Below are 72,089 nucleotides of genomic sequence, written 5' to 3'. Positions count from 1 at the left end.
GGCAGTCATGGGGTCTTAGCACCCCCTAGAGGAAGTCTCAGGGAAAACAGGGGTCCTGACTCTCGTCCTCATTCCCTGGCTGTACTGTGCCAGTGGCCAGCTTACCTCGGTCTCTGGTGAAGGAATGAACACTAAGGGTATCATCTTCACATTGAGTCCTCAAAATTTCCAGTTCTCCAGGATGTACTGCTCAGGCATCATTCAAGTGATGACAGCCAGGTGATCACTGCTGGACCCATGGCACGAGGACGTTGAATATCCATGTGACTGGGTCAAAAGCTCTATCACTGATGGTCTAGGTTGTCAGGCAAGGTCATGGGTCCAATGTTCTGACACACCTGATGTGGGATGCTCAGGCATCATTCAGGTGATGACAGCCAGGTGATCAGTGGTGAACCCAAGGCACCAGGACATTTAATATCCATGTGACTGGGTCAAAAGCTCTATCACTGCTGGTCTAGGTTGTCAGGCAAGGTCATGGATCCAAGGTCCTGACACACCTGATCTAGGATGGACCTCCCTCTTCATCTTTCTTCTTATAACTTGCCGCCAACCCTCTTGAGACTCCCTTACCTGAACACCTCCCTAGCCCTTGGACACTTTCTTCTTATCTGACCAGAAAATAAACTGTGTGGGGCCTAGAGAGATTGAAACTTGGAGACACACCCTTAGCCCTCCAGTCTACCCAAGGCTGCTTAATTCTGCAATCAGCAACAACACAGCTCCTGGATGTCATGAAGTTGCTGAGGGGTCAGTGGCTTGGTCCTACATAGTGGCTTTAGGCTTTGAAACTGTCCCCACAGAGATTGTGAATGGCTGGCTCCCTTCATCCAGGGACTCCAAACCAAGGTTTGCATGTTCTCTCTTCTTCTTTCCCATCATCTTTTTCTCCATCCATCCTTCCCTCCTCTCTCTCTTTCCTTTCTCTCTCTCACTGCTGGGCCTTGAATTTGGAGCCTGGGTGCTACGCCTGAGCCTTTTTACTCAAGACCAACAGGCTTGAGCCACTCATCCACTTTTAGCGGTTTCTTTTTGGTGGTTAGTTGGAGATAAGGGTCTTACAAGCTCTCCTGCCTGGCCCATCTCAGCCTTCTAAGTAGCTAGGATGACAGGTGTGAAGCACCGGATCCAGCTCAAACCAAGGTTTCTTCACCTACTGTGGAACCAGAACTAGAACCTTTCATTGTCTATGACCCACCAAGCCTTGTGCACACTGTAACGATTTGTTGGATAAATAAACGAGTGTGTGTTTCTGACAATACTACCGAAAATTCCCATCTGACAAAGGCAAGCATGCTTGAGGTGAGGTAGGGGTGGGGGAGGTTTCCAAGCCTGATGTAGCTCTCCCACAGTTCTCCGTCATCCCTCTTCCCGCCCTACTGGTGCCACCACACTTAACTGTTTTGACTCAGAGCACGCGAGCCACGATGGACTTGCTGATTCTGGGGGCTCTGGATGCATCTCTTCTCAAAGATCTCTGTCCAGGTGTTAAAGAGCCTGCGGTAAGGTGAGGGCGTGGCTCAAGGAGAATCCTCTTCTCCCCGAGGGGCCAGACAGGATGGTCCACCACATCCGGACCCCATGTTTGAAGTTGCAGAGAAAGGATTCTCGAGGCATCCCGGGTCTAGAATCTTCCAGATTCCAGTGCAGGAGCTGAAAAATCATCTCTGCTCACAGCTGGCAGGCTGGGAATGGTGAGGTCACAAGCTCTGCTCCCCACGAAGTCCTCAACTGTGGTTGTCACCCTAAGGATAGCCAGAAGAAATCTGCAGCTGCTCGAGAAACGCAGTCTAGTCACAATATTTATACCAGGAGATGATTTGGCTTGGAAACTCTACCTGTGCCAGGTTGAAAGTCATTGTTTGGCAGCTGAAACCCTCCGTCTAATTTGACCCATAATTCCAGGCATTAGTGGAAATTGCCAGTTTAAAGAAAAAATCCTGGAATAGCTGGCATTTCAGTTGTACCATTTAAACTTAAAGGTTTCCAAAGTCAGTGGTCCCCTTTTCTTTCCAGACAACGTACAGCAGGTTACAGAAACTGGCATTCGGCGAGCCTAAGCTAATTGTCACGTCCCAATACTAAGCAGGCTCCAGCAAGGGGAAGGTACTTGGTTACCACTGCCCAGCTGGAAAGGTCCCTCAAGGGACACAGATTGGAGTCTGCAGGACTCCAGGGAGGACTGCCAACTGGTACGCTGCCCTGGGAGGGAACCCACTCCACCAGTGGCGGCCCAGAGCCGCCTGCCCAGATGCCCACGGACACTGTCATTGCAAGGGATAAGGTTCCCCTCTCACCCTCTCTCATGGTGAACCATATGCCCTGTCACTCTGTTTACCACTTCCCAGTCCCTCCTAGCTTCATAGCCCCTGCTCTACTCCCCCCTTCTCATTCCCTAATTGTTTGGCAGTCACATTCCCAACCCTCGAATTAGCTCTAACTCTATACACCAGAGCAGAGTGTGTGACTGGAAGAGTGCCGCTGTGGTCACACTCTCCTCAGGAGCTTCTGGCTGAAGACAGAAGGACAGGTGTCCACTCTGACCTGCGATTCACACAGGCCTCCTAGGGGAGACCCAAGCAGGCCCAGCAGCTACTGTGGGCTACAGGAAAGGGGGAAGAGAGAGGTGGAAAGAGGCGGAAAGGAACATCTATTGAAACCTTCCTCAAAGGAGCAATGAAACTGAAAACAAAAATTGTCCCTGGGCTCGAACTTGGCATTGATGACTAAAAAACTATATACAGACACACAAAATGCTTCTGCTCTTTTTAGACACAGTGACTTAAATATGATTTCATTGTTCTCATCTCCCTGCACTCCCAACACACAGAAACACACAAACACCCACCCACCCACACACACACACACACACACACACACACACACACACACACAAACCAATCCTGACTGGTGACAGAAGACTCTTCCATGCAGTACCTGCAATTTACCAACTGATCACTCATCTGAGCACAGTCAGGTTGTACAAAGAGAATGATGATCTGTCTCTGTCTCTGTCTCTGTTTCTCCCTCTCTACCTCTCCCTCTCTCACTCATACACACAGAAACACACAGACTCACACAGACTCTGAGCAGTGCCTCTCCTGTGTTTGTCAGTTCTTCATGTGGAAGCTGGAGACTGGGGGTTCCCAGGGGCTCTCACCCAAGAGGAACACCGTTCTAATAACAAAGAATCACCTTGCCTCTCCCATTCTCCAGGGCCAGAACCTTCCTCTTGGGAACAACCAGCCTTGACTCCCCATTCACCAAAACCCTAGGCCAGGATGCTGGATGAAGTAGTCCCCAGACAGGTGGCTTCTCATAGCCGGGACAGATAATAAGCAGGGGGTCATGGTGCCCTGAGAGGGGTGTCCAACCTGTGGTGGAGGTGGTGTTGGGGAAATGGATGGGGTCCTAAATGCTCCATATATGGATGGACTCCCTACTTCCAGCCTAGATGTTTCTGGGCGTTTTGGGGCATGCTTGGGGAGGACGAGGAGACCAGATGGACTCGCAGCACTAGCAGATGCTGGCAGAGCTGGGAACTGTGATCACCCTGTGAGGACTGATGATAGCTGGGGTGGGGTGGGACAGACCAGGTATGGGGAGAGAGGGGGTGTGTTCCTCCCAGATATTCATCTTCTATCTGACCCCCGTGCCCAAAACTCTGTAGTGCGCTCTTCTGGCACCCTCCTCAGGTGAATGGGTGACTGAGCACACAGGACAAGGGCTAATCCAGCAAGGGAGCCTATCTTCTGCATCCAACACCTCCATCCCCAGAAAAAAGGAAAAGACCCGAGAAGGCAGGATTGGGGGTGCTGCTCCCCACCTCTGCCTGAAGCCACCAGGTCCCCACTAGGGAGAGGAAGGGTGTAGATGTGAGGCTGTGTGGCTCCATTACTCCAGGCCAGGGGCTGTCTGGCGCCCCCTCCTCACCCAATACTGCATCTCCCCATTTCCTAGTGTGGCTCTAGGCAGAGTACTTTCCAGTGGGCTCCTGAGGGTCTCCCTATGTCGAGGTGGCCTATAATTCTTTAGAACAGCCTTTGCCTACTGAGCAGGCCTCTGTATCAGAGAAGGGTCGCGCCTTGGCGTATAGAAGTCATCAGGTCATCAGAATAGCATCTCTCATGGGTGCAGTGTGCATATGAGCAGTAAACTGACATCTCAGACCATGGTTCTGGGTCAAGAGGGGCAGGAGCTGAAAGATGGCACCACAGGTAATGCCCACACAGGTATCACAAGAGTGTGAAAATGTCAAGTATACAGTGGACAGGTGTTGAGTTGGGCTCATGAAAGGCTCATAGGTTCAGGAATCCACAGCTGGCTGGCTCTGCTGTTTGTACCAGTTTCTATGCCTGGACTCCCAGGCCTCAGAGCCCTGCTTTCCTCACCAGTGCTTGGGGGCAGATGAAGGTCTGCAATAGTGGGCCAACTACAAAGGAGCATCCATAGTGTCCTTCTCTTGGTCCTGGATGGACCTGTGCCTGGATGGAGGAGCAGGTTCCATGGAACTTACTGCCATGGCCCAGACCCCTCAGCCCAAGAAAGACTTAGACAAAAACCACTTGATCTGCCTGGAGAGTTTACTGTGACTATGCCTCAGGATTGCCCCCAATTTTGCTCAGCTGATAATTACCACCTTCCTCATTGTATGTGTGCATGTGTGTGTGAGTGTGTGTCTGTGTATTTGTGTATGTACACACGGGCGCTTGAGTGCGGGTGAATCTTGGTACTACGGTTTGAACTCAGGGCCCGGGCTCTGTCCCTGAGTTTTTTCATTCAGGGCTAGCACTCTACCACTTGAAATTTTCTTCCAGCTTTCAGGTGGTTATTTGCAGAACAGGGTCTTACAGACTTTTCTAGCTGGGCTGCCTCTGAATGACAATCCTCAGATCTCAGCCTCCTGAGGAGCTAGGAATAAGAGAGAATGAGCTATTAGCATCTATCTGGCCACACTTTCCTTCTTGGTTAAAACAGAGGACCTCTCTCCCAGCCAAGCACTCATCAAGAGCTACCCCTCCTACCCCAGGCTTCAGAAGAAACATAACCCCCCCCCCCCCCGAGGACAAAGAAATGGGATCAGGTTTGAGCTTTATGTACTCCACATAGTCAGGAGATGCTGGGAGCTAATGTGGAGGCCAGAAATCTAGGCCAGAGCAAGTAGACAGCTGTTAGAATAGAAGAGCATGTGTAAAGACATCCTTAAAACTCGGTGTCAGTGCCTCATGCCTATAATCCTAGCTACTCAAGGCTGACACCTGAGGATCAATCAAGATTCAAAGCTAGCCTGGGCAGACTCTTCTTTCCAATGAGGCACCAAAACTCTGGGAAGCAGAGCTACCCTAGTCCAAGTGGTACAACACCAACCTTGTGAAAAAAGCTAAAGGATACCACCTAGGTTCTGAGATCAAGCCCCGGTAGAAACACACACACACACACACACACACACACACACACACACACACACACACATGCCTGCACCCATTAACATCCTCAGCAGTTGCCAATGGCTCATACCAGCAATGCCAGCTACTCAACATCCTGAGCTCTTAGGACAGCAGCTAGAAGCCAGCCCAGGCAGGAAAGTCTGTGAGACTCTTCTCTCTACTAAACTACTGAAAAAGGTGAAAGGTGAGCTCTAATTCAAGTGGTAGAGTGTTAGCTCAGGGACAGTGCTAGGCCGCGAGTTACAGTTCTCAGACTTTTGTTTTTGTTGTTTTTGTCTTTAATAGACACCATTTGCTATCCCCACCCACAGCGGCCATAAATCTAGATTTTGGTCGTCCTAGATTTCACTTCCACTCCTGCCACTTCCAAAGCACTGCCACAAGTGGCCGGTGTATAGCCAGCACTGGGTTAAGAAGTAAACTTGCACAAGGGGGACATAGCCAGGTCAATGCTATGTCAGCGATCAGGCTCAAGTTGGCCAAAGCCACTGGCAATCACCCTTCCCCTACTCCACTGCCAGCCTGATGAGAGGGATGTGCAGCCAGAGACCCAGCTGAGGAAAAGAACAGGACATTGCATGACTGAGTCCCACCCCTCCAGAAGCAGAGGAGAACCTATGCCAGCTGGCCCTGCTGACCAGAATCCCCTGGAGGCAGCCAAAGATATGGACAGCCAGACTGGGCCCCAAAGCAAAGCTGGAATATGCAGGTCTCTGGTAATTTAGGAGTCATTGTAAACCCTGATAAGGGGCTAAAGGCAAAACCTTTAGCCTCCTTGGAGGAGGGGCACAATCCGAGGTCAGGAAGAGGCAGACAGGCACCCAGAAAGGAAAGAAAGATAAGAAAAAATACACACACACACACACACACACACACGAGTAATTTAAGGCCTCAGTAGGCCCAGAGCAATGGAACATCCCAATCCCCCAGAAGATAGCACTACCATTCTCAGACCAACTGTATACAAAACTCAGAGCCTCTCACACATCTGCAATGGTTCATAACACAGCATGGCATCTCCTACTATACACACCACTATGCAGAAAACTCAGCTACCTATTTTTTTGGTTGTTGGTCATGGGGTTTGAACTTTGGGCATGGGCACAGTCCCACAGATCCTCAGCTGAAGGTGCATGCTCAACAACTGGAGCCAAAGCATCACTTCCGGTTTTCTGGTGGTTCACTGGAGACAAAGAATCACAGACTGTCCTTCCCAAGCTGGCTTTGATATGAAAACTTCAGATCTCAGCCTCCTGAGTAGCTAGGATGACTGTTGTGAGCCACTGGCAGCACCCGGCTTCAGCCACACTCTTACATCCAGGGGAAACCCAACTTGTCAGGCTATGAACCACACGCAACCCTTCACTTCAGACTTTGACACCAGCATCCAAAACCATTCTGGCATGCATGGAGAGAATATAATTGACACTACCCTCCAAACCCCTGCTCCCATTTGCCCACTCCCTGCCTAAGACAGGCTATGCCCTCTGGACTTCTTGTTAAGGCAACACGCACCCCGCTGTCACTTCACAATGGGGCAAAAACGGAGAGTTCTTAGAAATGTCTATACACTAAGGCCAGCACCTGGTCTTCCAACTCCAGCACCCCCACTCCTTCACCATCTCTTGCAGGCAAGGGGTGTCTTTATTTCTTGTTTGTTTGTTTGTTTGTTTTGGCTGAAAGGCTTGAACTCAGGTCTTGGGTACTGTCCCTGATGATGATTTTTGCTCAATGCCAGTGTTCTACCATTTGAGCCACGGTGCCACTTCTGGTTGAAGCTTGGAGATGGGACTCTCATGGGACTTTCCTGCCTGGGCTGGGAAAAGAGAGCCTCTGGATCTCAGTCTAACTGAGTAGCCAGGATGACAGTCATGAGCCACCAGTGTACAGATTATGGTATCTCATTCTTTAGAATTTCCACCAAGTGCTCCTGTAGACACTACCACCTAGACAACAAAGGGAGTCTCAGAATCTGGGTAGGGACATGGGCATTAAAGAGCTCCCTCCAAATCACTTCCCCTCTCTAAGCTCCTATCTGCCTCCTCTTGATGGCCTGGTCATTCCGGAACAGATCAGACCAATTAGGATTTCTGGATCCTGCCCCGTATCCCCCCGCCCCACCACACTGGTACCTGAGGATTTCTGGGGCCAGCTGCTGCATGTCCCGGTAGAAGATGTTGGGAGGGTTGCTGATAACTGGGTCCAGGAGTGCCCAGGACAGAAGGAGTGTCCATCTCCCCTCTGTCAAAGGAGAGACAAAGCATGTATGCATCTACTAAGAGCTACAGGGCAGAGCCATCCACCTGTCACCAAGGTCACTTGGAGTGCTGTTTTATGTTGACAGTCCTGGGACTTTACCTCAGGGCCAAGGCCTTGTCCCCAAGCTTCTTTTGCTCAAGGCCAGTGGTTTTCTACCTGATCCCCGGAGCAACTTCCAGCTTTTTCTGTGTATGTATGTGGGACCACAGGAATCAAACCAAGGGTTTCATGTGTGCTAGGTGAGCCCACTACTGCTAAGACACAATCACAACCCTGCATAGCTGTTCTCCTTTTACCCCTCAGGCCTGTTGCGGGACAGTCCTGCACATCTGTACCGAGTTTCTCACCAGCAGCCCTGGCTGGAAATGAACTCAATCTGCTATGTTGTCCTTTACTTACAGCATCTTTGCTCTCTATGTTTCCTATCACATCCTCCTTGTTAAGATCCTCGTTCAAGTGCTGGGTTTAATACTTCCAACAGTCTACCTACCTTTGAACATCATTCTTGATCAGTCTGATGACAGCTTCCTCCTTATCCACAGCAATGACTTGGCTCTGTCACAAGAACAAATGTCCCCCAAGAGGAGTCAGTACTGGGGTCATTCCTCTGCACACCGCTGCTCCTCCCTGAAACGACACACAACACAAAAGTGAAGTAGATATGGAGTGAATTCATTTTCTTATAACCAGGGTCTTGCCAGATAAGTAGCGGTGAAGATCAGAGGCCCGAGATCTAGCTTGGTGGGGGGAAAACAAGATGCCTCCTTGTCCTGGGAAGGACTCATGGGACGGAGAGACAATGAAAAACCATCAGGGTCTAGCTCAGGCACAGAGGGGCTTACCTCAGGGAGCTAGTTCAACAGGCTAAGCTAGACAGCTTCTGACCCAGAGCCCACATCCAGAATGAGGCGGCAACCTTGGCTCCCAGCCACATGGGGATGCTGGGCCACTTCCGCCAGCACCCTTTTAAACAGTGACTGGGAGAGAGAAAGGGAAAGAGACAGAGAGAGAGAAAGGGAGAGAGAGCAAGAGAGGGGTGAGAAGAAGAGGGAGAAGGAAAGAGAGAGAGAGACATACAGAGAGAGAGAGAAAGTCAGAATTACACTTTAGCTGGGTGCATGTGGCACAGGACTATAATGTGAACTACACAGGAGGCTGAGATATTAAGATATTGGTTCATAGTCAGCCCAGGCAGGAACATTTGTGAGACTCTTATCTCCAAAGATCCACCAGAAATCCGGAAGTGGTACTGTGGCTCAAGTGGTAGAGCACTAGCCTTGAGCTGAGGAACTTGTGGACAGCACCCAGGCCCAGAGTTCAAGCCTCACCACTGACAAGAAGTGGACTTATGACCACAAGTAGTGGATGGAATAGTACCCATCGTCCTAGGAACCATGGTAGGGAAATTAGTCCGAACTTCCTATCTGCTGGCGGTCATAAGGATTCATCCGGCTGATCCATGCTATGTTTTCCACAGCTGCAAAACTGAGCACAATGAAGGATCCCCTTCCTCATTGGGATAGGGTAAGGATCAAAGAGAGACCTGTTTTGTTTCATAATCCGATACGTGTCCCATGATAAATAAGCGGTACCATCTGAGGCATTTTTGGGTATCTTCCTGTCATATGCCACAGAATTTGCAACAACCATATCTGATGGCTGCTCCCCCTTTGCCATGCCTTGTTCAAGAGATCCCCTTGTAATGACCCCTTGTTTCCTTACAACTGTCCCGGGAGGAGACTGAGATCTGATGGTTGAGGCCCAACCGAGAGCTTCATCTGTGGTCAAGAATCGGCTGCCGTGGACTGAGTTTGGGACAACCCATCTAAACCGCTGACTGAGGGTGGTGCTACATGTCTAGCATCCCAACTACAGATGACCAGGAATGATGGTGCACATCTGTCACAGGAAGACCGCTGTCCAGCTCAGCTTGAGCACATATTGATTCTCTGTCTCGGAAATGCCGAAGACAGAAAGCCTTGGCTCACCTGGTAGAAGACCTGACTGGTAAACCTAAGGCCTTGAGATCAAACCCTAATATACCAAAAAGAATCAAAAGCATGATGGCAGAAGACCATGCCTATAATCCTAGCTACTCAAGAGGCTGAGATCTGAAGATCACAGTTCAAGATTTAAAATAGGGTTGGCCTCCCCCATCAGACATCATTATGAAAAGACCCAGAGTCTCACCCAAGCCAATGTGCTCCATACTAACAGGGCTTGCATCCTTCCTAAATGCTGGCCACGCTCTCTGTCCCCCAGGAGAACCACCCCTGTGGGCCTCACCCCTAGGTCCTCCCAAGCTCCCCCTTCCACCAACCAGGCCCAAGGTAGTAGACAGTTGCAGGGCATACAGATCCCTTGGTCTTATAATTTGACGGTGCTGCATCCCCATCAAGCATCTCACCCTTCCAGGCCCCCAGAGCTCAGCAACAATGCCCATGTACCTCCCCCAAAGATAACAAGCAGACAATACCAAAGGGTCCAGTGCTCCTTGTTACAAACCGTTTCTACACTCACGCACACACACACACAACACACACAAAGCTGGCAAAAGTGGCTCATGTCTGTCTTCCTAGCTATTCAGGAGGCTGAGGTCTGAGGATCATGGTTCAAAGCCAGCCCAGGCTCTTATATACAGTGAACCACCAAATATTCAGAGGTGGAGCTGTGGCTCAAGTGTCAGAGTACTAGCTTTGAGAACAGAAGATCAGGTACAACACCTACGACCTAAGTTCATAACCCAGGTCTTCTATCTCTAAACACACACAGACACAGAGACAGACAGAGAGACAACCACACACACATACACACACACAGACACACAAACACAGACACAGACACACACACACACACCCAGCCAAAGGCTTCAGCAGGCCCTTAGAACAGAACCATGATCTCCATCCATTAGGACCACATGCCACCCCGGAGAAAGTGGCCCTACAGTCCTCAGATCCAATGTGGACAAAACATTGAACTTCTCACATATCTGGAATGTCTCGTAGCCCAGCATGGCATTTCCTACTGTACACTCTGCTATGTGGAAAAGTTAGCCACATCTTTTATTGTTGTTGGTCATGAGGTTTGAAATCTGGGCCAGGGCGCTGTCCCTCAGCTCTTCACCTGAAGGTGACCACTCTCCCACTTGAGCCAAAACACCATTTCCTGTACTCTGGTGATCCATTGCACATCAAGTCTCACAGACTTTTCTGCCCAAGCTGGCTTGGAACCACGGTCTTCACATCTCAGCCTTCTGAGTAGTTAGGCTGGCAGTCATGAGCCACCGGTGGCTTCTGGCTTCAGAAACCTTCATATAACCAGAGGAAACCCATCTTATCAGGCCACAAGCTTCTTGTAACCCTTCATTTCAGACTTTGTCAGCCAGCATAAAAATCCATCCTTCAATGGAGAGAATACAGACACAACTATTCCAACCCTGCACCCATTGGCTCACTCCCTGCCTGCCATAGGCCACGTCCTCTTGAAGCTGTGGATTCACACTGGGGCAAACTTGAAGACTTGTTAGAAATGTCTCTACAGTGGGGCCAGCACCTGGTCACCCAAATACTGAATCCCCACGCCTGGCCACCCCAACCACACCTCCACCATCCTTTGAAGGCAAAGATGTTTCACTTTTCTCAGTTGTGGGATTGAACTCAGAGCCTGGGTGCTGTCCCTGAGCTCTTAAGCTAAAGGCCAGCACCCTAATACTTGAGCCACAGCAACACTTCTCATTTTCTGGAAGTTTGTTGGAGATAAGTCTCAGCATCTTTTCTGCCCAGGCTGGCTTTGAACCCTGATCCTCAGATCTCAGCTCCTGAGTACCTAGGATGATAGCCATGAGCTACTGGCACCAGGCCAAAGATACTTTTACATGCCTTTCATCCTATCCCCTCAAGGAGACTGAGGTCTGAGGACTGCAGTTGAATGCCACCATTGGCAGCAAAATCCATGAGAACGCTTTATCTCAAATTAAACACACAAAAATGTTGGAAGTGGAGCTGTGGCTCAAATGGTAGTGTGCTAACTTTGAGCATCAAAGACAAGGGATAGGACACAGTCCCTAGTCTCAAGCTTTTTCTAGTAAAGACCCACCCAAGAAAGGGAAACAAGTGGACATACAGGCGCTCAAAGCTCACACATAATACTCAAGCCTCCCAGAACAGACCCCATCCTGCTCTGCTTGTGTCGATTCTACATCTCACATCATGGCAGTCTCAGATAGGACTGGCCATGCACCAAGTGAGGACATTCAAGTACAATCTCATGCTGAAGATCCCTTGACCTTATCAAAGACTCAGGATCTCTCACTGTCCTGCCTCCACACTGGGCAGTGAGGTGAGGTCTAGTTATCCAACCACAGGATGTGGGAACAAAAGGATTTCTTGGCCAAAGGATCCAGACTGGAGGGCTCTAGGTCCCTCTCTCTCGAGAAGGAGAAAAGAGCCAATCCATCCCAGCAATGTTCCTGGGTTGTGAGTATCCTCAAAAAACCAACCTGCCCAGAGCTCTGTGCCTCTGGTTTTCCCACCAACCTCTAAACAACCCAGCGCCACTTTCAGATGGCCCTCTCTGAACCTCAGATCTCCCATCTAGACTAAAGGCTGAACTAGCAAAGAGACCTACCTCAGCATATGCGAATGGCAGTCATGGGGTCCTAGCACCCCCTAGAGGAAGTCTCAGGGGCAACAGGGGGCCTGACACCTGTCCTCATTCCCTGGCTGTACTGTGCCAGTGGCCAGCTTACCTCTGTCTCTAGTGAATGAATGAACACTAAGGGTATTATCCTCACATTGAGCCCTCAAAAGTTCCAGTTCTCAAGGATGTACTGTTCAAGCATCATTCAGGTGATGACAGCCAGGTGATCAATGGTGAACCCACAGCATGGGGATGTTCAATATCCATGTGACTGGGTCAAAAGCTCTATCACTGATGATCTAGGTTGTCTCAAGGTCATGGGTCCATTGTTCTGACACACCAGACTTGGGATGATCAGGCATCATTCAGGTGACGACAGCCAGGTGATCAGTGGTGAACCCAAGGCACCAGGACTTTTAATATCCATGTGACTGGGTCAAAAGCTCTACCACTGATGGTCTAGGTTGTCAGTCAAGGTCATGGGTCCAATGTCCTGACACACCTGACCTGGGATACTCCTCTGTCTTCATCTTCCTTCTTATCCCTTGCCCCAAACCCTCTTGAGACTCCCTCGCCTCAACACCTCCCTAGCCCTTGGACATTTTCTTCTTATCTGACAAGAAAATAAACTGTGTGGGGCCTAGAGAGATTGAAACTTGGTGACATACCCTAAGCCCTCTGGTCTACCTAAGATTGCTTAATTCTGCAGTCAGCAACAACACAGCTCCTGGATGTCATGGAGTTGCTGAGGGGTCAGTGGCTTGGTCCTACATACTGGCTTTAGGCTTTGAAACTGTCCCCACAGAAATTGTGAATGGTTGGCTCCCTTCATCCAGGGACTCCAAACCGAGGCTTGCATGTTCTCTCTTCTTCCTTCCCTTCATCTTTTTCTCCTTCCATCCTTCCCCCCTCTCTCTCTTTCCTTTCTCTCTCTCACTGCTGGGCCTTGAATTTGGAGCCTGGGTGCTGCCCCTGAGCCTTTTTACTCAAGACCAACAGGCTTGAGCTACTCATCCACTTTTAGCGTTTTCTTTTTGGTGGTTAGTTGGAGATAAGGGTCTTACAGGCTCTCCTGCCTGGCCCTTAGGCCACGATTGTTTCATCTCAGCCTCCTAAGTAGCTAGGATGACAGGTGTGAAGCACGGACATCCAGCTAAAACCCAGGATTCTTCACGTACAGTGGAACCAGCACTAGAACCTTTCATTGTCTATGACCCCCCAAGCCTTTTGCACACTGTAACAGTTTTTTGGATAAATAAATGAGCATCTGTTTCTGACAATACTACAGAAAAGTCCCATCTGACTCAGGTAAGCATCCTTGGGGTGTGGTGGGGGTGGGGGAGGTTTCCATGCCTGATGTAGCTCTCCCACAGTTCTCCATCATCCCTCTTCCTGCCCTACTGGTGCCACCACACTTAACTGTTTTGACTCAGAGCACGGGAGCCATGATGGACTTGCTGTTTCTGGGGGCTCTGGATATATCTCTTCTCAAAGATCTCTGTCCAGGTGTTAAAGAGCCTGCAGTAAGCTGAGGGGGTGGCTCAAGGAGCCTCCTCTGCTCCCCTAGGGGCCAGACAGGATGGTCCACCACATCTGGCCCCCAAGTTTGATGTTGCAGAGAAAGGATTCTCGAGGCATTGCGGATCTAGAATCTTCCAGATTCCAGTGCAGGAGCTGAAAAATCATCTCTGCTCACAGCGGGCAGGTTGGGAATGGTGAGGTCACCAGCTCTGCTCCCCACGATATCTTCACCTCTGGTGGTCACCCTAAAGAGAGCCAGAAGAGAATAAGCAGCTGCTGGAGAAAGGCAGTCAAGGCACAATATTTATAGCAGGAGATGATTTGGCTTGGAAACTCTACCTGTGCCACTTTGAAAGTCATTGTTTGGCAGCTGAAACCCTCTGTCTAATTTGACCCATAATTCCAGGCATTAGTGGAAATTGCCAGTTTAAAGAAAAAATCCTGGAATAGCTGGCATTTCAGTTGTCCCATTTAAACTTAAAGGATTCCAAAGTCAGTGGTCCCCTTTTCTTTCCAGACAACGTACAGCAGGTTACAGAAACTGGCATTTGGCGAGCCTTAGCTAACTGTGACCTCCCAATACTAAGCAGGCTCCAGCAAGAGGAACGCACTTGCCTACCACTGCCCACCTGGAAAGGTCCCACGAGGGACACAGATTGGAGTCTGCAGGACTCCAGGGAGGACTGCCAACTGGTACACTGCCCTGGGAGGGAACCCACTCCACCAGTGGCAGCCCAGAGCCACCTGCCCAGATGCCCATGGACACTGTCATTGCCCTGAATAAGGTTCCCCTCTCATCCTCAGTCATGGTGAACCATATGCCCTGTCACTCTGTTTGTTTACCACTTCCCAGTCCCTCCTAGCATCACAGCCCCTGCTCTACTCCCCCCTTCTCATTCCCTAATTATGTTTGGCAGTCACATTCCCAACCCTCGAATTAGCTCCAACTCTATACACCAGAGCAGAGTGTCTGACTGGAAGAGTGCCGCTGTGGTCACACTCACCTCACGAGCTTCTGGCTGAAGACAGAAGGACAGGTGTCCACTCTGTTCTGCGATTCACATAAGTCTCCTAGGGGAGACCCAAACAGGCCCAGCAGCTACTGTGGGCTACAGGAAAGGGGGAAGAGAGAGGTCGAAAGAGGGGGGAAAGGAACATCTATTGAAACCTTCCTCAAAGGAGCAATGAAACGGAAAACAAAAATTGTCCCTGGGCTCGTACTTGGCATTGAAGACTAAAGAACTATACACAGACACACAAAATGCTTCTGCTCTTTGTAGACACAGTCACTTAAATATGTTTTCATTGTTCTCATCTCCTTACTCTCCCAACACACACACACACACACAACAATCCCGACTGGTGACAGAAGACTCTTCCATTCAGTACCTGAAATTTACCAACTGATCACTCACATGAGCACAGTCAGGATGTACAAGGAGAAAGATGATCTATCTCTGTCTCTGTCTCTGTTTCTCTCTCTCTCCCTTTCCCTCTCTCACTCATACACACAGAAACACACAGACTCACACAGACTCTGAGCAGTGCCTCTCCTGTGTTTGTCAGTTCTTCATGTGGGACAATGTAGAAGCTGGAGACCAGGGATTCCAGGGGCTCTTACCCAAGGCGAAAACCACTCTAATAACAAAGAACCACCTTGCCAATCCCATCTTCCAGGGCCAGAACCTTCCTTTTGGAAACAACCAGCCTTGACTCCCCACTCACCAAACCCCTAGGCCAAGATGCTGGGTGAAGGAGTCCCCAGACAGGTGGCTCCTCAGAGCCAGGACAGATAACAAACAGGGGATCATGGATCCCCCAGAAGGATGTCTGACCCGTGGCAGAGGTGGAGTTGGGGAAATAGCTGGGGTCCTAAAGGCTCCATATATGGATGGACTCCCTACTTCCAGCCTAGATGATTCTGGGTGACTTGGGGCATTCTTGGGGAGGCCTAGGAGACCAGATGGACTGGCAGCACCAGCAGATGCTGGCAGAGCTGGGAAATGTGATCACCCTGTGAGAACTGATGATAGCTGGGGTGGGGGGGACAGACTGGGTATGGGGAGTGAGGGGTGTGTTCCTCCCAGATATTCATCTTCTACCTGACCCCCGTGCCCTCACCTTCATAATGGGCTCTTCTGGCACCCTCTTCAGGTGAATGGCTTACTGAGCACAGAGGACAAGGCCTAATCCAGCAAGGGGGCCTATCTTCAACAACCAACACCTCCACCCCCCCCAAAAAAGGAAAAGACTTGAGAATGCAAGTTTGGAGGTGCTGCTCCCCACCTCTGCCTGAAGCCACCAGGTCCCCATCAGGGAGAGGAAGGGTGCGGATGTGAGGCTGTGTGGCTCCATTACTACAGGCCAGGGGCTCTCTGGCGCCCCCTCTTCACCCAACCCTTCATCTCCCCGTTTTCTGGGACACTACCATTATCACACCAACTGTATACAAAACTCAGAGCCTCTCACACGTCTGGAATGGTTCATAACACAGCATTGCATCTACTACTATACACACTGCTATGCAGAAAACTCAGCTACCTTTTTTTTGCTTGTCCGTCATGGGATTTGAACTTTGTGCATGGGCACAGTCCCTCAGCTCTTCAGCTGAAGGTGTGTGCTCTACAACAGGAGCCAAAGCACCACTTCTGGTATTCTGGTGGTTCACTGGAGGGAAAGTCTCACAGACTTTCCTTCCCAAGCTGGCTTTGAACTGCCACTTTCAGATCTCAGGGTCCTGAGTAGCAAGGATGACAGTTATGAGCCACTGGCAGCACCCTGCTTCAGCCACCTTCTTATATCCAGGGGAAACCCAACTTGTCAGACTTTGACACCAGCATCCCAAACCATTCTTCCATGTTTGGAGAGAATATCATTGACACTACCCTTTAAACCCCTGTTCCCATTTGCCCACTCCCTGCCAAAGACAGGCTATGTCCTCTAGTGTTCTTGGTAAGGCAATACCCACACTGCTGTGACTTCACAATGGGACAAACCTGGGGAGTCCTTAGAAATAATTGTACACTAAGGCCAGAACCTGGTCTTCCAACCACAGCACCCCACTCCTTCACCATCTCTTGCAGGCAAGGGGTGTCTTTTTTTCTTGTGTTTTTTCGGTTGAGAAGCTTGAACTCAGGGCTTGGGTACTGTCCCTGATGATCATTTTTGCTCAATGCCAGTGCTCCACCATTTGAGCCATAGTGCCACTTCAGGTTGGAAATTGGAGATGAGACTCTCACGGGACTTTCCTGCCTAGGCTAGGAAAAGAGATCCTCTTGATCTCAGCCTAACTGAGTAGCCAGGATGACTGGCATGAGCCACCAGTGCACGGATTATGGTATCTCATTCTTTAGAATTTCCACCCAGTGCTCCTCTAGACACTACCACCAAGACATTCCTGTACTTCCCTCAGGGAAAACAAAGGGAGTCTCAGAATCTGGGTAGGGACATGGGCATTAAAGAACCACTCCAAATCACTTCCACTCTCTAAGCTCCCAACTGCCTTCTCTTGATGGTCTGGTTGTCTGCAGCAAATCAGACCAACTAGGATTTCTGGGTCCTGCCCCAAATCCCCCCGCCCCACCAAACTGGTACCTGAGGTTTTCTGGGGTCAGCTGCTCCATGTCCCAGTAGAAGATGTTGGGAGGGTTGCTAATAACTGGGTCCAGGAGTGCCCAGGAGAGAAGGAGTGTCCATCTCCCCTCTGTCAAAGGAGAGACAAAGCATGGATGCATCTACTAAGAGCTACAGGGCAGAGCCATCCACCTGTCACCAAGGTCACTTGGAGTGCTGTTTTATGTTGACAGTCCTGGGACTTGACCTCAGGGCCGGGAGCTATCCCTGAGCTTCTTTAGTTCAAGGCCAGTGCTCTTCTACGTGATTCCAAGAGCAACTTCCAGCTTTTTCTGTGTATGTATGCGGGAGCAGGGGAATCGAACCAAGGGTTTCATGTGTGCTAGGTAATCCCACTACTGCTAAGACACAATCCCAACCTTGCATAGCTGTTTTCCTGTGACCCCTCTGGCCTGTTGCGAGACAGCCCTGCACATCTGTACCGAGTTTCTCACCAGCAGCCCTGGCTGGAAATGAACTCAACCTGCTATGTTGTCCTTTATTTACAGCATCTTTGCTCTCTCTGTTTCCTGTAATATCCTCCTTGGTAAGCAAGATCCCCTTTCTTTGGGAAGGGCGAGTTTGAATTGGCCTAGATGAGTGTGCGTTTGTGCGTGTGTGTGTGAGTGTGTGTGTGTGATAGACAGAGAGAAAGAGAGAGAGAGAAAGTATGAGTTTCAGTGATACCTACCCTGTCTCTGTAACGCCTCATTCTCCCAATGGTGAGTACATCCAGAATCTCCACCAAATAGAAGGTGGGTAGGGGAGGGTATGTAAGGTCACATAGAGTGGGATGATAGGAATTCTATCCAGCAACTGAAGCCTGGAGAGATAAAGGAGAGAAGGAGAGGTTTAGATGAACAATAAGGGAAGCCCCTTACCTTTGGCTACAAGTACCAGAAAGATCACCAAATCCATCCTTTTTGGTAGTAAGATAACAGGTGCCACTATTCATTTATTTCATTTTTTTTTTTTAGCCCTAGGTCTTGGATTGAGGGCCTTGCTGTCGTCCCTGAGCTTCTTTTACTCAAGGCTGAGGCTCTACCACTTGAGCCACATCACCACATCTGGCTTTTTCTCTAGAGGGGGGAGAGTAAGTCTATGCGTAGAGGGGGGGAGTAGGTTTATGCGAGGTAAGAATCTCACACACTCTCCTGGTGGTCTGCATCACATCATCAGACCTCAGTCTCCAGAATAGCCAGGATGGTGGGCGGGAGCCACTGGCACCTGACCAGTACCATCTATTCATAATCCCCTATGGCCAGTGCCGGGAAAGCCTTACTGCAACCCCCTTGTCATGAGTGGGAAGCAGACATGGATGGGTTTGATACTTCCAACAGCCTACCTACCTTTGAACATCATTCTGGATCAGTCTGATAACAGCTTCCTCCTTATCCACACCAATGACTTGACTCTGTCACAAGATCAAATGTCCCACAAGAGGTGTCAGGTCTGGGGTCTTTCCTCTGCACACCGTCCCTCCTCCCTGAAACGACACACCACAGCAAAGAGAAGTAGACATGGAGTAAATTCATTTCCTTATAATCAGAGTCTGGCCAGATAAGTGGCAGTGAGGATCAGAGACCCGGGATCTAGCTGGGTGGTGGGGAAATGAGACACCTCCTTGTCCACTTTCCTTTAACTGTCTTAGCAGAGGGTAGTGGGGAAGGACTGACGGGACGGACGGACAATGAATAACCATCAGGGTCTAGCCCAGGCACAGCGGGGCTTGCCTCAGGGAGCTAGTTCAACAGGCTGAGTGAGACAGGTTCTGACCCAGAGCCCACATCCAGAATGAGAGGGCAACCTTGAGTACTATCCACATGGGGATGCTGGGCCACTTCCTCCATCACCCATTTAACCAGCTCCTGGGTATGAAAGAGATAGAGACAGAGAGATACAGAGAGAAAGAGAGAGAGAGAGACAGAGAGACAGAGAGACAGAGAGAGAAAGTTAGAATTACACTTTAGCTGGGTGAAAGTGGCACAAGACTATAATGTGTACTACACAGGAGGCTGAGATATTAAGATATTGGTTCATAGTCAGCCCAGGCATTCACATATGTGAGACTCTTTTCTCCAAAGAACCAACACAAATCTGGAAGTAGCACTGTGGCTCAAGTCGTAGAGTGCTAGCCTTGAGCTGAGGAACCCTTGGACAGCCCCCAGGCCCAAACTTCAAGCCCCACAACTGACAAAAAGTGGGCTTTTGACCACAAGTAGTGGACTGAATAGGACCCATCCTCCTAGGGAGCATAGCAGGGAAGTTAGGCCGAGCTTCCTGTCAGCGTGGGGTCATAAGTACTTCACCCAGGTTCTCTGTGCTCTGTTTTCCCCAGCTGCAAAATTGAACACAGTGAAGTATTCCCTTCCTCATTGGGATAGGGTAAGGTCAAAGAGAGACATGTTTTGTTTCATAATCCCATACCTATAATCCGATAAATAACAGGCCCCATCTGAGCCCTTTCTGGATATCTTCCTGTCATATGCTCACAGAATTTCCAACAACCATATCTGACAGCTGCTCCCCTTTTGCCTAGCCCTGTCCTCGAGATCCCCCTGTATTGATCCCTTGTTTCCTTACAACTGTCCCGGGAGGAGACTGAGGTCTGATGGTCAAGGTCCAACCCACAGCTTCATCTGTGGTCAAGAATCGGCTGCCGTGGAATGAGTTTGGGACAACCCATCTCAAGCGCTGACTGAGGGTGGTGCTACATGTCTAGCATCCCAACTACAGATGACCAGGCATGGTGGTGCACACCTGTCACAGGAGGACCGCCATCCAGTTTAGCTTGAGTCTCACATATTGAGTCTCTATCTCGTTAATGCCCAAGACAGAAAGGCTTGGCTCACATGGTAGAAGACCTAACTGGTAAGCCTAAGGCCTTGAGTTCAAACCCTAATATACCAAAAAGAATCAAAGGCCTGGTGCCAGAGGATCATGCCTATAATCCTAGCTACTCAAGAGGCTGAGATCTGAAGATCACAGTTCAAGATTTAAAAAACCGTTTGCCTCCCCCATCAGACATCATTATGAAAAGACCCAGACTCTCACCCAAGCAACTATTCTCCAAACTAACAGGGCTTGCATCCTTCCTAAGTGCTGGCCACACTCTCTGTCAACCAGGAGAACCACCCCCTGTGGTCCCCACCCCTAGGTCCTCCCAAGCTCCCCTTTCCACCAACCAGGCCCAAGGTAGTAGACAGTTGCAGGGCATACAGATCCCTTGGTCTTATAATTTGATGGTGCTGAGTACCATCAAGCATCTCACCTTTCCAGTCCCCCAGACCTCAGCCACAATTTCCTTGCATCCCCACCACATAGATAGCAGGCAGAAAATACCAAAGGGTCTAGCGCTCCTTGTAACAACACATTTCTACACACACACACACACACACACACACACACACACACACACACACACACACAAAGCGGACACAAGAGGCTAATGTCTGTCATCCTAGCTACTCAGGAGGCTGAGGTCTGAGGATCATGGTTCAAAGCCAGCCCAGGCAAGAAAGTCTCTGAGGCACTTATCTACAGTGAACCACCAAATATCCAGAGGTGGAGCTGTGGCTCAAGGGTCAGAGCACTAGCTTCGAGAACAGAAGATCAGGAACAGCACCTAGGCCCTGAGTTCAAGGCCCAGGTCTTCTACCTCCAAACACACACAGGCACACAGACAGACAGACAGACAAACACACACACACACACACACACACACACACCAATGATTCAGCATGCCCTGAGAACAGAACCATGAACTCCATCCATTAGGATCACATCCCACCCCGGAGAAGGTGGAACTACTGACCTCAGACCCACTGTAGACAAACATTGAACCTCTCACATCTCTGGAATGTCTCATAGAGCAGCATGGCATTTCCTACCGTACACAGTGCTATGGGGAAAACTTACCCACCTCTTTTGTTGTTGTTGGTCATGGGGTTTGAACTCTGGCCAGGCAGGGCACTATCTATCACTCAGCTCTTCAGCTGAAGGTGAGCACTCTCTCACTTGAGCCAAGACACCACTTCCTGTACTCTGGTGGTCCATTGCACATCAAATCTCACAGACTTTTCTGCGCAAGCTGGCTTGGAACCATGGTCTTCAAATCTCAGCTTTCTGAGTAGCTAGGTTGACAGTTGTGAACCACTGGTGGCTTCCAGCTTCAGCCACCTTCATATAACCAGAGGAAATACATATTATCACGCCACAAACTTCTTATAACCCTTCACTTCAGACTTTATCATCCAGCATCCAAATATATCCTTCAATGGAGAGAATACAGACACAACAATCCCAACCCTGCACCCATTGGCTCACTCCCTGCCGACCTGCCAGAGGCCACATCCTCTTGAAGCTGTGGATTCAAACTGGGGCAAACTTGGAAAATTCTTAGAAATGTCTCTACAGTTGGGCCAGCACCTGGTCACACAAACACTGAATCCCCACGCACCGCCACCCTGCCCACACTTCCACCATCATTGCAGGCAAAGATGTTTTACTTTTTTTCAGTTGTGGGGCTTGAACTCTGGGCCTGGGTGCTGTCCCTGAGCTCTTAAGTTCAAGGGCAGCACTCTAATACTTGAGCCACAGCAACACTTCTGCTTTTCTGGAAGTTTATTGGAGATAAGTCTCAGCATTTTTTCTGCCCAGGCTGACTTTGAGCCCTGATCCTCAGATCTCAGCTCCTGAGTACCTAGGATAACAGCCATGAGCTACTGGCACCTGGCCAAAGATCCTTTTCCATGCCTTTCATCCTATCCCCTCTGGAGACTGAGATCTGGGGGGGCTGCAGTTGGATGCCACCATTGGCAGCAAAATCCATGAGAACTCTTTCTCTCAAATTAAACACACAAAAAAGTTGGAAGTGGAACTGTGGCTCAAATGGTAGAGTGCTAGCTTTGAGCATCAAACACAAAGGATAGGACACAGTCCCTAGTCTCACGCTTTTTCTAGCAAAGACCCACCTGAGAAAGGGAAGCAGGTGGCATAGGAAGCTCGAACCTCACACATAATACTCCAGCTTCCCACAACAGACCCCATCCTGTTCTGATAGTGTGGATTATATGTTCCACATCATGGCAGACTTAGATAGGACTGACCATGCACCAAGTTAGGATGTTCAAGTACAATCTCATATTGAAGATCCCTTGACCTTATCAAAGACTCAGGATCTCTCACTCTCCTGCCTCCACACTAGGCAGTGAGGTAAGGTCTATCCAACCACATGTTGTAGGAACAAAAAGATTTCTCAACCGAGGGATCCAGACTGGAGGGCTCTAGGTCCCCACAGAGATTGTGAATGGTTGTCTCCCTTGATCCAGGGACTCCAAACCAAGGCTTGCATGTTCTCCCTTCTTCCTTCCCTTCCTCTTTTTGTCCTTCCATCCTTCCCTCCTCTCTCTCTTTCCTTTCTCTCTCTCATTGCTAGGCTTTGAATTTGGAGCCTGGCTGCTGTCCCTGATCCTTTTTACTCAAGGCCAACAGGCTTCAGCCACTCATCCACTTTTAGCATTTTCTTTTTGCTGGTTAGTTGGAGAGAAGGGTCTTAAAGGCTCTCTTGCCTGGCTCTTAAGCCTCAATTCTTCCATCTCAGCCTCCTAAGCAGCTAGGATAACAAGTGTGAAGCACCTGAAACCAAGGTTTCTTCATGTACTGTGGAACCACCACTGGAATCTTTCATCGTCTATGACCTCCCCCCCCAAAGCCTGGAAAACACTGTAACAGTTTGTTGGATACATATATGAGTATCTGTCTCGGACAACACTATAGAAAAGTCCCATGTGACTCAGGTAAGCATCCTGGGGGAGGGGGAGTTGTCGAAGCCTCATGTAACTCTCCCACAGTTCTCTGTCATCCCTCTTCCCGCCCTCCTGGTGCCACTGCACTTAACTGTTTTGGCTCTGAGCACATGAGCCACGATGTACTCGCTGGCTTCTGGGGGCTCTGGATGCATCTCTTCTCAAAGATGTCTGTCCAGTGGCTGACCACTTCTTTGGCACTCAATTCCACACTCAGGTATGAACGACGCTGCAGTAAGCTGAGAACGTGGCTCAGGGAGCCTCCTCTCCTCCCCCTGGGGCCAGACAGGACGGTCCACCACATCCGGCCCCACAAGTTTGATGTAGCAGAGAAAGATTCTCGAGGCATCCCAGGTCTCTGAATCTTCCAGATTCCAATGCAGGAGATGGGAATCGTCTCTGCTCACAGCTGGCAGGCTGGGGATGGCAAGGTCACAAGCTCTGCTACCCACGATGTTTTTGACTGTGGTGGGCACCCTAGAGAGAGCCAAAAGAGAATCAGCAGCTGCCAGAGAAAGGCAGTCAAGGCACAATGTTCATAGCAGGACATGATTTGGCTTGGAAACTCTGCCTGGGCTGCTTTGAAAGTCATTCTTTGGCAGCTGAAACCATCTGTCTAATTTGACCCATAATCCCAGGCATTAGTGGAAATTGCCAGTTGAAAGAAAAAACCCTGGAATAGCTGGCATTTCAGTTGGCCCATTTAAACTTAAAGAATTCCAAAGTTAGCGGTTCTCTTTTCCTTCCAGACAGCCAACCGCAGGTTACAGAAACTGGCATTCGGTGAGCCTTAGCTAACTGTCACGTCCCAATACCGAGCAGGTTCCAGCAGGGGGAAAGCACTGCCTACTACTGCCCAGCTGGAAAGGGCCCAGGTGGGACACAGATTGGAGTCTGCAGGACTCCAGGGAGGACTGCCCACCGGTGAACTGCCCTGGCAGGGAACCCACACCACCAGTGGCGGCCTAGAGCCCTCTGCACAGATGCCCACAGACTCCATCATTGCCCTGGGGAAAGTTCCCCTCTCATCCTCAGTCATGGTGAACCATCTGCCATTTCACTCCATTCACCACTTCCCACTCTCACCTAGTTTCACAGCCCCTGCTCTACTCCCCCCTTCTCATTCCCTAATTATGTTTGGCAGACACATTCGCAACCCTTGAATTGCCTCCGACTCTATACAACAGAGCAGAGTTTCTAGCTGGAAGAGTGCCGCTGTGTTCGCACTTGCCTCACGAGCCTTCTGGCTGAAGACAGAACGACAGCTGTCCACTCTGGTCTGCGATTCACATAGGCCTTCTAGGAGAGGCCCATCAGCTACTGTGGGCTTCAGAAGAGGGGGAAGAGAGAGGTGGAAAGAGGTAGAAAGAATCATCTACTGAAATCTTCCTCAAAGGAACAATGAAATTGTGAAGGAGAAAACAAAAATTGTCCCTGGGCTCGTACTTGGCATTGATGACAAAAGAACAATACACAGACACACAAAATGCTTTTGCTCTTTTTAGACACGGTGACTTCAATGTGTTTTCATTATTCTCATCTCCCTGCTCTCCCAACACACACACACACACACACACACACACATCCAGACTGGTGACAGAAGTTTCTTCCATGCAGTACCTGCAATTTACCAACTGATCACTCACCTGAGCACAGTCAGCATGTATAAGGAGAAAAATGATCTGTCTGTCTCTGTTTCTCTCTCTCTCTTCCTGTCCCTCTCTTACTCATACACACACAAACACACACACACACACACACAGACTCAGATCCGTGCCTCTCCTGCGTTTGTCAGCTCCTCATGTGGGACAATGTAGAAGCTGGATCACGGGGGCTCCCAGAGGCTCCCACCCAAGGGGAATACCACTCTAATAATAAAGGATCACCCTGCCTCTCCCATTCTCCAGGGCCAGAACCTTTCTCTTGGGAACAACCAGCCTTGACTCACCACTCTCCAAAACTCTAGGCCAGGATGCTGAGTGAAGGAGTCCCCATGCAGGTGGCTCTTCAGAACTCGGACAGATAATAAGCAGCGTGTCATGGTGCCCCATAGGGGTGTCCGACCCATGGTGGAGGTGGTGTTTGGGAAATGGATGGGGTCCTAGAGCCTACATATAGGGATGGACTCCCTAATTTCAGCCTAGATGTTTCTGGGCGACTTGGGGCATTCTTGCGGAGGAAGAGGAGACCAGATGGACCGGCAGCACCAGATGTTGGCAGAGCTGGGAAATGTGATCACCCTATGAGAACTGATGATAGCTGGTGGGGGGTAAGGGCAGGCCGGGTATGGGGAGGGAGGGGTGTGTTCCTCCCAGGTATTCATCTTCTATCTGACCCCAGTGCCCTCACCTCCTAGTGGGCTCTTCTGGGACCCTGCTCAGGTGAATGGGGGACTTAGCACAGAGGAAAGGGCTAATCCAGCAAGGAAGCCTATCTTCTGCACCAAACACCTCCATCCCCAGAAAAAAGGAAAAGACCCGAGAAGGCAGGATAGGAGGTGCTGCTCCCCACCTCTGCCTGAAGCCACCAGGTCCCCACCAGGGACAGGAAGGGTGCAGACGTGAAGCTGTGTGGCTCCATTACTCCAGGCCAGGGGCTTTCTGGCGCCCCCTCCTCACCCAGCCCTGCATCTCCCCGTTGCCTGGGACACTGGCCGCTTGGGACAGAGGTGGGATCCTCGGGTCGCCACCCACCCCCACCCCCTCCACCCCTGGGTGCATTTGTGGCAGAGCCAGGACTGACTGTGGGGCCGGGGGAGCCGCAGGCGGGATGGGAGAGGGGAGACGGGAGGCACGGATGCGGGTCCGCGGGGCGCAGGCGGGGGTCAGGGGGTCGCAGGGTGTGGGCTGGAGGGTGGCGGCCCGCGGGGCGGCCACTCACCTGTGCTGCTGGGAGAAGTTGTGGGCGGCGGCTCCGGGTACAGCGGGCAGCGGCAGCAGCAGAGGGCGGCGGCATGGCGCACGCGCGGCCCAGAGTCTGAGGACGGGGCGGGACCAGGTCGGGGCGGCAAGCCGGCCAGCGGCGCCATCTCCGCAGCGCAACTCGGAGAGGCGCCGCGGTTTGGAGCTGGCAGCGCCATGTGTGGAACGCGGCGCGGCTGCGAGGGCGGGGGGCGTCTGCGGGCGCGTGGCGGGGCTGCGTGCGGCCTCTGCTCCGCCGCCGCCCCCTGAGCGGCCTCCTCCACAGAGGCGGTGCCGCCGTCGCCTCTGCTGCCGCCGAACCTCAGCTACTGCCGCCTCCGCTGCCGCCGAGGCTCAGCCTCCGCCTCCACCGCCGCCGCCGCCATGCTCCCCGCGCCAGGACGTTGGACTTGGGGCCGCCATGGCCACCGCACCTCCACCAGGCTGCCATGTCCCGGATGTGCCGGCTCCATGTGCTCTGAGCTCCCAGCCAGGACGCTGCTTCAATTGCGGCCTCAGCCAACTGCTGCAGCCGCTTCCCCTCGTGCCTATGCTCGCTCTTCAGTCGGCTCTCTCTCTATGCCCCCACTCCTCTAGCGGGCTGCCCCGCCCCCTCGCGCATGCGCTCCTGCTTTGTGCCCGCTGCGCCCCGCCCCTTTCTCCCCTTAGATCCGCCCCCTCCTCCGCTTGGTACCTCCCCCTCCTCTACTCGGCCCCGCCCCCTACTCCCCTTGGTCCCTCCCCCTCCTCCCCTCGGCCCCCCCCCCCCCCTGGCCGCCTACAGAGGCCTGACTGGGCCCTAAGAATTCCAGGCCTGGGAATTGCAGACTCACCTCACTCCGCACTTTCCCCACCCCCAGCACCTGGCAGGGGGATGGAATCTCCCTTCAGCCCCACCTCTGGAGGAGAATCTCCTCCATCCCCCTCCACTCCACTCACCAAGCAGGTGCACATTGACCCCCGTTTGAGGGAAGGGATTACTGGGGATTGCTACCTATAAAGGACTCAGACCATAGCACCCTTTGGGTGCACACAGCAAGCTTCAAAAAACAGGACAAAGCACCCTGTGTACAGGACTCAGCACACAGCTCCCTTTGAAGAACTCAGCATAAAATACCCTGTGTAGAGTACTCAGCACGCAGCACCCTCTGAAGGAGGGAGTCCATAGCATGCAGTGTAAAGGACTCAGCACATAGCACACTTTGAAAAACTCACCACATAGCATTCTTTTCCAGGGACTCAGCATATAACACCTTGTGTTAAGACTCCACACACAGTACCATTTGAAGGGCTGACTACCTAGCACTCTGTGTAAAACACTCAGTGCACAGCCTCCTTTAAAAATTCAGATTCGAACACAATTTTGAAGGACTCAGCACATACCACCCTGTGGAAGAACTCAGCACACAGCACCACCTAAAGTGCATTATGGAGCACCCTGTGTAAAGGATCAGCATACAGCACTCAAAAAACTCACCTGATCCTTCTCTTCTCAAGGATGCAGCATGTTGCCCCCATTGGGATGACTCATCACACAGCCCCCTTTGAAGGACTCAGCAAAAGTACCCATGTAAAGGACTCGGCACACAGCACCCATTGAAAAACTCACCTGTCCCACCCTTCTCAAGGGCTCAGCACATAGCACCATTTGGGGTTAATTAGCACACTGCACCTTTTGAAGGACTCAGTATAAAGTACAGTCTGTAATAGACTCAGCACACAGCACCCTTTGAAAATCCCAGCATGGCTCACTCTTCTGAATGACTCAGAACATAGCACCTTTGGAATGACTCAGCACACAGGACAATATTTGAGGACTCAGAACAAAACCCCCATGTGGGAAGGACCCAGCAAACAGCACCCTGTGAAGGACTCAGCACATAGCTGTATGTCACAAGTTCAGCTGTCATTAAAATTATGGTGCTTTCTTCAGTATCACCATTCTTCAGAAACACTTCACAAATCCAACTAGTTCACATTTAGCTAATCTGTGTTTTATGGGGGAGGGTCAGCTGGGGGTATTGAACTCAAAGCTTGGGGGCCCTGTCCATGAACTCAATGCTAGAGCTCTACCACTTTGAGCCACAGCTCCAATTTTGTTTTTCTTTTTTTTTTTTTTCAGAGGGTAGGGGGTTGTTCTTTGACAGGTCTTATGGTGATCCGGGAGGTCAAATAGGGGTGTCAGTGGGCAAAGTCTCTTAGCTCAGCCTGGATCTGACCCCTCCCTTCCTTGTGTCCCTGGAAGCTGGGTCTCCTGGAGCTCTCTCAGCCTAGAGTGGAACAGATCTGCTATGGAATCAACACTCAGGGTGAGCAAAAGTGAGCTTGGCTCCAGTCACTTCCCCAAATTGAACTCTAGAGGATGATAATCCCCCATGGTGGCACAGGGCCGCACGTCCCATGTCTGGCCACCAGGGGGCAGGAGTCACCCACCATAGGGATTGTACCTGCGAGTTGTGTTTACTCTTGTTTCCCTGGGACCCCTACCAGGCTTCAAAGCCACCATGGACAGGAAAGTCCTTGAGACTCTTACCAACAATTAACCATCGAAAAGCAAGTGGGACTGTAGCTCAGGGGCAGTGCACTAGAATTTAGCAAGAAAACTCAGAGATAGGGTCTAGGGGCCTGAGTTCACACACACACACACACACACACACACACACACACACACACACACACACACACACACCACTAGCATGCAAAATCTGAGATTTCTACACTGCAGACTTTGGGTATTCTCTACCTTTTGCACACTAAGCCTGGTGGCTGTTGGCCTAGGTTTCTAATGCATCCAAGACCAACTGGCATCTTTAATTTGGGGAAACAGAAGGGCTAGAAGGTCAGACTTCCCCCATCCCAGCTCCTTGATTAGGTCGTGGTCTATCCAGGCCCTTTGGGGCTCCTTTTACAGACTCACCAAGATGCCATCAAAAGGCATCACACACTGGGCACTGCTAGCTCATCCTGTCATCTTAGCTACTCTGGAAGCTGAGATCTGGAGGATCACAGTTCCAAGCCAGCCTGGGCAGGAAAGAATGTGAGACTTTTATCCTCTTATCCTCAAGGAACCATCAGAAAACAAGAAGTGGCCCTGTGGCTCAAGTGGTAGATTGCCAGCCATGAGAAAAGAGCTAAGGGACAGCGCTCATGGCCAACAACAAGGAGAGGCATTACATGTTGGCTTTTGGGATTGGCATGGGCCATATAGAATTGGAATTTTGAAGTGCTCCAAGATAAAGCTGTACCTCCTTTGGTTCCACGCTCCTCCATCTCATCTCCCCTCCTGGCTTTGGGTCAGGATGGCCCTGGTTGGCCCGGAGGACTCCAAGTAGGAAGATCCTAGAGCAATCGCCCTGCCTCCTTCCACCCTGCTCACCCTGCTGCTTCTGCTCTTTGCCATAGATCTTCCTCCTGAAATCCATCCGTGAGGTCATCACCACCAACATAGTGGTGAGTAGTAGGTCCAGCGTAAGTCCGGGCAGTCACAGGTGGAAGTGGGCCTGGGACTAGGAGCTTCCACCCTGGGTGTTGGCTGAGGAAAGGCCAGACCTTTATTTCGTCCTGAGCCTTGCAGAGGTGGGGAGACAGTGTAGACTCCACATTGAGTCAGGTAAGATCAGAATCTGGAGGAACACTTGTGGGGGCGAGGCTGTGGGGCTCAGGGGGCCACTGTTCTTGGTACTCCTCTCTCGGGACTCCCCTCTCCTGCTCTCATCCCACAATGGTAGAAGAGAAACTTCAACTAAGGGTGTCGAAGAGGGGACAGGGGAGGATGTCTGTGTGAACCAGACCTGTGCTTCATATTCCTCCAAGCCCCTACTTCCTGTTTATCTGAGAAAAGGATATATGGATTTGGGCATGAGGGATCATCCCAGCTGAGAATGTGGCTCAGTGGTTGAGGGGTGGCCAAGAATGTCTGAAGCCCTGGGTTCGATTCCACACAGAAAAAGCTGGAAGGGGAGGTGAGGCTCAACTGGTAGAGCACCAGCCTTGATCAAAAAGAGCTCAGGGACAGTGGCCAGGCCCTGAGTTCAAGCCCCAGGACTGGAAGCACAAATCTTGGTGGAGGCTTGCTTTCCCTTTGAAAACAATTTATTCTTTATGATAAGCATAACATGGGGCTCTTCCCTGGCCACCAATGGGACATTAGATGTCCCTTGAATGTGGGTCACATCTCGGCAAGCTCTACCCTGCCCAACCCGCAGTTTACCCTTGCCGTCACCCAACACATGGAGGCCTGAGAGAAGGCCACCTGGCCACCTTCTTGTAGTGGCTGCCTAGGCTTAGGAGAGTTAGTATGTCAGATAGAGAGTCATCATCTGCATCAGTCTACAGAAGAAAGGGAGGGAGCGCTCTGAGCCCGAGCCCAGGAGCTGTGGTCGGCTCTGCTTGTGGGGCATCTGCAGCAAGACATGCTCCTTGGGGCAGTCCTCTATGGGGTTCAGAACTCTGACCTCTCCTCCAGCAGGTTCCATACCGCATTGAAGTGGCAATTCTTCAAAACCTTCCTGCTCGTCCCTCATTTGGACAACCCCGGGACCTGAGGCATCTGAAGCTGTGGCGGTAGCAGGAGGCTCAGCCTGTGCTGGCATCTGGAGCCCGCTCTCTGCGCCTTCCCCTGCGAGGAGTGACAGCAGCTCCTGCAGCTCTCTCCTCTTCTCCAGCTTCTCCTGGGACAGCTGGCGCCCGTGCTCAGCTTTCTCCTGACAAAGCACATCCAGGATGTGCATCTGTTCTTTACACTTCAGGAGGGAATCCTCGATGGTCTGGATGTGTGCTGACAGCTGGCTGTATCGATGGTGTAGCTCTTCCAGTGGACTCTGGAAGTCCATCTCATCAGGCAGATGGTAGATGAAGCAGAATTTCTTCTTGGATGCCCACGTGTCCTGCTTCCCATCCGCACACAGGCTGTGTTGGCAGATGGCCTGTGGCTCCAGATTTATCTGGCATTGAGCTGCCAGGTGGCCTGGGCGTCCCAAGCGGGCCTGCAGCTTCTGTGGCAGGAGCATCCACCTGTGGATTTCAGCCACCGAGAGTGCTTGCAGATCCAGGTCCCTCTCGGTCTGGGGGATGTCTCCATTCTCTGCGATGGTCACGTCGGGGGGACTCACGTCCTCACCTTTTGCTTCTCCAGGACTCTCACCTTCCCCTTCCGCAGGAAAAGCCAGGGTGCTCAGCTGGGCCGGCAGGCGCTCCTCCTGTGGTCTGGTCGCTTCCAGGCACTTGAGAGTGTCCTGCCACTTTTGGGGCACCTCCTGGTCCCCCCAGTTGGTCGGGGCCTGCACTTGCTTCAACTGCTCCAGCAGCTGGGTCTGCCTCTGCAGGTGCTGCTGCAGGGCGTCCTTCTCGGAGCTCAGCCGCTCATTGGAAGTGATGTGCAGCTCACAGATGGATCTGAGCTCCTGCAGCTGGGCCCGGGACTGCTCCTGCCACTGCTGCAGCTCCTGAGCCGCTTGGCTCTCTCTCTCAGCCACCTGTTTCCATTCCTCTCTCTTCTCCTCTGCATGGTCCAGCTGTTCCCGCAGATGTTTCTTCACCTGCAGCTCAGAGTCCAGGATGCTGGTGAGCCCCTCCTTCTCACCGCTCACCCTGTGGAGAGAGTCCTGCAGCAGGGCCAACTGTTCCTCTGGCTGTGGGTCACACACACATGTGAATCCTGGGATCTCTAGGATCTCCTGCCGATCCTTGGCCTTCTCCTCCAGTCTCCGCAGTTGCTCCCGCTGCTCCACATTCTGGAGACGGAGCCTCTGGTTTTCCTGGACCTGGATGTGAAGTTGTTCCTTCAGGTTTTTTAACTCCATCTGTGTGCGGTAGGCCTGGGCCTGCAGCTGCTGCTCAGCCTGAGACAGTCGTGTGGGGGGCCTTGACTCTGCCCGCTTCCTTCTCAGTTCGCCCAGCTCATTCTGTAGGGCTAGCACCTGCCTTGACACTTGCTCCTTCTCCTCTGTCAGTTCGTTCACCCTGTGGGTCAGCTGCTGGGCCTCCTCCTTCCGCGCGGACCTCTCAATGCTCAGGTCCTCTGCGAAGGTGTCTCTTTCAAGATTCGCTGCGTTCACCCTCCACCTCAGATTGTCCAGTCGTCTCTTCAGGACCTCACGCCCTGCCAGGGCCTGTTGGAACTTGCAGATTCTCTTCTTCATGTTGTTTCTCTGGGTCCAGAGTGCTTCCAGCTTCTCCTGCAACTCTGTATTCACTTCTTCCAGGTCATTGAAGCTTCTGGTCTTTTCCTCGAGCTGAAGGGTTACATCATTCAGCTGTTTGAAGAACATTTCAGCCTCCTTCTGTGCAGCAGTGACCGCAGAAGCCGCCATCTCCAGCTCCACCACGCGGCGCTCTGCGGCCTGTAGGCTGCTGGTGAGAGCTTCATGCTCCATTTCTCTGTCATTGGCTACCTGCTGCATGTGGGCTGGTGCACATTGTAAATTGCTTTCTGCCAAATCCAACCTCTGTATGGGTGGCTTGTGGATCTCTAGGTCTGTTTTCAGTGCTTCATGCACCTGGGATATCTTCTCCCTCTCTTTCTCCCATCGATCCCGCAGGTCTGTCTTTTCATGCTTCAATGGGTGGATCTTGGCACAGTGCACCTTTCTTCTTTTGATGCAGTCCAGGGCAGGTACCATGTGTGGATAGCACCTCTGCACATCCTTGGTGGTATTGGGACCCTTGATTCTCTGGACTCTGGTGGTTGTGACTTTTTCCAAAGGCAGGGGAGTCCCGTGGTAAGCATCACCTTTGCCCAGACCTGAATCACACTCCCCAGTGGTGTTCGGCTTGGGGATTCCTCCCTTTTCTGTGTTCTTTGTTTTCTTGAATGTTGCAGGTCTGACGGGAGGATTCTTCTGCCGGTGTTCTGGCAGTAGTTTCTTGCCCACAGCTCTCTCATGGAGTCTTCTTGTTTCAGACATCTGAGCGCTGGGACAGGAAAGATGGGCTGGCCACGTTCCCAGGCTCTTGGCAATCCTCTATTCTCCCACTCACTGACTAGGAGGTCAATTTCCTCCTCTCCACCAAAGTCGCCTCCAGTCTCTTGCTCACCACTCAGCCACCTCTACCTTCCTCAGCTGCTGGTAGTGGTGTCAACTAACAGAAGTAATCCTGGTGCTACCAGGCAGCATGGAATGTGGGCGTGGCCTCCATTCTTGTATCCCATTGGTCAGAAAAAAACATGGAAGAATGGGGTGTGGCCGGAATCCTGTGATGCAGGCAGCATGGGCAGAGTCAAGATGACAGCAGCTCCCCCAGCCCCTTTCCCAGGGAATTCTGTCCAATCCGGTTGGGGACAATAAGGTGACCTGCTTTAGCCAGATGGCTGCACAGATTGTTGTGTATGTCTGTTTGTTGCCAGTCCCGGACCTTGAACTCAGTATTTGGACACAGTCTGTGAGCTGCTTTTGCTCATAGCTAGCCTTTTATCACTGAAATTCTCTATCCTCAGGTTGAAGTGGTGTGAGCCTGAGCCCACAATTGGAATCCTGGTCCTGCCACCTCCAAATGGCAGGAGATCCTAAGAAACTCATTCCTATCCATATGAATACCAATGGAATGTGATGTATGTCATGATTGAATGGGCAGTTCTTGGATGATTCTAGGATAAAATTATACACAATTATTTTATTGAACACGGATGAATTTTAATGAATAATTTATGAAGCACTGAAACAATTACTTTCATTAAATGGAGGCAGAATGAAATACCTAAGAATTGGGTGTCACATAGTATAGAGATGCCATTTTTTCTGCCAGGACCAGGATTGGAACTCATGGTCAGGCTAACTCTGTTGCACTGAGAGGGAAGGGGAAGCTTAACTCCCTGGAGTCAAGAAATTCAAGTCTGTCCTCCACTTTGAAAATCAGTATGGAGGTTCCTCAAGACTCCACATAGAGCTCCCCTATGACCCAGCAATCCCACTTTTGGGCATTTACCCTAATGTTCACAAACAAGCCACACTAAAGCTACCAGCACAACTATGTTTACTGCAGTATTATTTATCATAGCTAAGATATAGAACCAACCCAGATGTCCCTCAGAAGATGAATGGATCAAGAAAATGTGATATATATATATATATATATATATATATATATACAATGGAATTCTATGCCTCCATCAGAAAGGATGACATTGCCCCATTTGTTAAGAAATGGAAAAACTTGGAAAAAATTCTATTAAGTGAAGTTAGCCAGGCCCAAAGAAACATAGGTCCCATGATTTCCCTTATTTGCAATAACTAGTATATGTCTGAGTCAAGCAGAAAAGGTCAGATAAGTTGATGTTAGGGAAATGAACCCAAGACATGTGTTCAAATGTTTTTTTTTTCTTTCATGGGATCATTTCAAACACATTTATAAGATGATTTCCTTCTTGCTTTGTATGTCCCTCTCTCCCAGGGTATAACCCCTGCTTTCACTGTATTTGATGTCAGTATAATTTGTGGAAGGGAAGGGAAAAAATCGTTTAAATAGGGATACATGTTACCTATTTCAACAATGAGATATATAAGTTGTTATGCTGAAAATGAACTTTACAACTTTGGTGGGGGGGCGGGGTGGAGGACTGGGTGAGAGGTAGGAGAAGGATGGGAAGGGAAAAAAAAAGGAGGAGGCTACAATGCTTGATAAGAAATGTATTCATTTTCTTGCCCATGTAATTGTAAACCCTCTGTACAGTATTTTCACAATAAAAAAAAAGAAAGAAATTCAAGTCTGTTCCTTAGGATGGAAATCGATCCTCAGCACTAGAAAACATCCTATTCATGGACATTTTACATATATGATTTATATTGACATACATAGATTGACTCCATATTGCATTCAGCGTAGTAATTCATTTTATTTTTTGTTTCATTCATATATTGACCGTTTATTTCATTGACCACTATGGCACATAGAATATGTATGCCACTTCATACCTGACACCCAGGACTTTCACAGAAAAGGAAAACAGGTGTCACCATCAGCTTCTTACTCCGTGATTCATTGTTTTAGAGTGCTGGCATCTTAACTCATGGTCTACTGGGCCAAATTCATGAATGGTTGAGTGTCAGCATGCCATCCTGGGGCAAATTGAACTGACAGGCAGTTCCCAGGACCTGAGATAGAGCTCTAGTAGTTGACAAAACAAGAACAGATTGACTCGCAGATGGTAGCATGCTAATAAATACATACCTTTATAGAGTGCCAGAGATGTCTATGCATTATTCAGTTATATCGACTACATTCCTACCAATTCTTGGCTATTTATTATGCCTCCATGCAATTAATGTTACTGTTTTCATCCTTAATATACTATTAAGTAAATCAGTGTCCTGAAATTATTGAGTCCCTGTAAGAAATAGTATTCTTTTCATGCTTCATAAAGTATTAAATAAAACCAATCAGCCTTCTGAAATCATGATGTCTAATTTTATATGCATATCATTCATGAACAACTCATTCAACTGGGACATTGATAACATTCCATTATTATTCCTATGGATGGGAACAAGTCTCTTAGAAACTCCCGTAATCTGGAAGTGGCTTGACTGGGATTTGAACTGTAGGCCTATGTTGAAATGGGGGACTATGGTTTCCCCAGTAGCCCGCAATTAAAAAAGATTATTTAGCTCCCTGGTTTGCAATTCGTGCCACTTTTTCTACCAAGGCTGGGATACGAACTCAAGGTCTGGGTAAATACGCAGCACTGTCGGGGAAGGGGAATCTCACTATGCTGAAGACAAGAAAGTCAGGCCTGTTCCCTAGGCCTGAATTCAAGCCTCAGTTATGGAAAACATATTCCTTATGTACATTTTAAAGATAGGATTTCTACTTCCAAATAGATATTCAGTCCATAGAGTTTGGTGTGGTTATTCCTTTTATTTCTTGTTTTATGCATTTATTTACCATTGATTTTATTGACCCAGATGACACCTCTACCATTTATTACATTATTTACATCCTATCACATTGAATCCAGATTTGTAGATATGTTTTCCATTATGCCTGACATCCTGGACTCTCCCAGAAAAGGAACACATGTATCACACTTGGCTTCTTACTCCAAGATTAAATGTTTGGCAGTATTGGGATCTGAACTTAGGGCCTAGCAGGAACAATTCATGAATGGGTGAGTGTGAGCATAGCAGACTCTAGTCAATGAAGCTGTCAGGTGGATCCCAGGTGCTGAAATCAAGCCCCAGCTTGGGCCAAAACAGCGATACATGGATAGGCTGATGGTGGTATACAAATAAATATATATTGGTAAAGAAAGCCAGAGCCATCTATTTATGATTCAATGATGCCTACTATGTTCCTACCAACTCTTAGGTATTTATTATACTGCCTTTGAAGGAATATTATTCCTTTCAGGCTTAATAAACTATTCATTATAATCAATCAGCATCCTAGGATTATTGCACCCAATTTTAGACTAGACCGATGCACAAACTACTCTTTCATTCAGTATTCCTATGCATAGGAACGAGTCTCTTGTGATCTCCTGCCATTGGTAGGTGTCAGGATCAGGATTTGAACCCGGAGCCTATGTTGACAGGTCGGCCTATGGCTTCCCTGATAGCCTGCCAGCCTTCAGCAATAGCAGGCCAGGTCCAGTTTGCAGGATGTCATTCAGACCCAGGATGCTCACCGTGCAAAGAAAAAAAATGTAAAATCCCCAGGCCTCTGCAGCTTGCCTTATTTTGTGCTATCCTACTTTTCTTTTTTCTTCCTGCAAGCCCTCTGGGCCTAGGATCCCAGGTTCGGCTATGGGTCCGGAGACTGCACCCCAGCCTAGGACAATCAAAGCTGAGGCAGAGTTGCCACGACCTGAGTTCAAGCCCCGTAGTTGGCAAAATAAAGAATAAATTTAAAAAATTAATCAAATTAAATTAAATCAAATTAAAGAAGAAATAAAGCTCCCAGGTTTGGAATTTCTGCCAGTTGTCTTTCCTTGCCTGGGATTTGAACTCACGGTCTTGGTAAATCTGTAGCAATGTGAGGGAAACTACAGAGTTGCCACTACTTGAGTGCAAACCCCTTGCCAAACTATAAACAAGAAATTAAGTCACTGACCTCGGCAGGGGGAGTAGTTGTGGAGATGGAAGGGAAGGGATGGTAGGGGGGAAAAAAAAGGAGGAGGCAACAATGTTCAATAGGAAATGTTCTCATGACTTTGCTCTTGTAACTGTGACCCCTCTGTACACCATTTTCACAATAAAAACCATAAAAAAGAGAAACAATGTAGTGCTCATAGAAGCACTTTGTGGGTAAGGGAAGGATGTCTGAATAGCTGTACAAAATTCTACACTGCTTTTGTTAAAATGTTCAGTATGGAACTGAAAAAAACAAAACTGCTTTTATTAAAAAGTATTAAGCCACTGTCATGGAACTAGGGCCAGTATTTCTGCCATTGCTGGGATTTGAGCTCCCTGTCCAGGTAACTCTTTTGTACCATGGGTGAAGCTGAAGATCTCTGTCCTTGAGGAAAAGAAATTCAGGCTAGACTTCCCAGGGCCTGAATGAAGGCCCTGCAATGGAAAAAATGAGCCTGTACCTCCCTGTCCTTGTGTATGTATGGCTGTATCCCTATAGGTGAAGCTCTAGAGTAGCTATGATGAATGGCACCAAACTAGGAAATTTGTTTTCAATACAATGATTTCATAGCACAGAGAGTGTTTTCAAGACAGTGCATGTTCCAGGGATCCCCTCACTGCTCCCAGTGTAGCCTGAGTGTTTCTCTGCATCCCAGGCCTGATGAAAGAAGTCTCTTTCATTGTCTGGTCTAAAACTATGTCTCCATTAATTAAACACGGTAGAAGACTTAATAAGGTATTAATTAATCGATGACCTATATTTATTGTGTACAATCTTAGGCTAGAAAGACTAGCTAATTAGTAATTCAATTAGTACATGCCACACATTCTATTAGTGTTCCTATAGATAGGAACGAGTTTCCTATGATCTTCAGCCGCGTGTAGGAGGAGTTCCCATGATTGAACTCAGGGCCTAGGTGTCTGGGTTGGGTTTCAGGCTTAACTGACAGTCCGCCAACCTTCGCCCATGCAAGGTCACTACAATTTTCAAGCCAGGTCATTGGGACCCAGGATGGTCACAGTGCAAAGGAAACAAAGGTAAAATGGTAGTGTAAAACTTCCTGGTTTTTTCCTCCTCCATTTTTGTTGGTTTGATGATTATTTTGCCAGTGCTGGGTGTTGAACTCGGCTCCTAGGATCCCTGGATTATCTGCGGGTGTAAAAGCTACACCCCAGCCTAGGCTAATCATGGTTAAAGACACAAGAAAGTGCTTCCTTGAGCATAAGGAGCTCAGGGACAATGTCTAGGCTCACAGTTCAAGCCTCAGGACCTGCCACAAAAGAGCCCGTAACTCCATGTGTCTGTGTATGTATGCATGTATTTCTATTGGTGAACATCCAGAGTCGCTATGAAGAAAGGCACACAGCTAGGAAATTTGCTTTGAATAGAATGATTTCATAGCACAGAGAGTTCTTTCAAGACAGTGCTGTTCCGGGACTCCCCACACTGTTCCCAGTGTAGCCTGAGGGTTTCTCCACACACCAGGCTGCTGGAGGAAGTCGGCCTCATTGTTGGAACAGGCAGTTACACTGCTGTACAGCTGTGTAACAAACAATTCATCCAGGGCAATTAGTGAGGAGGAGTGTGGGTGGGCTCTAAAGGCCAGGAGAAAAAGGTCTCTCTGTACCCCAAGCTATCTCTCTCCCCAGTAATCTCTTTTGACAGGAAGCCTTCCTTTGTGCCACCTCCCTTGGCAGGCCAAGTTCCCTGCACTCATCCTGTCTTTGTTACACTATATTCCAGTGTTGAAAAAAACTGCTGCAATTAATTCAGAAGTCCTTCTGGCAGATAACTAGGGAGCTGAACCTCATGAAATGATTCCTAATTAGCAACGGTGCCTCCCTAGGTTTCCGGAAGCTTGTTAACTCGAAGCATTTGTTCAAAATAATAATGCTTTCTGTCATATAGGGCTGGTGAAGCTCATCAGGTTTTGAAACCTCTGACTTCTCTTCATTGGCCCTTGGGTAGCTAGGTTTTGGGGTTGGACACAGGGCCAAGGTGCTGACCATGAGCTCAGAGCAAAAGCTCTTTGCTTTACCGTTTGGTGTCCCAGCTTCACTTCTTGTATCTGTGTGTTTGTGTGTGTGTGTGCATACATCAGTCCTGGAGCTTGAACTCAGGACCTGAGCACTTTACCTGAGTTTCTCCTGTACAAGGATAACACATTACCACTTGAGCCACACAGCCACTTCAGGCTTTTTTTTCTAGGGATGTGGTACTGAGGATTCAAATCAGGGTTTCATACATGCAAAGCACTCTACCCCTAAAACACTTTCCCAGCATTCCATTTCAGGTTTATTTCTTTCTTTTCTTGTAAGTTGGAGGAGTTGAAGTTTGGTCCGGGGTGCTGTCTCTGTGCTCTTCAGCTCAAGTTGAGATCTCTACCACTTGAGCTACAGTGCCCCTTCAGGCTTTCTGAAAGGGTTCATTGGAGATAACCATCTCAAGGAATCTCCTGCCCAGGCTTGTTCTGGACCATGATGCTAAGTTCTCAGCCTCCTGAGTAGCTAGTGTGACAGATATGAGTCACCAGCGCCCAGCTTCCCCTTCAAGTTTCTAAGTGGTGAATAGGAGATAATAGTCTCATGGGACCTTTTGTGTCTAGGCTAGTTTAGAATCCAGATCCTCAGCTTCCTGAGTAGGCAGGAGGACAGACCTCAGCTAAAGACGCCTGAGCCATGACACTTTGCTGCAAGTGGGTCCTTGGATCTGCTTGGTAGAGCGTTAGCCATGAGCCCAAGAGGAAAATCAGCGCCTAAGGTCTAAGTTCAAGGTTCATGATGGAGAAAACTAAACCAAAACCAAAACAATTGTCTGAAGGAGACCACTCATTAGAGTTCAGTACATACATAAATTTGGCCCTGCCTTGGGGACATATCTGAGCCTCAATTTTCTCATCTGTAAGATCATCTTACTTGTGGGGCTCTTACAAGGAACAGATGGCAGGCCTGGGATTTGAACTCATGGTCTGGGTAAATCTGTGGCACTGTGGGTGAAGGAGAAAGCTCACCATCCTTGAAGATAAGAAAATCAGACCAGTTCCCAGGGCCTGAATTGAAGCCCCAGCACTAGAAAAAATAATATTCATATATTTACATACATAGTTTTATTGTGTATGACATTTATTACCCTTATTTCACTTATAAGATTCTTTTATGACATCATATCACATAGGATATATTTGATATGGATTATACATTGTCTTGAGACCTAGGACTTTTACAGAGAAGGAAAAAAAATGTGACAAATTTGGCTTTGTACTCCACGAATGAATTTCTGTCCATGCTGGGATTTCAACTCACGGCCTACAATGTGCCCAATCCATATAGGGTTCACAGTCTTAGTACACCAGCTTCCAGAAACCTGAGCTGCCAGGAAGTCCTGAGGACCTGTAATCAAGCCACAGTAATGCCCAATGAATAGACAGATAGATGTGTAGGTTGATATATATATATACAAAGACGGAATGTGAGGATATCATTAAATTATATATATTATTATCATTTACTACTTATTAAATTACGCCTCCATTAAACGAAGTATCATGGTTGAATACTTATTAAAGCATTAATTAAAAATTAGTCAAGATCCTACCATTAGGGGATACATACCATGGTGCTAGAACGGAAGATATAAATCCAATAATTTTTGTGTGGCATTCTAAACTAGACTCATGAATTCACGGCATATTTAAGTATTAGTTTTATAACATTCCATTATTACTCAGATAAACAGAAGTGAGTTTGCCAGGATCTCTCTCCGTGTGTGGGTGGCAGTCCTGGCATTCCAACTCCAGGCCTGGATAAATTACTTCAAATGCAAACCATTGGAATGACACAATGAAGATTTCAGAGTGGTATGATGAAAAAAAGAGCAACAAGAAGAAAAGAAAGCCAGGTGTCAATGGCTTCTGCCTGGAATCCTAGCTCCTCAGGAGGCTGAGATGTAGAGAATGCCAATTTAAATTCATCCGGGGCAGAAGAGTCTGTGAAACTCTAATTTCTAAGAGATCACAGGGGAAAACAAACAAACAAACAAAAAACCCTGAGTGGTTGAGCTGTGGCTCAAGTTGCAGAGTGCTACCCTTGAGCAAAAGGAGCTCAGGGACAGGGTCTAGGCTCATAGTTCAACCCCGGACCTGCCACAAAAAAAAAAAGGAGGCAGTAACTCCATGTCTCTGTGTATGGATGGATGACATATGGATGATGGGCATTCAGCAGGTTGCCCATGCCCAGCCCCCCAACCTGGGCAAGCTAGGACAAGCCCTCAGAGAGCACAAAGTCTAAGATGGCAGCTTGAACAAAGCATCCATTTCTGCCACTTAAGAACTGAAGCCCCGAAGGCTTTGCCTGGGCTGGTGTGTGCAACGGTTGCCTTATGTTCTGGCTGAAGTGTCCCATCCGGACACCTAGCAGCCAGCCACTGCCTCCAGGGAGACCACAGTTCCTAGGCTGTAGGAGTAGTCAATGGTTCTGGTTCCATATTTTTTATACCTATGTAGGATGTCCTGGTGGCCATCACTTATTCATCATTCCTCATTGTAGAGTCTCAGGGTGGTCCTAAATCTTGGCAAAGATATGCAATTTCTACACTGAAAGCTGTAAGGCAATAAATACCACCCTCATACCTCCTGTCACAAGTGAGCCTTGGGCTCTCAAAGGGCCTTACTGGTAGAGTGCTTACCTAGCCTGCACCAAGCCCTGGATTTGGGTCCTTTTTCTGTTTCAGTTCCACAGAAACAGAAAAACCCAGAAGGCACACTGTGACTTAAGTGATAGAGTGCTAGCCTTGAGCAAAAGCAGCTGAGGAACATGTGCAGACCCTTAGTTCAAGCCCCAAGAATGGCAAAAAAGAAAAAAAGAACTGAGCGTGGTGAGACATATTCCTCTGGGACTCAGAGGAAGGCTGAGGTTAGAGGTAAAAAGGTAGAGGGCAGGTGCTGGTGGCCCACCCCTGTAATCTTAGCTACTCAGGAGGCTGAGATCTGAGGATCACAATTACAAGCAGAAAAGTCTGTATGAGACACTTTTCTCCAATTAAACACCCAGAAAGCCAGAAGTTGAGCTGTGGTTCAACTAGTAGAATAATAGCCTTGAGCACAAAAGTTCAAGGATAGTGTCTAGGCCATAAATTCAAACCTCAGAACTGGGCTCATTCACACACCCACACACCCACTCACGCACAAACACACACACACACACACACACACACACACCCCAAGATCAGATTATTTGCCATTAAGCCTGAACAAGTTCCATCTCTAGAAATTCACTTCAACAAAAAGACAGAGAAGAGAAGGAAAGATTTGCTCCATGCGGTGATAATAACCAGTACCAAAATTCCACAGGAGTTCTAAGATGTGGAACAGAAGAGAGCATCAGAGGCAGAAGGGACAGCATAGGCAAAGGTCCTGAGGTGTGCTGTAGAGCAGGTGGTGTGGGTGGTGTGGTCTGGGGCTTCAGACAAGTCTGGCAGGACACTCAAGGCTGGGTAAAGGTTTCTACTTAAGTCACAGATAGGGTAGAGGGTGGGGGTCCCACAATGGGGCCCAGAGGAAGATTAGCTTGGCTTTTCACCAAGGACTCCAGCCATTTCCCATGGCTGGAAGCTTATTTTTCACAACTCATGATCATCAGGCCTCCTTCACATGGAGAAGTCAGGGCCAACGCAGGCTTATTAAAAGCTTCTAGCCCAATGCCAGCAGTGGCTCAACACCTCTAAATCCTAACAACTGAGGAGACTGAGATGAGAGGTCTTGGGACAAAACCAGCACAAGGGAGGAAAGTTGGACTCTTCTTGCTGATGAACTAACAAAGGCCAGAAATAGAGCTGTGGCTCAAGAAGTAGAGTGCCAGCCTTGAGGGCAAAAGTCAAGAGACCAGAATACCAATCCCTGAGTTCAAGCTCTAGTACTGGCACAGAAAACTAAAAGAAAGCTTTCAGGAGCTCCCCAGTGCACTGTGGTGAAAGGCCAGATCAGCCATGTGCCGGTGGTTCAAGCCTGTCCGTAATAGCTCCTAAGAAGAGTGAGATCTGAGGATCTGCCCAGCCCGGGCAGAAACGTCCAGGAGACTCTGATCTCAAAGGAACCTCCAGGAAACCAGAAGTGGTGCTAGGCTCAAGTGGTAAGCCAAAGAGCTGCGCAACAGCTCCCAGGCACAGAGTTCAAGCCCCATGACCAACACCTGGTCTGCATGGACCTCACTGTGTGGCTCTAGGCAGAGTACTTTCCAGTGGGTCCCTGAGGGTCTCCCAATGTCTAGGTGGCCTACGATTCTTGAGAAGAGCCTCTTTGGAGGCTTTTGCATACTGAGCAGGCCTCTGTATCAGAGAAGGGTCCCGCCTTGGGGTATAGAGGTCACGGGCAGGTCATCAGAATAGCATCTCTCATGGATGCAGTGAGCATCTGAGCAGTAAACCGACACCTCAGACCATGGTTCTGGGCCAGGAGGGACAGGAGCTGCAAATGGCACCACAGGTAACCCCCACACAGGTATCACAAGGGTATGAATATGTCAGGTACCCTGTGGGCAGGTGCTGAGTTGGGATCATGAAAGTCTTGTAGGCTCAGGAATCCACAGCCTGCTGGCTCTGCTGCTTGTACCAGTTTCTATGCCTGGACTACCAGGCCTCAGAACCCTGCATTCCTCACCAGTGCTTGGGGCAGATGAAGGTCCGGAATCGTGGGCCAACTACAAAGGAGCATTCATAGTGTCTTTCTCTTGGTCCTGTGACCCTGTGCACGGATGGAGCAGCAGGTTCCATGGAACTTACTGCCATGGCCCAGACCACTCAGACCAAGAAAGAAATAGAGAAAAACCACTTGATCTGCCTGGAGAGTTCACTGTGACTATGCCTCAGGATTGCCCCCAGTTCTAGCTCAGCTCATCATTACCACCTTCCTCAGTGTGTGTCTGCATATGTGTGTGTGTGTGTCTGTGTATTTGTGTGTGTGCACACAGGCCCTTGAGTGCACATGAATCTTGGTACTACGGTTTGAAATCAGGGCCCGGGCTCTGTCCCTGAGTTTTTTCATTCAGGGCTAGCACTCTACCACTTGAGCTTTTCTTCCAGTTTTCAGGTGGTTATTTGCAGAACAGGGTCTCACAGACTTTTCTAGCTGGGCTGCCTCTGAATGGCAATCCTCAGATCTCAGCCTCCTGAGGAGTTAGGAATAAGAGAGGATGAGCTATTAGCATCTATCTGGCCACACTTTCCTTCTTGGTTAAAACAGAGGACCTCTCTCCCAGCCAAGCACCCATTTACAGCTATCCCTCCTACCCCAGGCTTCAGAAGAAACATACCCTCCCCTGAGGACAAAGAAATGGGATCAGGTTTGAGCTTTATGTACTCCACACAGTCAGGGGCTGCTGAGAGCTGATATGGAGGCCAAAAATCTGGGACAGAGCAAGTAGACAGCTGTTAGAACAAAAGAGCATGTGAAAAGACATCCTTACAACTCGGTGCCAGTGGATCATGCATATAATTCTAGCTACTCAAGGCTGACACCTGAGGATTAATCAAGATTCCAAGCTAGCCTGGGCAGACTCTTCTTTCCAATGAGTCACCAAAATGCTGGGAAGCGGACCTAGTCTAGTTCAAGTGGTACAACACCAACCTTGTGAAAAAAAGCTAAAGGATACCACCTAGGCTCTGAGTTCAAACCCCGGTAAACACACACACACACACACACACACACACACACACACACACACACATGCATACACCCACTAACATCCTTAGCAGGTGCCAATGGCTCATACCAGCAATGCCAGCTACTCAAGAGCTTGAGCTCTTAGGACAGCAGCTTGAAGCCAGCCCAGGCAGGAAAGTCTGTGAGACTCTTCTCTCCGGTAAACTACCAAAAAAGGTGAAAGGTAAGCTCTGATTCAAATGGTAGAGTGTTAGCTCAGGGACAGTGCCTAGGCCGCAAGTTGCAGCTCTGAGATTTTGTTGTTGTTGTTGTTTTTAATAGACATCCTTTGCCAACCCCACCCACACAGGCCATAAATCCAGATTTTGGTCATCCTAGATCTCACTTCCACCTCTGCCACTTCCAAAGTACTGCCTCAAGTGGCCAGTGTGTAGCCAGCACTGGGTTAGGAAGTGAACTTACACAACGGGGACATAGCCTGGTCAAGGCTAATGCTCCAGAACATTGAGGTACTGACCATACCAGTCTCTCATCCCTTAGTTCCCTGGCCCTGCTATCTAAAGTCTGTGCTTCTGTATTCTAGGCATCTGCAATTGTCTAGAAGGACCTGAGAGGCACATCTGTGGCCACAAGTTAGACTTGCCTGTGATAAGGTATACTGACATTTCCTAGATACCAACAGATACTTCCAAGCCACCTTGGCCTCACCTCCCATGTAGCCCCAGATCCTCCTTGCTTGGGCGGCCTTCAGTCAGTGATCAAGCTCAAGTTGGCCAAAGCAACTGGCAACCACCCTTCCCCGACTCCACTGACTTCCTGATGGGAGGGATGTGCAGCCAGAGACCCAGCTGAGGAAAAGAACAGGACATTGCATGACTGAGCCCCACCCATCCAGAAGCAGGGGAGAAGCTATGCCAGCTGGCCCTGCTGACCAGAATCCCCTGGAGGCAGCCAAAGATATGGACAGCCGGACTGGGCCCCAAAGAAAAGCTAGAATATAGAGGTCTCTGGCAATTTAGGACTCACCCTGATAAGGAGCTAAAGGCAAGGTTGCCTTGGAGGAGGGGCACCATCCGAGGTAGGAAGAGGCAGACAGGCGCCCAGACACAAAGAAAGATGAGAAAAAAATACACTCACATACAAATATACAAACATACACACACTCTCACACACACACACACACACACACACACACACACACAGAGGAGTAGCTCAAGACCTCAGCAGGCCTTGAGCAATGGAACATCCCAATCCCCGAGAAGATAGCTCTACCATTCTCAGACCAACTGTATACAAAACTCAGAGCCTCTCACACATCTGGTTCATAACACAGCATGGCATCTCCTACTATCCATACCACTATGCAGAAAACTCAGCTACCTATTTTTTGCTTGTCAGTCATGGTGTTTGAACTTTGGGCATAGACACAGTCCCACAGCTCTTCAGCTGAAGGTGTGTGCTCTACAACTGGAGCAAAAGCATCACTTCCGGTTTTCTGGTGGTTCCCTGGAGACAAAGAATCACAGACTTTCCTTCCCAAGCTGGCTTTGATATGCGAACTTCAGATCTCAGCCTCCTGAGTAGCTAGGATGACAGTTGTGAGCCACTGGCAGCACCCTGCTTCAGCCACCTTCTTACATCCAGGGGAAACCCAACTTGTCAGGCTATGAACCACACGCAACCCTTCACTTCAGACTTTGACACCAGCATCGAAAACCATTCTCCAATGGACGGAGAGAATATAATTGACACTACCTTCCCAAACCCTGCTTCCATGTGCCCACTCCCTGCCTAAGACAGGCTATACCCTCTGAACTTCTTGGTAAGGCAACACCCATCCTGCTGTGACTTCACAATTGGACAAAAATGGAGAGTTCTTAGAATTGTTGTACACTGAGACCAGCATCTGGTCTTCCTACCCCAGCACCTCCACTTCTACACCATCTCTTGCAGGCAAGGGGTGTCTTTATTTATTGGTTTTTTTTTTTTTTTTTTTTTTTGGTTAAAAGGCTTGAACTCAAGTATTGGGTACTGTCCCTGATGATGATTTTTGCTCAATACCAGTGTTCTACCATTTGAGCCACGGTGCCACTTCCGGTTGAAGATTGGAGATGGGAGACTCATGGGACTTTCCTGCCTGCGCAGGGAAAAGAGATCCTCTGGATCTCATCCTAACTGAGTAGCCAGGATGACAAGCATAAGCCACCAGTGCACAGAGTATGGTATCTCATTCTTTAGAATTTCCACCAAGTGCTCCTGTAGACACTACCACCTAGACACTCCTGTACCTCCCTCAGGGACAACAAAGGGAGTCTCAGAATCTGGGTAGGGACATGGGCATTAAAGAGCCCCCTCCAAATCACTTCCCCTCTCTAAGCTCCCAGCTGACTCCTCTTGATGGCCTGGTCATCCGGAGCAGATCAGAAAAATTAGGATTTCTGGATCCTGCACCATATCCCCCCGCCAAACCACACTGGTACCTGCGGATTTCTGAGGCCAGCTGCTACATGTCCCGGTAGAAGATGTTGGGAGGATTGCTGATAACTCGGTCCAGGGGTACCCAGGACAGAAGGAGTGTCCATCTCCCTTCTGTCAAAGGAGAGACAAAGCATAGATGCCTCTATTAAGAGCTACAGGGCATAGCCATCCACCAGTTACCAAGGTCACTTGGAGTGCTGTTTCGTGGGACTTGATCTCGGGGCCAGGGTGCTCTCCCCAAGCTTCTTTGGTTCAAGGCCAGCGCTTTTCTACCTGATCCCCTGGGCAACGTCCAGCTTTTTCTGTGGATGATTGCAGGACCAGAGGAATCCAACCGAGGTTTTCATATGTGCTAGGGAAGCCCACTACTGCTAAGACACAATCCCAACCCAACATAGCTGTTCTCTTTTTACCCCTCAGGCCTGTTGTGGGACAGACCTGCACATCTGTACTGAGTTTCTCACCAGCAGCCCTGGCTGGAAATGAACTCAATCTGCTATGTTTTCCTTATTTACAGCATCTTTGCTCTCTATGTTTCCTGTCATATCCTCCTTGGTAAGCAAGATCCCCTTTCAAGTGCTGCCACTAAGAAGCCTGCTCCAATCACCCTGGCAGAGTGGGACCTTCTCCTCTGTGCAGGCTGCCAGCTTTGTCACTCTCTGTCTTCTGGCCAGTGTGAGTTGAGAGTGCATGAAGGGGAAGGCCTGGCTTCCACCACACAATTTCTGAAGGCTCTGATATACCACCCAGGGACCGGTGCTATATCACACTCCGGGAGAGGGCACTCAAGGACCAGGCAGTCTTGGGGTAACAAGGTGGGTCCATTTCTTTGTATGGGCTTGAACTGAGGATCTGGGAGCTTTCTCTGAGTTTTCATGCTCAAGGCTGGTGCTCTACCACTTGAGCCACAGCTCCACTTCTGGCTTTTTGTTGGTTCCATGGAGAGAAGAGTCTCACCAGCTTTGGGCTGGCTTCGATCTTTGATCCTCAGATCTCTGCCTCCCGAATAGCCAGTATGTCAAGCGTGACCCTGAGGCAGAGGTGATGGGCACCAGAGCCTTACTTTTCAGCTTCTGTTTATCTTATGTCAACTTGCAATCCCTAGATAAAATAGTCAGTTACAGGGGATCAAGTTCCTCTCCTAGGTTTGTTAATCCAAGGGGATAAAGTGTCTTTGGGAAAAGCTAGTTTGAGTTTGCCTAGATGAGTGTGTGTTTGTGTGTGTGTGCGTGATAGACATAGAGAGAGAGAAAGTATGAGTTTCAGTGATACCTCCCCCGTCTCTGTAATGCCTCATCTTCCCAATGGTGAGTACATCCAGAATCTCCACCCCAAGGAAGGTGGGTAGGGGAGGGTATGTAAGGTCACATCGAGTGCGATGATCTGAATTCTATCCATCAACTGAAGCCTGGAGTGATAAAGGAGAGAAGGAGAGGTTTAGAGGAACAATAAGGGAAGCCCCTTACCTTTGGCTACAAGTACCAGAAAGATCTCCAAATCCATCCTTTTTGGTACTAAGATAACAGGTGCCACTATTCATTTACTTCATTAATTTTTTTTAGTCCTAGGGCTTGGATTGAGGGCCTCCGTGTCGTCCCTGAGCTTCTTTACTCAAGGCTGAGGCTCTACCACTTGAGCCACAGCACCACATCTGGCTTTTTCTCGGGGGGTTGGGGGGGAGTAGATCTATGTGAGGTAAGAATCTCACACACTCTCATGGTGGGCGGGCTCTGAGTCACAATCATCAGACCTCAGCCTCCAGAATAGCCATGATGGTGGGCGGGACCCACTGGCACCTGACCAGTACCATCTATTCATAATCCCCTACAGCCAATGCCGGGAAATCCTTATTGCAACCCCCTTGTCGTGTGTGGGAAGCAGACATGGATGGGTTTGATACTTCCAACAGCCTACCTACCTTTGAACATCATTCTGGACCAGTCTGATGACAGCTTCCCCCTTATCCACAGCAATGACTTGACTCTGTCACAAGATCAAATGTCCCCCAAGAGGTGTCGGTCTGGGGTCTTTCCTCTGCACACCGCCCCTCCTCCCTGAAACCACACACCACAGCAAAGCGAAGTAGACATGGAGTGAATTCATTTTTTTATAACCAGGGTCTGGCCAGAAAAGTGGCAGTGAGGATCAGAAGCCCGGGATCTAGCGGGGTGGGGGGGGGGGGGGAATGAGAAGCCTCCTTGTCCACTTTCCTTTAACCATCTTAGCAGAGGATAGTGGGGAAGGAGTCAAGGACGGACAGACAATGAATAACCATGAGGGTCTAGCCCAGGCACAGAGGGGCTTGCCTCAGGGTGCTAGTTCAACAGACTGAGTGAGACAGCTTCTGACTCAAAGCCCACATCCAGAATGAGAGGAAAACCTTAAGCCCTATCCACATGGGGATGCTAGGCCACTTCCTCCATCACCCATTTAACCAGCTCCTGAGTGTGAAAGAGAGAGAGATAGAGAGAGAAAGAGAGACAGAGAGACAGAGAGAGAAAGTCAGAATTACACTTTAGCTGGGTGCAGGTGGCACAGGACTATAATGTGTACTACACAGGAGGCTGAGATATCAAGATATTGGTTCATAGTCAGCCCAGGCATTAACATTTGTGAGACTCTTATCTCCAAAGAACCAACAGAAATCTGGAAGTAGCACTGTAGCTCAAGTGGTAGAATGCTAGCCTTGAGCTGAGGAACCCTTGGACAGTCCAGAGGCCCAAAGTGCAAGCCCCACGACTGACAAGAAGTGGGCTTCTGACTACAAGTAGTGGACTGAATAGGACCCATCCTCCTAGGGAGCATAGCAGGGAAGTTAGGCCGAGCTTCCTGTCAGCGTGGGGTCATAAGTACGTCACCCAGCTTCTCCGTGCTCTCTTTTCCCCAGCTGCAAAATTGAACACAGTGAAGGATTCCCTTCGTCATTGGGATAGGGTAAGGATCAAAGAGAGACATGTTTTGTTTCATAATCCCATACCTATAATTCGATAAATAACAGGCCCCATCTGAGCCCTTTCTGGGTATCTTCCTGTCATATGCTCAAAGAATTTCCAACAACCATATCTGAGAGCTGCTCCGCTTTTGCCTAGCCCTGTCCCAGAGATCCCCTTGTATTGATCCCTTGTTTCCTTACAACTGTCCCGGGAGAGGACTGAGGTCTGATGGTCAAGGCCCAACCCACAGCTTCATTTGTGGTCAAGAATCGGCTGCCGTGGACTAGTTTGGGACAACCCATGTAAACCACTGACTGAGGTTGGCGCTATATGTCTAGCATCCCAACTACAGATGACCAGGCATGGTGGTGCACACCTGTCACAGGAGGACCGCCATCCAGTTTAGCTTGAGCACATATTGAGTCTCTATCTTGGAAATGCCCAAGACAGAAAATCTTGGCTCACATGGTGGAAGAGCTGACTGGTAAGACTTAGGCCTTGAGTTCAAACCCAAATATACCAAAAAGAATCAAAGGCCTGGTGCCAGAGGATCATGCCTATAATCATAGCTACTCAAGAGGCTGAGATCTGATGATCACAGTTCAAGATTTATAATAGGGTTGGCCTCCCCCATCAGACATCATTATGAAAAGATTCAGAGTCTCACCCAAGCCAATATGCTCCATACTAACAGAGCTTGCATCCTTCCTAAGTGCTGGCCAAGCTCTCTGTCCCCCAGGGGAGCCACAGCCTGTGGGCCCCACCCCTAGGTCCTCCAAAGATCCCCCTGCCAACAACCAGGCCCAAAGTAGTAGACAGTTGCAGGGCATACAGATCCCTTGGTCTTATAATTTGATGGTGCTGAGTCCCCAACAAGCTTCTCACCCTTCCAGGCCCCCAGACCTCAGGAACAATGCCCATGTACCACCCCCCCAAAGATAGCAGGCAGAAAATACCAAAGGGTCCAGTGCTCCTTGTTACAACCCATTTCTACACACACACACATACACACACACACACACACCACACACAAAGCTGGGAAAAGTGGCTCATGTCTGTCATACTAGCTACTCAGGAGGCTGAGGTCTGAGGATCATAGTTCAAAGCCAGCAGTTATCTACAGGGAACCACCAAATATTCAGAGGTAGAACTGTGGCTCAAGTGTCAGAGTACTAGCTTTGAGAACAGAAGATCCGGTACAGCACCTATGCCCTGAGTTCATAACCCAGGTCTTCTACCTCCAAACACACACAGACACAGAGATAGACAGACAGAGAGACAAACACACACACACACACACACACACACACACACACACACACACACAGCCAAAGGCTTCAGCAGGCCCTGAGAACAGAACCATGATCTCCTTCCATTAGGATCACAACCCACCCGGGAGAAGGTGGCACTACAGACCTCAGATCCAATGTGGACAAAACATTGAACTTCTCTCATATCTGGAATGTCTCATAGCCCAGCATGGCATTTCCTACTGTACACTCTGCTATGCGGAAAAGTTAGCCACATCTTTTATTGTTGTTGGTCACGGGGTTTGACCTCTGGGCCAGGGCCCTGTCCCTCAGCTCTTCACCTGAAGTTGACCACTCTCGTACTTGAGCCAAAACACCATTTCCTGTACTCTGGTGGTCCATTGCACATCAAGTCTCACAGACTTTTCTGCCCAAGCTGGCTTGGAACCATGGTCTTCACATCTCAACCTTCCGAGTAGCTAGGTTCACATTCGTGAGCCACCTGTGGCTTCTGGCTTCAGAAACCTTCATATACCCAGAGGAATCCCATCTTATCAGGCAAAAAACTTCTTGTAACACTTCATTTCAGACTTTGTCACCCAGCATCCAAATCCATCCTTCAATGGAGAGAATACAGACACAACAATTGCAACCCTGCACCCATTGGCTCACTCCCTGCCAGCCATAGGCCATGTCCTCTTGAAGCTGTGGATTCACACTGTGGCAAACTTGGAGAATTCTTAGAAATGTCTCTACAGTTGGGCCAGCACCTGGTCACCCAAACACTGAACCCCCACGCCCGGCCAAACCACCCACACCTCAACCATCCTTTGCAGGAAAAGATGTTTTACTTTTTTTCAGTTGTGGGACTTGAACTCTGGGCCTGGGTGCTGTCCCTGGGCTCTTTAGCTCAAGGCCAGAACTCTAATACTTGAGCCTCAGCACCACTTCTGATTTTCTGGAAGTTCATTGGAGATAAGTCTCAACATCTTTTCTGCCCAGGCTGGCTTTGAACCCTGTTCCTCAGATCTCAGCTCCTGAGTACCTAGGATGACAGCCATGAGCAACTGGCACCTGGCCAAAGATACTTTTCCATGCCTTTCATTCTATCCCCTCAAGGAGACTGAGATCTGAGGACTACAGTTGGATGTCACCATTGGCAGCAAAATCCATGAGAAATCTATCTCCAATTAACACACAAAAAAGTTGGAAGTGGAGCTGTGGCTCAAATGGTAGAATGCTAGCTTTGAGCATCAAAGACAAGGGATAGGACACAGTCCCTAGTCTCAAGCTTTTTCTAGCAAAGACCCACCCAAGAAAGGGAAACAGGTGAACATACGGGAGCTCAAAACTCACACATGATACTCAAGCCTCCCAGAACAGACCCCATCCTCCTCTGCTTGTGAAGATTCTACGTCCCACATCATGCCAGTCTCAGATAGGAGTGACCATGCACCAAGTGAGGACTTTCAAGTACAATCTCATACTGAAGATCCCTTGACCTTATCAAAGACTCAGGATCTCTCACTGTCCTGCCTCCACACTGGGCAGTGTGGTGAGGTCTAGTTAACCAACCACAGGATGTGGGAACAAAAGGATTTCTTGGCCAAGGGATCCAGACTGGAAGGCTCTAGGTCCCTCTCTCTCGAGAAGGAGAAAAGAGCCCATCCATCCCAGCAATGTTCCTGGGTTGTGAGTATCCTCAAAGAAACAACCCTGCCCAGAGACCTGTGCCTGTGGTTTTCCCACCAACCTCTACCCAACCCAACCCCATCTTCAGTTGGCCCTCTCTGAATCCCAGATCTGCCATCTAGACTAAAGGCTGAACCAGCAAAGAGACCTACCTCACCCTATGTGAATGGCAGTCATGGGATCCTAGCAACCCCTAGAGGAAGTCTCAGGGGCAACAGGGGGCCTGACACCTGCCCTCATTCCCTGGCTGTACTGTGCCAGTGGCCAGCTTACCTCTGTCTCTGGTGAATGAATGAACACTAAGGGTATTATCTTCCAGTTCTCCAGGATGTACTGTTCAAGCATCATTCAGGTGATGAAAGCCAGGCGATCAATGGTGAACCCAAGCAAGAAAACGTTCAATATCCATGTGACTGGGTCAAAAGCTCTATCACTGATGGTCTAGGTTGTCTCAAGGTCATGGGTCCAATGTTCTTACATACCTGACGTGGGATGATCAGGCATCATTCAGGTGATGACAGCCAGGTGATCAGTGGTGAACCCAAGGCACCAGGACTTTTAATATCCATGTGACTGGGTCAAAAGCTCCATCACTGATGGTCTAGGTTGTCAGTCAAGGTCATGGGTCCAATGTCCTGACACACCTGACCTGGGATAGTCCTCGGTCTTCATCTTCCTTCTTATCCCTTGCCCCAAACCCTCTTGAGACTCCCTCACCTCAACACCTCCCTAGCCCTTGGACACTTTCTTCTTATCTGACAAGAAAATAAACTGTGTGGGGCCTAGAGAGATTGAAACTTGGTGACACACCCTAAGCCCTCTGGTCTACCCAAGATTGCTTAATTCTGCAGTCAGCAACAACACAGCTCCTGGATGTCATGAAGTTGCTGAGGGGTCAGTGGCTTGGTCCTACATACTGGCTTTAGGCTTTGAAACTGTCCCCACAGAAATTGTGAATGGTTGGCTCCCTTCATCCAGGGACTCCAAACCAAGGCTTGCATGTTTGCCCTTCTTCCTTCCCTTCATCTTTTTCTCCCTCCAGCCTTCCCCCCTCTCTCCCTTTCCTTTCTCTCTCTCACTGCTGGGCCTTGAATTTGGAGCCTGGGTGCTGCCCCTGAGCCTTTTTACTCAAGACCAACAGGCTTGAGCCACTCATCCACTTTTAGCGTTTTCTTTTTGGTGGTTAGTTGGAGATAAGGGTCTTACAGGTTCTCCTGCCTGGCCCTTAGGCCACGATTCTTCCATCTCAGCCTCCTAAGTAGCTAGGATGACAGGTGTGAAGCACGGACATCCAGCTAAAACCCAGGATTCTTCACGTACAGTGGAACCAGCACTAGAACCTTTCATTGTCTATGACCCCCCAAGCCTGTGCACACTGTAACGGTTTGTTGGATAAATAAACGAGCATCTGTTTCTGACAATACTACAGAAAAGTCCCATCTGACTCAGGTAAGCATCCTTGGGGTGTGGTGGGGGTGGGGGAGGTTTCCAAGCCTGATGTAGCTCTCCCACAGTTCTCCATCATCCCTCTTCCCACCCTACTGGTGCCACCACACTTAACTGTTTTGACTCAGAGCACGGGAGCCACGATGGACTTTCTGATTCTGGGGGCTCTGGATGCATCTCTTCTCAAATATCTCTGTCCAGGTGTTAAAGAGCCTGCAGTAAGCTGAGGGGGTGGCTCAAGGAGCCTCCTCTGCTCCTCTAGGGGCCAGACAGGATGGTCTACCACATCCAGCCCCCAAGTTTGATGTTGCAGAGAAAGGATTCTCGAGGCATCCCGGGTCTAGAATCTTCCAGATTCCAGTGCAGGAGCTGGAAATCATCTCTGCTCACAGCTGGCAGGTTGGGAATGGTGAGGTCACAAGCTCTGCTCCCCAAGATGTCTTCAACTCTGGTGGTCACCCTAAAGAGAGCCAGAAGAAAATAAGCAGCTGCTGGAGAAAGGCAGTCAAGGCACAATATTTATAGCAGGAGATGATTTGGCTTGGAAACTCTACCTGTGCCACTTTGAAAGTCATTGTTTGGCAGCTGAAACCCTCTGTCTAATTTGACCCATAATTCCAGGCATTAGTGGAAATTGCCAGTTTAAAGAAAAAATCCTGGAATAGCTGGCATTTCAGTTCTCCTATTTAAACTTAAAGGGTTCCAAAGTCAGTGGTCCCCATTTCTTTCCAGACAACGTACAGCAGGTTACAGAAACTGGCATTCGGCGAGCCTTAGCTAACTGTGATGTCCCAATACTAAGCAGGCTCCAGCAAGGGGAACGCACTTGCCTACCACTGCCCAGCTGGAAAGGTCCCACGAGGGACACAGATTGGAGTCTGCAGGACTCCAGGGAGGACTGCCAACTGGTACACTGCCCTGGGAGGGAACCCACTCCACCAGTGGCAGCCCAGAGCTGCCTGCCCAGATGCCCATGGACACTGTCATTGCCCTGGATAAGGTTCCCCTCTCATCCTCAGTCATGGTGAACCATATGCCCTGTCACTCTGTTTGTTTATCACTTGCCAGTCCCTCCTAGCTTCACAGCCCCTGCTCTACTCCCCCCTTCTCATTCCCTAATTATGTTTGGCAGTCACATTCCCAACCCTCGAATTAGCTCCAACTCTATACACCAGAGCAGAGTGTCTGACTGGAAGAGTGCCGCTGTGGTCACACTAACATCACTGACTTCTGGCTGAAGACCGAAGGACAGGTGTCCACTCTGATCTGCGATTCACACAAGTCTCCTAGGGGAGACCCAAACAGGCCCAGCAGCTACTGTGGGCTACAGGAAAGGGGGAAGAGAGAGGTGGAAAGAGGGGGAAAGGAACATCTATTGAAACCTTCCTCAAAGGAGCAATGAAACGGAAAACAAAAATTGTCCCTGGGCTCGTACTTGGCATTGAAGACTAAAGAACTATACACAGACACACAAAATGCTTCTGCTCTTTGTAGACACAGTGACTTAAATATGTTTTCATTGTTCTCATCTCCCTGCTCTCCCAACACACACACACACACACACACACAACAATCCCGACTGGTGACAGAAGACTCTTCCATTCAGTACCTGAAATTTACCAACTGATCACTCACCTGAGCACAGTCAGGATGTACAAGGAGAAAGAAGATCTATCTCTGTCTCTGTCTCTGTTTCTCTCTCTCTCCCTCTCCCTCTATCACTCATACGCACAGAAACACACAGACTCACACAGACTCTGAGCAGTGCCTCTCCAGTGTTTGTCAGTTCTTCATGTGGGACAATGTAGAAGCTGGAGACCGGGGATTCCAGGGGCTCCTACCCAAGGGGAACACCACTCTAATAAAAAAGAACCACCTTGCCAATCCCATCCTCCAGGGCCAGAACCTTCCTCTTGGAAACAACCAGCCTTGACTCCCCACTCACCAAAACCCTAGGCCAGGATGCTGGCTGAAGGAGTCTCCAGACAGGTGGCTCCTCAGAGCGAGGACAGATAACAAACAGGGGATCATGGTTCCCCCAGAAGGATGTCTGACCCGTGGCAGAGGTGGAGTTGGGGAAATAGCTGGGGTCCTAAAGGCTCCATATATGGATGGACTCCCTACTTCCAGCCTAGATGATTCTGGGCAACTTGGTGCATTCTTGGGGAGGCCTAGGAGACCAGATGGACTGGCAGCACCAGCAGATGCTGGCAGAGCTCGGAAATGTGATCACCCTGTGAGAACTGATGATAGCTGGGGTGGGGGGGACAGACTGGGTATGGGGAGGGAAGGGTGTGTTCCTCCCAGATATTCATCTTCTACCTGACCCCGTGCCCTCACCTTCAAAATGGGCTCTTCTGGCACCCTCTTCAGGTGAATGGCTTAATGAGCACAGAGGACAAGGCAAAATCCAGCAAGCTGGCCTATCTTCAACACCCAACACCTCCACTCCCCCAAAAAAGGAAAAGACTTGAGAATGCAGGTTTGGAGGTGCTGCTCCCCACCTCTGCCTGAAGCCACCAGGTCCCCATCAGGGAGAGGAAGGGTGCAGATGTGAGGCTGTGTGGCTCCATTACTCCAGGCCAGGGGCTCTCTGGCGCCCCCTCTTCACCCAACCCTTCATCTCCCCGTTTTCTGGGACACTACCATTATCAGACCAACTGTATACAAAACTCAGAGCCTCTCACACGTCTGGAATGGTTCATAACACAGCATTGCAGCTACTACTATACACACTGCTATGCAGAAAACTCAGCTACCTTTTTTTTGCTTGTCGGTCATGGGGTTTGAACTTTGTGCATGGGCACAGTCCCTCAGCTCTTCAGCTGAAGGTGTGCGCTCTACAATAGGAGCCAAAGCACCACTTCTGGTTTTCTGGTGGTTCACTGGAGCCAAAGTCTCACAGACTTTCCTTCCCAAGCTGGCTTTGAACTGCCACTTTCAGATCTCAGCCTCCTGAGTAGCTAGGATGACAGTTATGAGCCACTGGCAGCACCCTGCTGTAGCCACCTTCTTACATCCAGGGGAAACCCAACTTGTCAGACTTTGACACCTGCATCCCAAACCATTTTTCCATGTTTGGAGAGAATATAATTGACACTACCCTTTAAACCCCTGCTCCCATTTGCCCACTCCCTGCCTAAGACAGGCTATGTCCTCTAGTGTCCTTGGTAAGGAAATACCCACACTGCTGTGACTTCACAGTGGGAAAAACCTGGGGAGTTCTTAGAAATACTTGTACACTAAGGCCAGAACCTGGTCTTCCAACCACGGCACCCCACTCCTTCACCATCTCTTGCAGGCAAGGGGTGTCTTTTTTTCTTGTGTTTTTTCGGTTGAGAAGCTTGAACTCAGGGCTTGGGTACTGTCCCTGATGATCATTTTTGCTCAATGCCAGTGCTCCACCATTTGAGCCATAGTGCCACTTCAGGTTGGAGATTGGAGATGAGACTCTCACGGGACTTTCCTGCCTAGGCTAGGAAAAGAGATCCTCTGGATCTCAGTCTAACTGAGTAGCCAGGATGACAGGCATGAGCCACCAGTGCACGGATTATGGTATCTCATTCTTTAGTATTTCCACCCAGTGCTCCTCTAGACACTACCACCAAGACATTCCTGTACTTCCCTCAGGGAAAACAAAGGAAGTCTCAGAATCTGGGTAGGGACATGGGCATTAAAGAACCACTCCAAATCACTTCCACTCTCTAACCTCCCAACTGCCTTCTCTTGATGGCCTGGTTGTCTGCAGCAAATCAGAACAACTAGGATTTCTGGGTCCTGCTCCAAATCCCCCCCCCCCCAATCAAACTGGTACCTGAGGTTTTCTGGGGTCAGCTGCTCCATGTCCCAGTAGAAGATGTTGGGAGGGTTGCTAATAACTGGGTCCAGGAGTGCCCAGGACAGAAGGAGTGTCCATCTCCCCTCTGTCAAAGGAGAGACAAAGCATGGATGCATCTACTAAGAGCTACAGGGCATAGCCATCCACCTGTCACCAAGGTCACTTGGAGTGCTGTTTTATGTTGACAGTCCTAGGACTTGACCTTAGGGCCAGGGAGCTATCCCTGAGCTTCTTTAGTTCAAGGCCAGCGCTCTTCTACCTGATTCCAAGAGCAACTTCCAGCTTTTTCTGTGTATGTATGCGGGACCAGGGGAATCGAACCAAGGGTTTCATGTGTGCTAGGTAATCCCACTACTGCTAAGACACAATCCCAACCTTGCATAGCTGTTCTCCTGTGACCCCTCAGGCCTGTTGCGGGACAGCCCTGCACATCTGTACCCAGTGTATCACCAGCAGCCCTGGCTGGAAATGAACTCAACCTGCTATGTTGTCCTTTATTTACAGCATCTTTGCTCTCTCTGTTTCCTGTCATATCCTCCTTGGTAAGCAAGATCCCCTTTCTTTGGGAAAGGCGAGTTTGAGTTGGCCTAGATGAGTGTGTGTTTGTGTGTGTGTGTGTGTGTGTGTGTGTGTGTGTGTGATAGACAGAGAGAAAGAGAGAGAGAGAAAATATGAATTTCAGTGATACCTACCCTGTCTCTGTAATGCCTCATCCTCCCAATGGTGAGTACATCCAGAATCTCCCGCAAATGGAAGGTGGGTAGCGGAGGGTATGTAAGGTCACATAGAGTGGGATGATCGGAATTCTATCCAGCAATTGAAGCCTGGAGAGATAAAGGAGAGAAGGAGAGGTTTAGAGGAACAATAAGGGAAGCCCCTTACCTTTGGCTACAAGTACCAGAAAGATCACTAAATCCATCCTTTTTGGTAGTAAGATAACAGGTGCCACTATTCATTTATTTCATTTTTTTTTTTAGTCTCAGGGCGTGGATTGAGGGCCTTGCTGTCGTCCCTGAGCTTCTTTTACTCAAGGCTGAGGCTCTACCACTTGAACCACATCACCACATCTGGCTTTTTCTCTAGAGGGGGGGAGTAGGTCTATGCGTAGAGGGTGGGAGTAGGTTTTTGCGAGGTAAGAATCTCACACACTCTCCTGGTGGTCTAGCTCTGCATCACATCATCAGACCTCAGTCTCCAGAATAGCCAGGATGGTGGGCGGGACCCACTGGCACCTGACCAGTACAATCTATTCATAATCCCCTATGGCCAGTGCCAGGAAACCCTTACTGCAACCCCCTTGTCGTGAGTTGGAAGCAGACATGGATGGGTTTGATACTTCCAACAGCCTACCTACCTTTGAACATCATTCTGGATCAGTCTGATGACAGCTTCCTCCTTATCCACAGCAATGACTTGACTCTGTCACAAGATCAAATGTCCCCCAAGAGGTGTCAGGTCTGGGGTCTTTCCTCTGCACACCGCCCCTCCTCCCTGAAACGACACACCACAGCAAAGCAAAGTAGACATGGAGTGAATTCATTTTTTTATAATCAGGGTCTGGCCACATAAGTGGCAGTGAGGATCAGAGGCCGGGGATCTAGCTGGGTGGTGGGGAAATGACACACCTCCTTGTCCACTTTCCTTTAACTGTCTTAGCAGAGGGGAGTGGGGAAGGACTGACGGGACGGACGGACAATGAATAACCATCAGGGTCTAGCCCAGGCACACAGGGGCTTGCCTCAGGGAGCTAGTTCAACAAGCTGAGTGAGACAGGTTCTGACCCAGAGCCCACATCCAGAATGAGAGGGCAACTTTGAGTCCTATCCACATGGGGATGCTGGGCCACTTCCTCCGTCACCCATTTAACCAGCTCCTGGGTATGAAAGAGAGAGAGAAAGAGAGATACAAAGAGAAAGAGAGAGAAAGACAGAGAGACAGAGACAGAAAGGTGGAATTACACTTTAGCTGGGTGAAAGTGGCACAGGACTATAATGTGTACTACACAGGAGGCTGAGATATTAAGATATTGGTTCATAGTCAGCCCAGGCATTAACATTTGTGAGACTCTTATCTCCAAAGATCCAACACAAATCTGGAAGTAGCACTGTGGCTCAAGTGGTAGTGTGCTAGCCTTGAGCTGAGGAACCCTTGGACAGCCCACAGGCCCAAAGTTCAAGCCCCACAACTGACAAGAAGTGGGCTTTTGACCACAAGTAGTGGACTGAATAGGACCCATCCTCCTAGGGAGCATAGCATGGAAGTTAGGCTGAGCTTCCTGTCAACGTGGGATCAGAAGTAGGTCACCCAGGTTCTCTGTGTTCTGTTTTCCCCAGCTGCAAAATTGAACACAGTGAAGTATTCCCTTCCTCATTGGGATAGGGTAAGGATCAAAGAGAGACATGTTGTGTTTCATAATCCCATACCTATAATCCGATAAATAACAGGCCCCATCTGAGCCCTTTCTGGGTATCTTCCTGTCATATGCTCACAGAATTTCCAACAACCATATCTGACAGCTGCTCCCCTTTTGCCTAGCCCTGTCCTCGAGATCCCCCTGTATTGATCCCTTGTTTCCTTACAACTGTCCTGGGAGGAGACTGAGGTCTAATGGTCAAGGTCCAACCCACAGCTTCATCTGTCGTCAAGAATCAGCTGCCGTGGACTGAGTTTGGGACAACCCATCTCAAGCGCTGACTGAGGGTGGAGCTACATGTCTAGCATCCCAACTACAGATGACCAGGTATGATGGTGCACACCTGTCACAGGAGGACTGCCATCCAGTTTAGCTTGAGCACATATTGAGTCTCTATCTCAGAAATGCCCAAGACAGAAAGGCTTGGCTCACATGGTAGAAGACCTAACTGGTAAGCCTAAGGCCTTGAGTTCAAACCCTAATATACCAAAAAGGATCAAAGGCTTGGTGCCAGAGGATCATGCCTATAATCCTAGCTACTCAAGAGGCTGAGATCTGAAGATCACAGTTCAAGATTTAAAATACGGTTGGCCTCCCCCATCAGATATCATTATGAAAAGACCCAGACTCTCACCCAAGCCACTATTCTCCATACTAACAGGGCTTGCATCCTTCCTAAGTGCTGGCCACACTCTCTGTCCCCCAGGAGAACCAGCCCCTGTGGTCCCCACCCCTAGGTCCTCCCAAGCTCCCCCTTCCACCAACCAGGCCCAAGGTAGTAGACAGTTGCAAGGCATACAGATCCCTTGGTCTTATAATTTGATGGTGCTGAGTCCCCATCAAGCATCTCACCCTTCCAGGCCCCCAGACCTCAGCCACAATTTCCATGCATCCCCACCACATAGATAGCAGGCAGAAAATACCAAAGGGTCCAGCGCTCCTTGTAACAACACATTTCTACACACACACACACACAAAGCCGGCACAAGAGGCTAATGTCTGTCATCCTAGCTACTCAGGAGGCTGAGGTCTGAGGATCATGGTTCAAAGCCAGCCCAGACAAGAAAGTCTCTGAGGCACTTATCTACAGTGAACCACCAAATATCCAGAGGTGGAGCTGTGGCTCAAGTGTCAGAGCACTAGCTTCGAGAACAGAAGATCAGGAACAGCACCTAGGCCCTGAGTTCAAGGCCCAGGTCTTCTACCTCCAAACACACACAGGCACACAGACAGACACACAGACAGACAGACAAACACACACACACACACACACACACACACACACACACACACACACTCACACACACACACACACACACACCAATGATTCAGCATGCCCTGAGAACAGAACCATGAACTCCATCCATTAGGATCACATCCCACCCCGGAGAAGGTGGAACAACTGACCTCAGACCCACTGTAGACAAAACATTGAACCTCTCACATCTCTGGAATGTCTCATAGCCCAGCATGGCGTTTCCTACCGTACACAGTGCTATGGGGAAAACTTACCCACCTCTTTTCTTGTTGTTGGTCATGGGGTTTGAACTCTGGGCCAGGCAGGGCACTATCTATCACTCAGCTCTTCAGCTGAAGGTGAGCACTCTCTCACTTGAGCCAAGACACCACTTCCTGTACTCTGGTGGTCCATTGCACATCAAGTCTCACAGACTTTTCTGCGCAAGCTGGCTTGGAACCATGGTCTTCACATCTGAGCTTTCTGAGTAGCTAGGTTGACAGTTGTGAACCACTGGTGGCTTCCAGCTTCAGCCACCTTCATATAACCAGAGGAAATACATCTTATCACACCACAAACTTCTTATAACCCTTCACTTCCGACTTTATCATCCAGCATCCAAATACATCCTTCAATGGAGAGAATACAGACACAACAATCCCAACCCTGCACCCATTGGCTCACTCCCTGCCTACCTGCCAGAGGCCACATCCTCTTGAAGCTGTGGATTCAAACTGGGGCAAACTTGGAGAATTCTTAGAAATGTCTCTACAGTTGGGCCAGCACCTGATCCCCCAAACACTGAATCCCCACACACCGCCACCCCGCCCACACTTCCACCATCTTTGCAGGCAAAGATGTTTTACTTTTTTTTCAGTTGTGGGGCTTGAACTCTGGGCCTGGGTGCTGTCTCTTAGCTCTTAAGCTCAAGGGCAGCACTCTAATACTTGAGCCACAGCAACACACTTCTGCTTTTCTCGGAGTTTGCTGGAGATAAGTCTCAGCATTTTTTCTGCCCAGGCTGACTTTGAGTCCTGATCCTCAGATCTCAGCTCCTGAGTACCTAGGATAACAGCCATGAGATACTGGCACCTGGACAAAGATACTTTTCCATGCCTTTCATCCTATCCCCTCAGGAGACTGAGATCTGAGGACTGCAGTTGGATGCCACCATTGGCACCAAAATCCATGAGAACGCTTTCTCTCAAATTAAACACACAAAAAAGTTGGAAGTGGAACTGTGGCTCAAATGGTAGAGTGCTAGCTTTGAGCATCAAACACAAAGGATAGGACACATTCCCTAGTCTCACGCTTTTTCTAGCAAAGACCCACCTGAGAAAGGGAAGCAGGTGGCATAGGAAGCTCGAAGCTCACACATAATACTCAAGCTTCCCACAACAGACCCCATCCTGCTCTGATAGTGTGGATTATATGTTCCACATCATGGCAGACTTAGATAGTACTGACCATGCACCAAGTTAGGATGTTCAAGTACAATCTCATATTGAAGATCCCTTGACTTTATCAAAGACTCAGGATCTCTCACTGTCCTGCCTCGACACTAGGCAGTGAGGTTAGGTCTAGTTATCCAACCACATGTTGTAGGAACAAAAGGATTTCTCAACCGAGGGATCCAGACTGGAGGGCTCTAGGTCCCCACAGAGATTGTGAATGGTTGTCTCCCTTGATCCAGTGACTCCAAACCAAGGCTTGCATGTCCTCCCTTCTTCCTTCTCTTCCTCTTTTTGTACTTCCATCCTTCCCTCCTCTCTCTATTTCCTTTCTCTCTCTCACTGCTGGGCCTTGAATTTGGAGCCTGGCTGCTGTCCCTGATCCTTTTTACTCCAGGTCAACAGGCTTCAGCCACTCATCCACTTTTAGCATTTCCTTTTTGGTGGTTAGTTGGAGATAAGGGTCTTAAAGGCTCTCTTGCCTGGCTCTTAAGCCTCAATTCTTCCATCTCAGCCTCCTAAGCAGCTAGGATAACAAGTGTGAAGCACCTGAAACCAAGGTTTCTTCATGTACTGTGGAACCACCACTGGAATCTTTCGTCGTCTATGACCTCCCCCCCCAAAGCCTGGAAAACACTGTAACAGTTTGTTGGATACATATATGAGTATCTGCCTCTGACAATACTACAGAAAAGACCCATGTGACTCAGGTAAGCATCCTGGGGGAGGGGGAGTTGTCGAAGCCTCATGTAACTCTCCCACAGTTCTCTGTCATCCCTCTTCCCGCCCTCCTGGTGCCACTGCACTTAACTGTTTTGGCTCTGAGCACATGAGCCACGATGTACTCGCTGGCTTCTGGGGGCTCTGGATGCATCTCTTCTCAAAGATGTCTGTCCTGTGGCTGACCACTTCTTTGGCACTCAATTCCACACTCAGGTATGAACGACGCTGCAGTAAGCTGAGAACGTGGCTCAAGGAGCCTCCTCTCCTCCCCCTGGGGCCAGACAGGATGGTCCACCACATCCGGCCCCACAAGTTTTATGTTGCAGAGAAAGGATTCTCGAGACATCCCAGGTCTCTGAATCTTCCAGATTCCAGTGCAGGAGATGGGAATCGTCTCTGCTCACAGCTGGCAGGCTGGGGATGGCAAGGTCACAAGCTCTGCTACCCACGATGTTTTTGACTGTGGTGGTCACCCTAGCGAGAGCCAAAAGAGAATCAGCAGCTGCCAGAGAAAGGCAGTCAAGGCACAATGTTCATAGCAGGACATGATTTGGCTTGGAAACTCTGCCTGGGCTGCTTTGAAAGTCATTGTTTGGCAGCTGAAACCATCTGTCTAATTTGACCCATAATCAAAGGCATTAGTGGAAATTGCCAGTTGAAAGAAAAAACCCTGGAATAGCTGGCATTTCAGTTGGCCCATTTAAACTTAAAGAGTTCCAAAGTTAGCGGTCCCCTTTTCCTTCCAGACAGCCAACCGCAGGTTACAGAAACTGGCATTCGGTGAGCCTTAGCTAACTGTCACGTCCCAATACCGAGCAGGTTCCAGCAGGGGGAAAGCACTGCCTACTACTGCCCAGCTGGAAAGGGCCCAGGCGGGACACAGATTGGAGTCTGCAGGACTCCAGGGAGGACTGCCCACCGGTGAACTGCCCTGGCAGGGAACCCACGCCACCAGTGGCGGCCTAGAGCCCTCTGCACAGATGCCCACAGACTCCATCATTGCCCTGGGGAAAGTTCCCCTCTCATCCTCAGTCATGGTGAACCATCTGCCATTTCACTCCATTCACCACTTCCCACTCTCACCTAGTTTCACAGCCTCTGCTCTACTCCCCTCTTCTCATTCCCTAATTATGTTTGGCAGACACATTCGCAATCCTTGAATTACCTCCGACTCTATACAACAGAGCAGAGTTTCTAGCTGGAAGAGTGCGGCTCTGTTCGCACTTGCCTCACGAGCCTTCTGGCTGAACAGAAGGACAGGTGTCCACTCTGGTCTGCGATTCACACAGGCCTCCAGGGAGAGGCCCAAGCAGGCCCAGCAGCTACTGTGGGCTTCAGAAGAGGGGGAAGAGAGAGGTGGAAAGAGGTAGAAAGAATCATCTACTGAATCCTTCCTCAAAGGAACAATGAAATTGTGAAGGAGAAAACAAAAATTTTCCCTGGGCTCGTACTTGGCATTGATGACAAAAGAACAATACACAGACACACAAAATGCTTTTCCTCTTTTTAGACACGGTGACTTCAATGTGTTTTCATTATTCTCATCTCCCTGCTCTCCCAACACACACACACACATACACACACACACACACACACAGACTGGTGACAGAAGTGTCTTCCATGCAGTACCTGCAATTTACCAACTGATCACTCACCTGAACACAGTCAGGCTGTATAAGGAGAAAGATGATCTGTCTCTGTCTCTGTTTCTCTCTCTCTCTTCCTCTCCCTCTCTTACTCATTCACACAAACACACACACACACACACACACACACACACACACACAGACTCAGAGCCGTGCCTCTCCTGCATTTGTCAGCTCCTCATGTGGCACAATGTAGAAGCTGGATCACGGGGGCTCCCAGGGGCTTCCACCCAAGGGGTATATCGCTCTAATAACAAAGGATCACCCTGCCTCTCTCATTCTCCAGGGCCAGAACCTTTCTCTTGGGAACAACCAGCCTTGACTCCCCACTCTCCAAAACCCTAGGCCAGGATGCTGAGTGAAGGAGTCCCCATGCAGGTGGCTCTTCAGAACTCGGACAGATAATAAGCAGCGTGTCATGGTGCCCCATAGGGGTGTCCGACCCATGGTGGAGGTGGTGTTTGGGAAATGGATGGGGTCCTAAAGCCTACATATAGGGATGAACTCCCTAATTTCAGCCTAGATGTTTCTGGGCGACTTGGGGCATTCTTGGGGAGGAAGAGGAGACCAGATGGACTGGCAGCACCAGCAGATGTTGGCAGAGCTGGGAAATGTGATCACCCTATGAGAACTGATGATAGCTGGTGGGGGGTAAGGGTCGGCCAGGTATGGGGAGGGAGGGGATGTGTTCCTCCCAGATATTCATCTTCTATCTGACCCCAGTGCCCTCACCTCCTAGTGGGCTCTTCTGGGACCCTGCTCAGGTGAATGGGGGACTTAGCACACAGGAAAGGGCTAATCCAGCAAGGGAGCCTATCTTCTGCACCAAACACCTCCATCCCCAGAAAAAAGGAAAAGACCCCAGAAGGCAGGATTGGAGGTGCTGCTCCCCACCTCTGCCTGAAGCCACCAGGTCCCCACCTGGGAGAGGAAGGGTGCAGACGTGAAGCTGTGTGGCTCCATTACTCCAGGCCAGGGGCTTTCTGGCGCCCCCTCCTAACCCAGCCCTGCATCTCCCCGTTGCCTGGGACACTGGCCGCTTGGGACAGAGGTGGGGTCCTCGGGTCGCCACACATCCTCACCCCCTCCACCCCTGGGTGCATTTGGGCAGAGCCAGGACTGACTGTGGGGCCGGGGGAGCCGCAGGCGGGATGGGAGAGGGGAGGCGGGAGGCACGGGTTCGGGTCCGCGGGGCGCAGGCGGGGGTCAGGGGGTCGCGGGGTGTGGGCTGGAGGGTGGCGGCCCGCGGGGCGGCCACTCACCTGTGCTGCTGGGAGAAGTTGTGGGCGGCGGCTCCGGGTACAGCGGGCAGCGGCAGCAGCAGAGGGCGGCGGCATGGCGCACGCGCGGCCCAGAGTCTGAGGACGGGGCGGGACCAGGTCGGGGCGGCAAGCCGGCCAGCGGCGCCATCTCCGCAGCGCAACTCGGAGAGGCGCCGCGGTTTGGAGCTGGCAGCGCCATGTGTGGAACGCGGCGCGGCTGCGAGGGCGGGGGCGTCTGCGGGCGCGTGGCGGGGCTGCGTGCGGCCTCTGCTCCGCCGCCGCCCCCTGAGCGGCCTCCTCCACAGAGGCGGTGCCGCCGTCGCCTCTGCTGCCGCCGAAGCCTCAGCTACTGCCGCCTCCGCTGCCGCCGTGGCTCAGCCTCCGCCGCCGCCTCCGCTGCCGCCATGCTCCCCACGCCAGGACGTTGCACTCGGGGCCGCCGTGGTCACCGCGCCTCCACCAGGCTGCAATGTCCGGATGTGCCGGCTCCATGTGCTGAGCTCCCAGCCAGGACCCTGCTTCAATTGCGGCCTCAGCCAACTGCTGAAGCCGCTTCCCCTCGTGCCTATGCTCGCTCTTCGGTTGGCTCTCTCTCTCTCTCTCTCTCTGCCCCCACTCCTCTAGCCGACTGCCCCCTCGCGCATGCGCTCCTGCTTTGTGCCCACTGGGCCCCGCCCCCTTCTCCCCTTAGAACCACCCCCTCCTCCGCTTGGTACCGCCCCCTCCTCCCCTCGGCCCCGCCCCCTACTCCCCTTGGTCCCTCCCCCTCCTCCCCTCGCCCCGCCCCACCCCTGGCCACCTACAGAGGCCTGACTGGGCCCTAAGAATTCCAGGCCTGGGAATTGCAGACTCACCTCACTCAGCACTTTCCCCAGCCCCAGCACCTGGCAGGGGGATGGAATCTCCCCTCAGCCCCTCCTCTGGAGGAGAATCTCCTCCATCCCCCTTCACTCCACACACCAAGCAGGTGCACATTGACCCCCGTTTGAGGGGAGGGATTACTGGGGATTACTACCTCTAAAGGACTCAGAGCATAGCAACCTTTGGGATGACTCAGCACACAGCAAGCTTCAAAAAACAGGACAAAGCACCCTGTGTAAAGGACTCAGCACACTGCTCATTTTGAAGAACTCAGCATAAAGTACCCTGTGTAGAGTACTCAGCACACAGCACCCTCTGTAGGAGGGGGTCCATAGCACGCAGTGTAAAGGACTCAGCACATAGCACACTTTGAAAAACTCACCACGTAGCATTCTTTTCCAGGGACTCAGCACATAGCACCTTGTGTTAAGACTCCACACACAGCACCATTTGAAGGGCTGACTACCTAGCACACTGTGTAAAACACTCAGTGCACAGCCTCCTTTTAAAAACTCACATTAGAACACAATTTTGAAGGACTCAGCACATACCACCCTGTGGAAGGACTCAGCACACAGCACCACCTAAAGGGCAGTATGGAGCACCCTGTGTAAAGGATCAGCACACAGCACTCAAAAGAATCACCCCATCCTTCTCAAGAATGCAGCACGTTGCCCCCATTGGGATGACTCAGCACACAGCCCCCTTTGAAGGACTCAGCAAAAGCACCCATGAAAAGGACTCCGCACACAGTATCCATTGAAAAACTCACCTGTCCCACCCTTCTCAAGGGCTCAGCACATAGCACCATTTGGGGTTAATTAGCACACTGCAACTTTTGAAGGACTCAGCATAAAGTACAGTCTGTAATAGACTCAGCACACAGCAACCTTTGAAAAACCCAGCATGACCCACTCTTTTCAAGGACTCAGAACATAGCACCATTGGGATGACTCAGCACACAGCACAATTTTTGAGGACTCAGAACAAAATCCCCATGTGGGAAGGACCCAGCAAACAGCACCCTGTGAAGGACTCAGCACATAGCTCTATGTCACAATTTCAGTTGTCATTAAAATTATGGCGCTTTCTTCAGTATCACCATTCTTCAGAAACACTTCACAAATCTAACTAGTTCACATTTAGCTAATCTGTGTTTTATAGGGGAGGGTCAGGTGGGGGTCTTGAACTCAAAGCTTTGGGGCCCTGTCCATGAGCTCTTTGGTTCAATTCTAGATAGAGCTCTACCACCTTGAGCCATAGTTCCAATTCTCTTTTTCTTTTTCTTTTTTTTGGGGGGGGGGCTTGTTCTTTGACAAGTTTTATGGTGATCAGAAGGTCAAGTAGGGGTGTCCATGGGCAAAGCCTCTTAGCTTGGCCTGAAGCCGACCTCTCCCTTCCTTGTGCCCCTAGGAGCCGGGTCTCCTGGAGCTCTCTGGGCCTAGGGTGGAACAGATCTGCTCTGGAATCAACACTCAGGGTGAGCAAAAGTCAGCTTGACCCCAGTCACTTCCCCAAATTGAACTCTAGAGGACAATAGTCCCCCATGGTGGCACGGGGACAGTGTCCCGCGTCTGGCCACCAGGGGGCAGGAGTCACCCACCATAGGGATTGTACCTGCGAGTTGTGTTACACTTGTTTTCCTGGGACCTCTATCATGCTTCAAAGACACCATGGACAGGAAAGTCCTTGAGACTCTTACCAACAATTAACCATCGAAAAGCTAGGGCAGTGCACTAGCCTTTAGCAAGAAAACAGAGATAGAGCCTAGGGCCTGAGTTCACACACACACACACACACACACACACACACACACACACACACTAGCATGCAAAATCTGAGATTTCTACACTGCAGACTTTGGGTATTCTCTACCTTTTGCACACTAAGCCTGGTGGCTGTTGGCCTAGGTTTCTAATGCATCCAACACCAACTGGCATCTTTAATTTGGGGGAACAGAAGGGCTAGAAGATCAGACTTCCCCCATCCCAGCTCCTTGATTGGGTCTTGGTCTATCCAGGCCCTTTGGGGCTCCTTTTACAGACTCACCAAGATGCCGTCAAAAGGCATCACACACTGGGCACTGGTAGCTCATGCCTGTCATCTTAGCTACTCTGGAAGATGAGATCTGGAGGATCACAGTTCCAATCCAGCCTGGGCAGGAAAGTGTGTGAGACTTTTATCCTTTTATCCTCAAGGAACCATCAGAGAACAAGAAGTGGCCCTGTGGCTCAAGTGGTAGAGTGCCAGCCATGAGAAAAGAGCTAAGGGACAGCGCTCACGGCCAACAACAACAAGGAGAGGCATTACATGTTGGCTTTTGGGATTGGCATGGGCCAAATAGAATTGGAATTTTGAAGTGCTCCAAGATAAAGCTGTAGCTCCTTTAGTTCCACGCTCCTGCATCTCATCTCCCCTCCTGGCCTTGGCCTGGCTTTGGGTCAGGATGGCCCTGGTTGGACCGGAGGCCTCCAAGTAGGAAGATCCCAGAGCAATCGCCCTGCCTCCTTCCACCCTGCTCACCCTGCTGCTTCTGCTCTTTGCCATAGACCTTCTTCCTGGAATCCACCCGTGAGGTCATCACCACCAACATAGTGGTGAGTGGTGGGTCCGGCGTAACTAGGGGCAGTCAGAGGTGGAAGTGGGTCTGGAACTAGGAGCTTCCACTTTGGGTGTTGGCTGAGGCCAGGGCTGACCTTTAATTCATCCTGAGATTTGCAGGGGTGGGGAGACAGTGTAGACTCCACATTGAGTCAGGTAAGATCAGAATCTGGAGGAACACTTGTGGGGGGGAGGCTGTGGGGCTCAGGGGGCCATTGTTCTTGGTACTCCTCTCTCGGGACTCCCCTCTCCTGCTCTCATCCCACAATGGTAGAAGAGAAACTTCAACTAAGGGTGTCGAAGAGGGAACAGGGGAGGATGTCTGTGTGAACCAGACCTGTGCTTCATATTCCTCCAAGCCCCTACTTCCTGTTTATCTGAGGAAAGGATATATGGATTTGGGCATGAGGGATCATCCCAGCTGAGAATGTGGCTCAGTGGTGGAGGGGTGGCCTAGAATGTCTGAAGCCCTGGGTTCGATTCCACACAGAAAAAGCTGGAAGGGGAGGTGAGGCTCAACTGGTAGAGCACCAGCCTTGATCAAAAAGAGCTCAGGGACAGTGGCCAGGCCCTGAGTTCAAGCCCCAGGACTGGAAGCACAAATCTTGGTGGAGGCTTGCTTTCCCTTTGAAAACAATTTATTCTTTATGATAAGCATAACATGGTGCTTGTCTATGGCCACCATTGGGCCATTAGATGTCCCTTGAATTTGGGTCACATCTCGGCAAGCTCTGCCCTGCCCAACCCGCAGTTTACCCTTCCCGTCACCCAACACATGGAGGCCTGAGAGAAGGCCACCTGGCCACCTTCTTGTGGCCACCTCTCCTAGGCTTAGGAGAGTTAGTATGTCAGAAAGAGAGTCATCATCTGCATCAGTCTACAGAAGAAAGGGAGGGAGCGCTCTGAGCCCGAGCCCAGGAGCTGTGGTCAGCTCTGCTTGTGGGGCATCTGCAGCAAGACATGCTCCTTGGGGCAGTCCTCTATGGGGTTCAGAACTCCGACCTCTCCTCCAGCAGGTTCCACACTGCATTGAAGTGGCAATTCTTCAAAACCTTCCTGCTCCTCCCTCATGTGGACAACCCCGGGAGCTGAGGCATCTGAAGCTGTGGCGGTGGCAGGAGGCTCAGCCTGTGCTGGCATCTGGAGCCCACTCTCTGCGCCTTCCCCTGCGAGGAGTGACAACAGCTCCTGCAGCTCTCTCCTCTTCTCCAGCTTCTCCTGGGACAGCCGGCGCCCGTGCTCAGCTTTCTCCTGACAAAGCACATCCAGGATGTGCATCTGTTCTTTACACTTCAGGAAGGAATCCTCGATGGTCTGGATGTGTGCTGACAGCTGGCTGTATCGATGGTGTAG

The 72,089-nt window shown here is 50.0% G+C and overlaps 1 long non-coding RNA gene across 1 annotated transcript; it reads right to left on the bottom strand.

The window, feature by feature from the left end:
* Positions 1–40,386: 40,386 nt before the first annotated feature.
* LOC122114706 lies at positions 40,387–48,742 on the bottom strand. The gene is made up of 3 exons (XR_006148602.1): positions 48,656–48,742; positions 47,386–47,494; positions 40,387–40,640 (listed from the first exon to the last, which is right to left on the bottom strand). It is a non-coding gene; the product is annotated as an uncharacterized LOC122114706 (long non-coding RNA).
* Positions 48,743–72,089: the final 23,347 nt, after the last annotated feature.

Source organism: Dipodomys spectabilis, unplaced genomic scaffold, assembly GCF_019054845.1.
Source record: "Dipodomys spectabilis isolate Male_0828 unplaced genomic scaffold, ASM1905484v1 ptg000108l, whole genome shotgun sequence".
Classification (NCBI taxonomy): Eukaryota; Metazoa; Chordata; class Mammalia; order Rodentia; family Heteromyidae; genus Dipodomys; species Dipodomys spectabilis.
This window is presented reverse-complemented; position numbering and strand designations above follow the sequence as displayed.